The 71,502-nt window shown below is 49.6% G+C and overlaps 2 protein-coding genes and 1 non-coding gene across 7 annotated transcripts; 2 read left to right on the top strand and 1 right to left on the bottom strand.

Annotated features, from left to right (window-relative positions):
* Positions 1-15,529: 15,529 nt before the first annotated feature.
* Positions 15,530-35,621, top strand: LOC122368297 (protein enabled homolog). The gene is made up of 4 exons (XM_043342105.1): positions 15,530-16,146; positions 27,584-27,758; positions 35,395-35,563; positions 35,596-35,621. The coding sequence occupies exons 1-4, from the start codon at positions 15,971-15,973 to the stop codon at positions 35,619-35,621; spliced, it is 546 nt and encodes a 181-aa protein (XP_043198040.1). The 5' UTR covers positions 15,530-15,970.
* Positions 35,622-35,695: 74 nt separating this feature from the next.
* LOC122368300 (ataxin-2 homolog) lies at positions 35,696-64,954 on the top strand. 5 transcript variants are annotated; one of them, XM_043342110.1, is made up of 9 exons: positions 35,696-36,858; positions 38,025-38,161; positions 39,156-39,226; positions 46,997-47,122; positions 54,030-54,122; positions 54,822-54,938; positions 55,775-55,855; positions 59,228-59,353; positions 60,963-64,954. In XM_043342110.1, exons 1-9 carry the CDS (start codon positions 35,785-35,787, stop codon positions 64,499-64,501), a joined length of 5,364 nt encoding a protein of 1,787 aa, XP_043198045.1. In that variant the 5' UTR covers positions 35,696-35,784; the 3' UTR covers positions 64,502-64,954. The 5 variants fall into 5 exon arrangements, with proteins under 5 accessions (XP_043198045.1, XP_043198048.1, XP_043198044.1 ...); XM_043342113.1 differs by having other exon boundaries at positions 39,108-39,226; positions 63,897-64,954; XM_043342109.1 differs by having other exon boundaries at positions 39,108-39,226.
* Positions 40,665-40,736, bottom strand: Trnac-gca. Its single transcript has one exon. It is a non-coding gene; the product is annotated as a tRNA-Cys (tRNA).
* Positions 64,955-71,502: the final 6,548 nt, after the last annotated feature.

The raw sequence follows: 71,502 nt of genomic DNA, 5'->3' as shown, positions 1-71,502 counted from the left end.
CTTTTCAGTGCTTCTTGGTACGTCTTTGGTCGCTCCTCGGGGGGCTTCTGGATCCATGAGGCCTTGTACACTTTGAATTCAGCTTTCACAACCATACTGCTGGAGCCGACCTGATCTAGCTGAGCCTGGTACTGCTCCGCCAGTGACGCCACGATATCATCGCCGAGAGACTCAAAAGCTGGGTGTCCCGGTAGCAGCTTTCCGAGTTCCATGGCCGTTTTGGCTTGTTTTTCGAAGCGTCGTTCCAGTTGTGAGATAGTCTCCTCTAGCAGCGGGATAAATGTTGTCACTCGGTGATGACTCTCTGCGTCTGTCACATGTGCCTGCTTGTTCCGCGGCGTAGAAATGGGCGACGCACCGACTTCAGTGGCTTTCTTTTGGGCAGCATCAAAGAGCTCCCTGAACTCCTGTTCAGCATCTTCTCTCAGCTGCTGTAGCGATCGCGATACGTTCTCGACTTGTGGAAGTGCACCACTCAGGTCCTGGTCTTCCGTCTGCAGCCTCACAGACAGCGGACGAGTGTGAGCCATCACTGTGGCTGTTGCGTGCAGGACAAGAATGAAGTCTCCGTTCTTGATCGCAAGTGCCAGTACTGACGCCTTCGAAGAAGCGTTAGTGTCTCTCCATTTGGAGATGTGATCCAGCGTCAGAACGATAGCATCATAAAGCTCCAAGAATGTAGCCAGCGAATCGTGCCTTTCAACCCATCTGGTCTCGCAGAACCTCATGAGGCGGCGACGCTTCGCCTCGGGACACTTGTGGTTCACAGCCGCCTTGAAAAGGGCGCTGCGCTTGGCACTTGCATTTACAAAGGCCACTGTCTCCTTGATTGTGCCATACATGTTAGCGACCTGCCGGAGTTTTGATGCGGATACGAGGGCTAGATTCAGAGAGTGACTGAGGCAGTGAACGTTCAAGGCCCTAAATACAAGGTTGCACGGACTTATTTCTACTAAACCTACCAGAATATAGTTTCACGGTTGATTATTTAAATAATTCTTCAATGAAATTTTTTTTATTATTATCTCGTAATCATTTATAAGAAATTTTATAACTCAACTTTCAATTTGCTTGCCTTTTACTAGGAAAATAACTTTTCTAGTATTGGGTCAACATAGTGGTGTAGCAGTAGGAACCACATCTGGCAAAACCCCAATGCCTACATACAGCAGAAAAGCAGCCACCAGGTGTCGCCACAGTCGCCACTTGGTCGCCACACAGATGTCGCGCGCGTCGCCAATCGCCACACTACCGATTTCCATAAGGACGCATATGTACGGATATGTATAGGAAAGTCGCCCTTAAGGATTACGCTTACATCCTTTGCTTATGAGGTCGGTGGTTGGAAATTGGGAGGGGCTCAGCTATTTTCGACCACGGATATGCCTTTATCACATGATGAGGAACATGCTAATAAGCGTTTTATGCGTCATAACAGCACAAAAGTATTTTTAATCATTTTTCAAAAATAGCCGTTCTGCCGTATCTTTCAGTGCAAGGTGCCGTCGGTCATCCCCGACGTGACGTCACGCAGGGAATTTGCCAGATTTTCCTACTAGACTTCGATACCCCCTGTGAACGTTCACCGCCATGGGATACTTCCTGGAGATGACAGCTGCAATCCCGACGCTTTTTGAGCACATGACCGCTGCACCATCATACCCCTGTCCAACACATTGGTCCATGTTCAGACCCACCTCCCGAACCTGATTCTCCACCACGCGTGCGATTGTCGCGCCAGTGACTTTGGGCTCCAGAACCTCACCATCTTCCACCGAGGCAAAATCCAAGCAGAACGCCTCTTCGTGCACGTCACAGAATCCAAGAAAACTCTCATGCACGGTTCCGTCATCTGAGACGTACCGGACACACAGACTTAGCTGTTCCGCGGTTGATATGTCAGTTGTTTCATCTACCAAAATGGAGAAGCACGCTCCAGCCTTGCTCGAGTTGATTCTGTTCACGATGCTCTCCTGCACAAGCGTACCAATCAGATCGATCAGCTCATTCTGGATCACTGAGCTCGTGTACATCGCGTTTCCCGAGCTTTCACAAAGGTGCTGACGCAGCTGTGTGTCCGTCTCGGCTCTGAAACGGAGCAACGCCCGAAAGTTCCCATCGTTTCTGTCAGAGTCCGTCGCACTCACTCGACCGGCGTCGACAGATCCCCGCAGCGGGATGTTTTGCCTCCCGCACAGAACGATTGTCTTCACGATCGGTCCCAGCCGTTCTCGCACCAGTTTCAGATCCTTGAGCCGTTGTGAGTCCACACGGTTGTTGATCGCCCTTTCCGGACGTGCCTGAGCCAAGCTGAATTCAGCAGCTGCTTGGACAGCTTGCACGTGGTACTCGGTCTTGTCGTGAATGTTGAGATCCCCGCACTTATCCCCGGTGAGGTTATCGTACCTGTCGCACGGCTTTGACACCAATTTCCCAGCGGACTGCCTGCAATTGGAGGCACCCACCACTCCACCACGCTTCCCGAAAATCACACAAAACCTGCACAGGATTCCTTTCGTCGACTCAGAGTAAGCCACCCAATTGAAACGCTTCAGGTGGCTACTGGAGAGCTTCCTAATCTCTGTCCGGGCATTACCTGCACGATCTTTTTTTGTGTGTGTCGATGATGGCCACTGGAAGTTTTCTGGCGGCACCCACGGATGGTCGGCGATGAATAGTTTCACGTTGTTGTCCGCGCTCTTGGTCAGGTACACGCCAACGTCGTAGGAGGGACTCATTAGAGTATAGGAGCAGGCCACCGAGAACCTTGGGGCAATGAAAGTACGGAAACCGTTGTAAGATATTGTTTAATATCACTGAGCTATGATGTGTCAGAGAAATGGGGGAAATGTTTTCATCGTTAAAACACGGTGGATAGGATAGAAGTTATAAGAAACGACACACGACGCCAACAGTGAGAATCCAGAGAATATCCGGACTAAAAATTGATATTTATTTTACAAGGCTTCAGCCTTCACATTTGTTAGCCAGATTTACAACTATGTAAAAGGGATATCTGCACTTTAAAACAATAGCATGACACTTATTTTCAAAACATCTTAAAGTTTCATACGCCACCAAACATATTTTGATGTATTATGTAACTGTAACCTCACAGAGATGACAACCGATCAGACTTATTTTTCCACCAAAAGTCGCCAGAAATCGCTACGAGATTTTCATTAAGCACCATCGCATTCAGCATCCATTTCAAGACTTAAAGCCAAAACGACAGTTGAATTTCTTGAAGAAAACGAGAGCAGGCGATTTTATGAGCTCGGGCCTCGGATACAAAAGTTTAATCTGTTGATTTTAGTGCGACGTTTTCTTTAAGCGGCGGCACGTTAACTCGTGCCCCTTGTGTTATTTGTGCCGTCTGGTATGTTCTCGTGAAAATATGTTCAGTTTGCGGAAGTAGCTTGGAAATATGTGCAATACACACGACCCAGGAAAACGTTCATTGAACTCACCCCGGCTCCACGAGGAGCCCGTCAGCGGTGTCCACGGCCGACGAGGAGCCCGGCGCCGCCCCCTGGGAGGTCACGGCAGACGAGGAGCCCGGCGCCGCCCCCTGGGAGGTCACGGCTGACGAGGAGCCAGGCGCCTTCCCCTGGGAGGTCACGGCTGACGGTGCGGGGGCAGGACGGCTGTCGTCGCCGCCCGCGGAAGGTCCAGGACTGAAGAGCGTAGGAATGGGACCACAGCAGAGACATATGATTAGGAATTAGGAACAAGTGTTCCACAGACCACACAGCAGCCGTATCTGCCTTAAATCAATTCATCACTTATCACACATTAAACTTTTCTCAAAATTTCAGCGGTACGTGCAATAAATCAAGCTCCCTTGTTAGTGCTGTTGTGCCCTGACGCAAAAAAAAAAAATAGCAGCGCAAACATGCGCAAAAGCACACGACCCAGGGAAACGTTCATTGAACTTACCTCGGCTCCACGAGGAGCCCGTCAGCGGTGTCCACGGCCGACGAGGAGCCAGGCGCCGCCCCATGGGAGGTCACGGCAGACGAGGAGCCCGGCGCCGCCCCCTGGGAGGTCACGGCAGACGAGGAGCCCGGCGCCGCCCCCTGGGAGGTCACGGCTGACGAGGAGCCAGGCGCCGCCCCCTGGGAGGTCACGGCTGACGGTGCGGGGGCAGGACGGCTGTCGTCGCCGCCCGCGGAAGGTCCAGGACTGAAGAGCGTAGGAATGGGACCACAGCAGAGACATTTGATTAGGAATTAGGAACAAGTGTTCCACACAGCAGCCGTATCTGCCTTAAATCAATTCATCACTTATCACACATTTAACTTTTCTCGAAATTTCAGCGGTGCGTGCAATAAATCAAGCTCGTTTGTTTGTGCTGTTGTGTCCTGACGCAAAAAAAAAATAGCAGCGCAAATATGCGCAAAGCACACGACCCAGGGAAACGTTCATTGAACTCACCTCGGCTCCACGAGGAGCCCGTCAGCGGTGTCCACGGCCGACGAGGAGCCAGGCGCCGCCCCATGGGAGGTCACGGCTGACGGTGCGGGGGCAGGACGGCTGTCGTCGCCGCCCGCGGAAGGTCCAGGACTGAAGAGCGTAGGAATGGGACCACAAAGCATAATATAAATTAGGAATTAGCCAATTAGGAATAGTATTGTAGTAGCGCTTGAAGACAAGAGTATGTGGCTGAACTGCGTAGGTTGTTGATTTCTCAGCTGCGATGCCTACTGGCGCAAGTCATGTCATTCTAACTCTTTGATAAACTTTGTTCTTACATTCCATGACATCTACATTATGGCAATAATATGGAACTGGGCGAAATAATGATCGAAGTAGTGACTGTTCTTTACATTTACAAGCTGACTGGTGGCAATTGTGACCGTCCCGTCCAAGATACCCAAAAATTTCATTACATGTAGATTGTAGCCTGTAGGTACTACTTACGCAAAAAATTGATCGAGCTTCTTGTATTTCTTGCTTATATTTTTCAATTCTTCTTCTGCCTTCTTTTTTCGTTTGAGACTGCCAGACGCATGTCGATATTTGGGGGGCATCGTCGGCTTTTAAACACTTTAACAGGTAGATACCAGTTAGGGCCGTCATTCACTGGTTGAGTGCGCGCTGAATTGAACATTGAAGTCAAGGGCTGCGCAGAGAGGGAGTTCTATAGCCTTGGCAGAGAGCCTTGGCCCTTGGGCTACGCGCCGAACGCGGTTCAACGCCGAATGCACGATGAATCGCATTCAGCTGATTATTCGACGGCTGATGGGCGTCGAATCATGCGCTGACATCTCAAGATTACTCTACATTTCTACAACTCCTGACGACTGGAAATACTTTAAATTTTCACTGTGCACACTGGCTGGGCACAAGACGATTACGGGCAAACTGCGCGCCTAACCAGTGGACGGTGGCCAAAGTTTCAACAGCCTCGATCGCGAATATTCTGCACGACTATTAGATATTATTTCCTTCTCGTACATTTACAAAAAAATATTCGGCACGACTATTAGATATTATTTCCTTCTCTCACATTAACGAAAAAGCACACTGAACCAAACCAAGGCCATACAATCAGGCACTGAACTCTGAAGCCGGTAAGGCCATTTGCCGTTCACAAACGTTCCGGATGTTTGTTAAGTTTTCGTCACATTCGTCTACACGTAGCAGAAGCATGCATTAAAAAGCTGCCAAATGCGCTTCCAAATGAAGGAAGAAACAAGTTAAAAAAAAAAAAACATGCGAATTGGAAATGATACCTTCTGTACAGAATTGAGAATGCTTGCTTATAATAGTAGTTTAGCTTAGTTTAGTTATGTATTGATGGAGCTCATTTTCTTTGGAGAACTGTAAACCGGAGCATCCCCACGAGGTCAGTCGACAGGGGCCAATCATCGGCTGTTGCCTGTACCTCGGTCCGATGGCCTGGACAAGACCTCAGCGGGCCCTTCCGTTTTTGGGGCCCGGCCAGGACAAGCTGTTCCTGAGACTGGGCCGGAAGCGAATATCTGGGCCCGCTTTCTTGATACATTGTCGAGGCCGAGGACCCATTACTCAAGCTCAAAAGCCTGGTCCAAGGCCTTCTAAGCGGGCCCTTCCGCTTTCGGAGACCTCCCGGGCCGGGCCCCAGATTGTCATTGGCTTGACCCGATCCGCTTTTGGGGCCCGGCCAGGGACCCGTATGAGCACCGGCAAGGCCTCATGGGGCCTTTTTTGGACCCGAAAGCCTGGGCAAGACTTTCCCAGCGGGCCTTTCCACTTCTAGGGCCCGGACAGTCCCTGTGACTGGGCCTGGAAGAGGAGTTTTCGGATCCGCTTTCTATAACCTCTCCAGGGCCAATTAAAACGGGACCTTCGCGCCCGGTAAGGGACCCGTATGGGGCCCGGCAGGCGGCAGGGCCATAGGGGCCCTTCCTCAAGCCTGAAGGCTCGAACCAATTCTTCTGAACAGGCCCTTCCACTTTTTGGCCCTGCCGGCCCAAAACTGTCCCTGGTTTGGCCCAAAAGCGGGCCCTTCGGGCCCGCTCACGGGCTGCCTAGCGGGCCCTACGGGCCCGCTTTTGGGGCCCGGCAGGGCCCAGGGGGGGGGGGGGCGACCGCCCCCGTCGCCCCCCCCTTGGATACGTCCCTGCTCATATCTCAGCAGCCGCTTGGGCGATTGACTTGCGGTAATTTTTGTAGGGTAGCAGCATCCCTGCTACCCAAAATAGGATACCCTCGATGTATGTGGGTCACCCCCAGTGCACGTGCAAAATACAACAATAAGAGGTGCCAAATTTGTTCCCATTTCAGTAACTCGGTAATTACTGGGGCGATTTCGCTGAAACTTGGCATACAGGTAGGCACCCACCAGGCAATGCATTCCCATGTGTTGCGGTTAGGGTGCTACTGCACGTGCGCACGTGCAGGGGGCGTTTCCAGATCTCGAGAACGGCTGGGCCGATTGCGCTCAAATTTGGTACACGGTTGGGGACCAGTTAGTAGGGTGCCGTGCAAAAGTCATTTTGGACCCCGTTTGCACGTGCGCACGTGCAGAATGCCGCTTCCAGATCTCAGGAACGGCTGGGCCGATTGCGTTCAAATTTGGCACACCGCTAGCGAACGGTTAGAAGGGTGCTTTGCACAAGCCCGTTGGAAGCACCCTCTCGCCCTTCCGCACGTGCAGGGCTCACTATCTCGCTCGCTCGTTCTTCGCCCAAAAGGCGTTTTACTGGTATTGTTGTACGTTGCAATAGATTGCAATCAGAACAAAACTTCAGGTACACTGGAATGTGCCAAAAACGACTGAACAAGCTATTTATCAGGTTACGGGACATACTCTAAAGACATAGTGTACGATGTACGCGTGTTGCTCGAGGTAGCCGCGAAGGCGCCGCCGATTTCACGAACACTGGTGGATCGAGCAAGACACCCGGTGCACATGCTTCTCAGCGTTTGAAGTTGGTGATAATTTACCCCTTTTTGCCTAGGACAGGAAACCAATAGGTAGTTTTTATAATGATGAAAATAGCCAGCAATGTTTATGACTGCAGCGCAAAACAAAGCGAAACTTTGGACGTATACCTGAAATTACGAGAATTCCGCCCTTAGTGTCCAATAGCTTTCTTGTTTCTTATTATCCAACGCGGACCGACTGGAAAATGTTGATGTGTTACTTTATATATTAATAATCAATCTTTGGATAGTTGGTTCAATCATAACATTTGCTTTATCACCTGTTAAGTGGATGCCTTTATTGTTTTCACAATACTTACAACGGCCAGAAGTTATATGATATTTGAGCTCACTACGAGTAAGTATGAGTTGCCCGTATATAATCGCTGTGATCAGCGAGGCACCGCGAGGTGCTGCGTGTGTTCTTTAATCAGCGGGCGCGCTGTATCAACGCCACAATACCAGCGAACCAGCCATGTCAGGAATCAGGATGTGTAAAATTGCTGTAAAAATGGCTTCCCGCTAAGTGCACACTTCTATATTATTGTCACAAACTGAAAGCGCTTCTTGCCGTCCGGCAACTTACACATATAGTATCTTCCTTCATTCTGCAACTGGATAACTGGTTCAGTCGAGTCAGAGTGATAACTGTATACACGCGTCACGCTCATCACTTTACATTAAAACGCATTACTTTGTTTTGCATCATGGAAGCCGACCAGCGCAAAAGCAAGAGGGTGTGAGCCTTACACGTGCGGAACTGCGTGGGGTACTTCGAACTGACTCGTGCACGGCACCCTACTAACCAGTCTCTAGCGGGGTGCCAAATTTTAGCGCAATCGGCACGACCGTTCTTGAAATATGATAGCGCCACCCTGCACGTGCGCACGTGCAAACTGGGTCCCCATTGGCTTGTGCAGTGACATGTGCACGGTAGGTAGTAGGTACCCTTCTCTTTGGTCTCTAGCAGTTTACCAAATTTGTGCGCAATTGGCCCGGCCGTTCTCGAGATCTGGAAACGGCCCCTGCCCGTGCGCACGTGCAGCAGCACCCCAACCGTCGTGATCGGTTGGGGTGCTGTACAATTCATATGCTCGTTAGAAATTCGAAAGTTGTTTGATACATTGTCGAATCCGGTTATCTAATAGATATAAATGATAAATGAGTTCATCACTGAACTGTTCTCCATCCTGAATCAGCTTCTCCCTCGCCAGCTGAGATCTCCTCTGCCAGCCCAGCCAGTTCTGAATCAGCCACACCCGTCTGACTGTGTGCCCAGTGACAGACTGGAAGATAGTGACTCAGCCGTGTGAGACCCGTACCGGAAATACTGACCCTCTAACTGCACCGCCACCGCACAAATACAGTTCATTACGACACATGACCATTGAGCACCACACCGCGCCGGTGTGACGGTGACGTGAAAAAGAGGGGACGGAATGACTGACACATATCAGGCTCCTGTGCGTGAGCTTTCTAGCTCCCTACTGCGCCATCGTGAATATGAAGAAAAGAGAGACAAATCGATGAAATGTAACAATAAAAGAAGTTTTAAAAAATCAGGGCACTAAGCATAAGTCGAATTCAGTATTGTCCAAAGATGCAGAACTCTCCTTGCTCTAGATTTTTTTGTGTGATTTAATCTGATTCAGCTCGAATTGGCAATTAAAATGTTACCACGGCTACCATATCAGGTGCGATCAGCGCATCAGCTAATAAATTCCCTGCTCTGTTGCCTCCCGTCAGGTCGACCCAGTGGGGGAGGAGGAGGGGGTAGCCAGCTGAGTCGGCCACATTCTTTGGCGGTTGTCCAGGGCTGGGTTCGGCGAGGGTGGAGGAACTTCAAACGAAGCGCCGCACCGCCGCGCCACTGGGACCAGAGGGCCCAGGTAGTTACGGTCATCTCTCTGGGATAGGGAATAGTACTGGGGTACTAGGGAAGCTCTGATTGCTCCTTTCTTGACGGTCAAACACAATTATGTTATATTATACTTGTAGCTGGATTTTGAAGCGTTATCAAAGATCATCTTTCAATGAATTTGAACTAGCAAACTACATATAGACAACGTGCAAATGGACATTGCGGTGAAGTATGATCCACAAAACTGGAACCAATCTAGAATCTAACCTCCATCTGTGCACGCATGATATACAATTATACACAACTTTCCACAAAGTCGGTTTACTTTTTTGTTACCTATCTGCTGCCTTTTCGGATATTCTAACCTTTTTAAACATGTCATCACCTATTAGTGGCTGAGTAAGGGCGTCTCACAGCCCGGTGTTGACCCGTTTCCTGCCGTTTGCAGTCTCAGCGGGGTCGCGGGAGCCGCGGTGAAGGTATTTCCGGTACTCGGTGATAAGGTCCGACCAAGATGGCGCCCATCAGCAGTTCATAGCCGGAGCGGGAGGGGAGGGACCGGGGAGAGTTTGATGCATGGATGTGCAGGCATCTCAGGAGGGGACGGGAAAGATCAAGAGGGGCGTCCTTATCTGATATCCAGCGCAGGGGATACTCTGACGAAAAATTACGATAAGATAGGCGATAGCTCTTATCTATGTTCGTTAGGCATGTTGAAAAACGACTCATAACACATCATATGTAAATGTATGGTTTTATGAAATTGTGTAGGTATAGGTAATGCAGCACCTTTTCCCTAGTTTGAGTCAATCAAACTGTGGGAAACCTTTGTGCCTTAAAGTTGCATTCACTTACAAAACAGTTAATCAGGCATTTCATTACAACGAACAATTATAAAAAGAGCGCAGGTCGACAATATGCGGATTACACAGAATGAGCTACCCTCTCGATGTTCGAAGTCACCCCGGCGACTCCGGAGCTTCTCAGCGAAGTTTCACTTTCATCCCACTAACCCGTTTGCCTGTCATCTGCTTGGAATCTCCACCATTCTATTCAGGCTGAACCCGTTACTGGACCACCGTGCAGTGGGCAGCGGAGCTGACCGCCCGGACCAGACCAGACCCAGTGGCTGGCGCCTGGCTGAGCTGACCGCCCAGACCAGACCAGATCCAGTGGGCAGCGGAGCTGACCAGCCAGACCAGACCAGACCCAGTGGCTGGCGGAGCTGACCAGCCAGACCAGACCCAGTGGCCAGCCGGCGATGACTCACCCTTCGATGACTCATCGACTCATTACTCCAGAGCCGCATTTGAAGGAATGTCGTTCGATATACCTCTGTAACCACTCCGCACAGCGGTGATCGGCCGCTACTATATCACAGACAGAGCGGAGAAAGTCTCGCCTGTCTGTCTGTCTGTCTGTTTGTCTGTCTGTCTGTCTGTCTGTCTGTCTGTCTGTCTGTCTGTCTGTCTGTCTGTCCACCGTTTTGCGGCGCCACAGATATTTCGTGAAATGAAGGGAGGAGCAGAGGGGACAGGCAGTGTGAAATATGATTTGTGGCGAGTGTGAGACAACCTGCGGCGAGTGTGAGATGATTTGTGATGATTGTTGGATGATTTGTGGTGATTTCGAGTGCTCACGGATGGGACGTGTTCTGGACAATGGGAATGTCAAGAAGCGCTTAACATTGGTGAAAGGCGTGGGATTGGGAAGGCGCGAATGGAAACGAGGAGTGATCTGATTACTGATCACGCGCACAGTGACCGAAAGCAAAGGAGCTGGACAAAAATGGAGTGCAGACTGTAGAAGTGCAGAAGTGCAGAGTACTGTGTCAATCAAATCGAATTTAAAATGTGTCTTCTCGTCTGTCTTGTGCTTATTCTTAAGAAGACTGAATATGCTTGTGCTTAAACCCTGAGGGTTGTTTGTTTTTAGCTGTCATGTTTGACGAATCGTGTTCAGGCTCATTGTTCACGCATGTAATGATGTTGCAAATGCTTGTTGTAAATAGAACTGTCAACAAAGTACTATAAACTAAGCAAATGGACCATTTCCAGTTAAGGAAATTTCGTATGCGTCACACACGTAGAATTAACCACAGTACTGAAGGAAAAGTCATGTTGTTAGAGATGATGAGTGAAGAGCATCGGCAAAATTGCCAATGTTATCAATATTTAATCAGTACCATGAGTAAATAGCTGAGCAGCGCTCTGCCCTACCCTGGCCACGCACCATTACTGAGATATTTCCGCTCTGATGGCCACAAATCACACTCCCTCCCCTGACCACCGGCCGCCCCGCGCCCCTATGAACCGACCCCGTGGCGGGTGGCGGTACCGCGCGGGGGGATGGCTCGAGTCGGGACGGCCGTCTGCACACTGCACTGCCGGGGGTCTGTGAGGGAAGAACAACCGCCTCTGGCAGTGACACACCAACATTGATGCAAATTATGCAGTGTGTGAGTCATCTTATCAATCGTAAGAAAATGCTGCATGTGCTTTAGCAGGTTTTGTGTTTTGAGCTGTCTTTGTTCGTTGAAAACTTGCTATTTTTGAGAGGTAGCTTGCACCATGACCCACAATTTACTGACCAGATACTGAGAGCTTTGTGTGGCAAAAAAAAAAATGGCGTATATAATGATGAGTGCAATAGGCATAGCCTTCAGCGCACTTGGCCCCTTGATTTATTCTAAAGCGAACGAAGGTAGTTCAATATACCCTGAACGAAGGTAGATTTCCATGTGCAGCATACTCACATGCAATATTTCCATGACTGTGTGAAAGCTTCACAATTTCACGCGCTGCATACCTACTTGACCACCAAAAATTAAGGCAGACTTGAGCCTACAGAGCATCAAGAGAGCCCCACATGTGCGTAAAAAGTATGCAGCTTTCTGCGGTGAAACTCTCTTTGTGGTCACTCATCACGCCGGAGCAGTGAGTTAAAATCTGCATATTTAGCTCTGAGCGCAGCTGTTGCTGGTTTCTGCAGCGCTCCCCAGCTGTCCCCTCCCTCCCTCTCTCCTTCTCCCCTGCTCTCTCCTCTGGGACCGTCTGCCGGCGGCTGCGAGTCGGTCCCGGTGCCAGGCCGCGTGGAAAGCCGCATCACTGGACTTTTGGCGAGTCATGTGGGCTGGGCATGCTGGAGTCATACATTGAGTCATGTTCGGAGTCATGCGACGATATTTTTGGTAACAAAATAATTTTAACATTTCTTGTGATCAAATTCATTTTTGAGTAGTTTGCATGTGTTTGCTTCAGTGTCTATATGTATGAATGAAATTTGAAGTAACAAGAGCAACATTTTAGAATGAATGAAATGAACTTATCGATCGAGTAAATAGCCACTCTTGCTTTGAAACGTCATCTAGTTTCAGCGAATACATTATCTCACACATTTACCGATTATAGGCAAACATTTTTGAAATAGTCCCATGAACTGCACGGTATATACCATTGATGACTGGTCGGAATGGATGACTCGGTGGCTCTGTTGGCAGCATTCGGTCAGTCGAGTCATGGGAGTTCAGTCCTCGTCTGTTCCGTCCGACACTGGTCCAGGCAGACAGAGGGCGCGGTTTGTGGGAAAGGAGTTATGAACGTGTGGTTATGAGGGAGGGAGGGAGGGGTGAGAGGGAGGGAGGGTAGAGAGGGGGACGGAGCAGCTAGGATGTTGCAGAGGAGAGGGAAAACTGATGTGAAATATATGCAAAATGGTCTGGGAAATCCAGACAAAATTGATGACCCTCAAGGTCGGCGCTATTTAGTTCGAAGATGTCGACCTCAGCGTGAAAAGCGTTTGTATAAGGCAAACAGTGTAGTTTTTCTAAGTGAAAGCTTTTCTATATCACTGACCAGTTTTGCAATTCGTTTTGTGATCTGGTAGCGCTGCATTGAAAAAAAAAACACCAGCCGACATCCGGGGAAATGCAACTAGCATCCACGGTCCGACTCGTTAGTCGCCAGGTGGAAGACGGAGTCGAGGGAAGACAGATGTTTGTTCAAACTCTTTCTTACTCCATCTGCCGGGGTCCGGTGCAGTACCGATCTTGCAAGATTGGGTCAACATCAACCACTTCTCTTTGCGCCAGATGGCTCTTGGTGAAAATTCTTACGATGCCTATATTTGAGATCATGTCCAAGGATGAGTGAAGCCCCTCTCACCACCTCACCAAATCGACCTTCTTAGTCGCCCGGTGTGCCCCTTCAAACATCGCTAGGCTTCTGGATAAACACTCCAAAGCAGCAGCTCTGGTGCGAGGGTGCGTTCTTGGCAGAGGCCACACCTCAACCCTGCTGACGGGGTGCCAGGGGCGGGTACAGGCAGCAGATTATTGGGACTTTTCCACACACAAAACTCGAACGGTTAAATGATACAAAATGTACAGCCCACCGCTAAAGTAATGTGCGGTTTTTTCAATCTCAACGGATGGCTTTGACCTGCGATTTTTCAATGCAGGGTGATCGAAAAGAAGACGTCAATAGACAAAGTTGCAGCTGCGAGGGTGACAATACATGTAAGCTGCATGCAAAGTTTCATTTTAGTCTGGCTAATCGTTCCTAAGCTTCAGAAGCAGAACATACCCATGACTGAAACCGCACATTACTTCTGCTGTAGACTGTACCTACTCATGACATTTGTGTGTGTGTGTGTGTGTTTTTTTTAATGGCTATCAATGAATTCCTTATCGTTGCTGCAGCCCCTGAAGCTTTTACCTGGAGCCGCCCATGCGGGCGTTGACAGCTGGCTGGAGGCTCCCCCCCCCTCCGCCTGACCCCTGACCTCAGGTATTGTGTCTGCGTCGGACGCCGGCCGTCAAAGGTCAGGGGTCAGCTGTCAGCTGAGTGACCTGAACAGCCCCAGCGCTCAACGCGGGGAGCAGGGGACTGGGAACGGGACTGGGAGCCGGAGTCTATGCATCAACTGGATAGACACAGCAGGCCTTCACTATTCACGCTGATTGCGGACACCCCACTCTGAGATAAGCAAGACGTGGATTCCGTGGTCACGGATTTTTTTTTTTTTTTTTGAAATCGTGTTTTACACTCTACATTAGTCCATTATTCAGAAGCTATGAATTCATATCTTTACATGAAGTCATGATTTCCAGATGTTTTTTGTTGTTTAGTGAAGATGGTGAAGATTCTTACAACTTACAACAACACATTCTTATGATAACAAGATTCTTACCGGACAACACATTCTGACAACAGATAAAGCCGTTCGAAAGATGGATAGTAGGCAACATATCCTGAATTTGCCGTGCTGCATGGGAAGTAGTGTTGATGAAAAAGGGGTTTTTGGTTCAGATTATTGTGGGTGCAGAATACATTGTCTGCACCCACTGGATAAATATTGTGGGTGCAGCTGCACCCTTGCACCCATGGTTCCTACGCTTATGGATAAAGGACAAGTCACCTCTGCAGTTGTTCTTCTTTTTGTTGATTTTCGAATTCCAATAGATATCGAAGCAAGCTGACCTCAGACTTTTATCTTTTTACATAAATAGCAATGAAAGCTGGCAAATGTTCCGTCCTTCCTTGGCTACAGGCATCATAGCATACCAACCGTATGTCAGTATGAGTCATCAAATGGTATTTCACATCGGAGTCTTTTACTGACGGCCACGCTTCCCATCGGTTTCGCGCCTCCAACGGACATACCAGTCGTGTTTTGCTTACTTTTTGTTTTTCTTTCCTCTTTGATCCACTTCATTTCACCAAAGAAAACTAAAAAATCCGATGACAGCCGCAGATAAGCTCTCTTGCGAACAGGATTTGAGAGTGTGACATTCCTAACTAAGCGGATAACCGGGTCAGATTTGGTCGCGGCATTCCGGTCATTCAGACAACCATTCCCAGAATAGCCCTTCAGGCCTCCTCCTTGTGAATCAGCGATCACCAAATACAAAAACAACGCCGATGTCCGGCGCCCTGACATGATCTGACTCTTTGATCGGAATCTGGGCGACTGGGTCACTGACCCCAGCGGCTCTATTTCCTCTCTCCACGGGGGTGTTTCTCTCCACCTTCCCGCGTGGGTGGTCCCGTGTCGCCGCCGCGGCCACCTCTGCTGAGAAGAATCCTCCCCAACCGCTCAAACACGGCTGGAAACTCGGCCGGCGGGCCGCGCGGTGACGTCACTGGATGACGTCACAGCAGGTGTCGGACCCGCCCCCCGGCTGACCGGCGCGGCTCCTGTCGCCCGGTGGGTGCCGGGCTTAGTCGGCGAGCGGCCGGGCGGGACGAGGGAGGTGTGAGGAGAGACCGTGGGTCTAGTGAGAAACGTGGTGTGAGTCGAGTGTGAGACGAATTCTCACAGAGGTGGTGTGAGAAGTGTGAATCAGTGCCTTAGAAGAAAGAGACCCGAGTGGGCTTGTTGACGAGCATAAGCACCGGCGAAAGTATATAAGTGGATTTTTCATGACACACCATAAAATTGGAAGTCGATATTTAAGTTTCCGCGAAGTGACTTCTAGTTGTAACTTGTGACTTGTGGAACCTGAGGTGGCCTGCCCTGACCTCCGTTGACCCTCGGTGACCTCTGGCGACGATTTGTGACCTGCGGTGATCTTTAGCGACTCCGGAGTACACCGGTGATTTGCAGGGATTCTTGCTACTCTCGTGACCTACGGTGACCTGAAGTGACCTCTGGTGACCTGTGGTGACCTCCGGTGACCTCCGTTGACCTCCGGCGATGTCCCAGAGTGTTGACCTCTGTGACCCGCGTCTGCGCCACCACGCGGCCTACTCGCTGTACCGGGACCTGTTGGGGGCCTACCAGGGTCGCGGCGCGGCCCTCGTGGAGAATGCGCCGCCCGGTAAAATGGTGACGACCGACAGCGGGGTCACCGCGCACATACTCAGCATCATGTGAGTGCCGGGATAAACATACTGTCAATTGTCAGGAGTGGTTAGTCAAGCGAATCAAACCAAGGATATCGGTTAGGGAATGCAACTCAATTATCTAACTGATACTGAATCTTTCAAAGATGTTCAGTTTGCGATAAAAATAAAAACATCTTTTCGGCTAGTCCTTCGAATATCTTTCCAACAGTATAAGACATGCTAGCGTGCGTTATTTGGGCAATGATTTGATAGCCTGTAGCATAGCTAACATGAAACCGTCAGCATTGATTCATGTTATCTATGCTTTCAGGTTTCAATTTTCTTTCGCAAACATACTTATCGCTACACCATATTAGCGACTGACACAACGTTTCATGTATCGGTACCTGTCTTTATACTTGGTGGGTGGTTTTATACGAATACTGCATGGGGGAGCGGGCAATAGCAAAAAATATTGCCCGATGTGACGTCACTGTCGCCCGAGGGTGAAGACCGAAACAAGTGCTATTGCCCGAGGCGAAGCCGAGGGCAATAGCACTTGTGGAGGTCTTCACCCGAGGGCGACAGTGACGTTACAGAGGGCAATATTTTTGCTATTGCCCGCTCCCGCATGCAGTATTCGTTTTATTACATGGCCAACTCTCGGAATCTTTACTTAGTACTCATTCATCCCGTAATAAAAAATATCCAAACACAAACATCATGGTACAATTGAATGTATTGGATATACAATCATAGCCACGTCACATGTCTACGGCACACACTTAGTTGCTTTACACGTTAAAGTTGAAGATGCAGCCTGTGAAGAGCTGGCCGCCGCCGGTCTGAGGCTCCACTGTTTCACGCCGTACTTGAGGAGACTCTTCGATTTGTAGCGTTCATCGTCCTTGCGTTTTACAGTAATGAAGAACTCCTTCACAGCGTTGTCCAGGACATCGTTGCTGTGCATGCAGCTTTCAACAGATATGCCTTTTACTTGCAAGAACTCAATGAAGACGTCTTCTGCTGATTTAATCACCTTTTTAGTGCCCTGAGCCCTGCGCGATGAAAATAGCTCATCCAATTCATGCGGCTCCAACAAGTTAAATCGGGGTATTTGAACGGACATGTTCAAATGACGGCCCAGTTCTTGATGACTTGACTAGCCAACCACGAAATCAAACTGAACAGTCTGAGAAAACGACGATAAAATTACGACATTTGAATTTTTGTTCAAACACCACTGCGCGAGCAACTTACTATTGACCGTTGACATGGCAACCGCTTCTCACCTTTAGAAAGGTCAGTAACCTGACACTGAAAGGTCAGTAACCTGATGCCGGGCAATAGTAAAAAATATCTCATGCCAAATTAACACAGGAGCCATGTAATAATATTATATATTACACCGCGAGTAGGTAGAACAAATATTTTAAACTTCGAGCCGATAGGCGAGACGTTTAAATGATTTTTCTACCTACGAGCGGTTTAATAATTTTATCCCGTACCGCTGATCCCTTTCGGGCGCTTAAAGGTAAAAAGTGCATTTTATTTCAAAATACGACACATTTCAGCAGAGCCAGAGACAAAGAGAAGCAGAGACAGATAAGCTTTGAAAAACGGTCCAGACAAAATGTGATCGATCTGGAATTGATCGGTTCATTGAAGCTCAAGTCGCAAATACAAATAAAAAGAAAAAGAAAATGATGTTTCATTACGTTTCCCTGCGCATACTGGTGAAAATAACGAGACAGTCAAATGGAAGAAATGTCTACTAAAGGCACCATAAAGAGTCCCAGGTATGATCCTCAAATGCGGGGAACCACATGTGACAGGGATCTGACTGGACCATCTGGCAGACACGGTGAACAGTGACTGTCTGGAGCTGTGCACAGTCGTAATGCCACTGACATCACCGTACCTACATATATCTGCCACGATAAGCTCCAGGTGTGTGCGTGCCGATCCCTCCTGCATGGAGCACATGTCTCCGTCATAAGCTGCTGAGCCTGACCGGAAGACAGACTCTCCTATCAGAGGACCATCCCCTGATGACACCTCAGACTGGTCCAAGCCAGGCTGTGACGTTGTCATATCTGCTCAGATCTGATCTGGGACGACGGGTTGATATCCGCACTGCCAGACACGGGGGATTATTTCATTAGAGGTGGAAACATTCACTGGGCTGGGTGTCGTTAACGCAGACTGCAGGGGCGGCAACAGGCTAGGAAACAAGCATTGTTACTATGGCTAGCCATATGCTTCCACCCTTGATTTGTCTATATTCAACATGTTTTATAGGTAGCGCCTCAACTCTCAAGCCAGACATATCTTGCGGAGAACAGGCATTGAACGTCACAAAAAAATAAAGAAAGTTATGCTTTTCAGTAGACAGCAACATAGGCGTAGGAACGTTTTCGAAAGTGGGGGGGCCAGGGTCCCAGAGGTCCAAAACCTAACCTACCCCCAAAGTCCGATTTCTCCTCGGATTTCGGCCACTTTGTTTTCGCAAACATGCTCAGAGGTTTAAAAAAATCGAGACAAAAAAAAAGAAAAAAATTGGTTGAAATTTCAGGGAGTCTCCCGTCCATAAACTCAAACTGATGGACGCGTTCCCCTGTCCTCCGCAGCCGTTGGCACCCATGCAAATTCCAGAGGCATCCAGCAACTTTTTCATTACGAGCAAGCGTGAAACGTGCAAAGCGAGTCTTTTCAATATACCTATAAAAATCAGCATGAACGGCCCAGCTAGGCTCAGCCAGGCCTATAACGTTTTTAAGAGGTTTTATATCAGCGACCACTGCAACTGGGCTGATTGACTATCACTTATCAGAGGCCGGTGTGGGACTTTTAGACGGTCTGGGCCTTCAGAGGCCAGTTTAACCCTCCACGGCCCGGTCCTATAGGTTTTCTACATACGCGCTGGCCGAGGGGGCGGGGGGCGGGTACGACCCCCCTCGCCGTTTCGCCCCAGGTGGAGCTAGCGCGTCGCGGTAAAACGAGCGTGTGCGCCGTTACGAGACGCAGAGATCGATACCCGATTTTATGGTCCTAGGTCAACCGGTGACCTCTGACACCGTTCCGTGCTTCTATCCTCAGGATACTGAAATCCTTCTCCTCCACACCGCAACCCCCTCCAGGCTGGACAGGCAACTTTATCTCATGCGGGCTGCTCCCTTGGAGCGGCACCGCTGCTCCCGAGGGAGCGCACCCTGTAGCCGGGTGCAGTGAGTGCCTTGGGGCTGGGTGGCCTGTCCTCTGGACGGGCTCAGCCCCGGCGACTCACTAGGGTGCCTGCCCAGACCAATGTCTCCCCCTATATCCTATCATCCTTCCGGCTCTGAAATGGTCTCATTGGACCGAAAGGGCCTAACCCAACAAAACAAACAAAAACCGGTGACCTCTGAGGTCAGGTCAAGTGCCTCAAGGCACGGTTCCGTTTTTGGTGAATAACTTCGCAAAAAATGGCCGCAGAGCCGCGATTTTGCCAGCATCGTGTTCGCCTCTCTCAGGCGCGTCGAATGATATACTTTTTGTTTGGGTGAGGTAAACTTAGGGTGTTGACCTCGGGTCACGGTCAGGTCGGCGTCCCCAGGTCACGAAATTGGTCGAAGGAGGTCATGTCGCATATCATTCGATTCGGCAGGTCTTCTTGAGTCCATAGGTGGCTTTCCCGACTCGCTAGCTCAATTTGATCGGTACCTAGTTATTGACGAAAAACTAATAAGACCCTTATAACTTCATAAATGACGTCGCGCAAGGTCAACATTGCAAAAGTGACGCATCGAACCTTGCAAGGAGTGCATGAAATCACGATTCGGTGTGCTTGAGATAGTTGGAGATCGATCGTTCCCGGCGCCAGGAAAAGTTTTCAGTTTATCCCCATTGACTTATACCTAATGGTGAGGTCACGAAAATGACCTGACCTCATATGAACTTTAGGAAAAATCCGAGATATAGTTACATTATACAAGTTGAGAGACTCCTATTGGATACTAGGTCCTCCAAGGTTCATTTCCCTGTGAAATCTCCTCTGGCAGTGAGGGCGTTGCGAAGTTGCGACATCTGAAGACCGTGCAGAGGTTCACTTATGGACCACATGGGTCAGTGACCTGATCTGACCCGAAAATGCGGTTGGTGTCAAAAGATCCCGTTTGATTCAAAGGTCAGGTATGCCAAGCTTCAGCTCTCTATCGCCGGCGTGTTCGGAGCTATCGCGAAAAAAAAACTATGGAGGGGCGGCACCCGCCCCCCCCCCCGGCCGGCGAGGGTTAAGGCCCTCAGAGACCAGTACAGGGCCTGCAAAGGGCAAGATGAGACCTTAAGATGCCGACTTGGGCCATCAGAGGCTAATGTGGGTCCTTACAGGTCAGCATGGGCCCTTAGAGGTCAGTGTGGGGCCCTAAAAGACCGGCATGGGCCGGCGTTGGACCCCTAGGCCAAGGTGGACCCTCAGAGGCCGATGCGGACCCTTAGAGGCCGGCATCGGGTCTTCAGAATTCAGTGCGGGGCCCTCAAAGGCACCTAAAGGCACCTATATAGTCTTGGGACCCCAGAGACAGAAATGAGGCCACCAGAGGCCGGTGTGAGGCCCTCAGACGCCGGCTGGGCCCTTGAGGCCGGTTTAGGGGCCCTCAAATGAGGTCAATGTGGGTTCTCAGCGGTCAATGTGGGCGCTTGACCGCCACTGAAGGGCCCTCCGAGATCAGTGTAGGACCCTCAAAGACTGGTTTGGGAGCTGTTAATAGCTAGCGTGGGATTCTCGAGCCTCTTGACAATCGAATAAGGGCCAGAGCCCCATACGCCCATGGGGGCCCATTGGTTGTTTGGGGGGGCCAAATGATATGATGGCCCCCTGATTAGCCTTTGGAGGGGGAAGGGCATGGCCCTGATCCCCCTCTGCGACCGCCACTGCACTGAAAGTGGAAGGGGGAGGGGCAGAAACAGACATTGCTGGCCCCCAGCCTGTTTGAACCGAGGCTGAGGCACGGTCACCCTGGCCCCCAGCTTGTACGCCTTTGACGAACTATGCCGACCCCAAGCAGATAAGGTCAAGCGTTGGTCGTTTGTATACGCATTCTCCTGCACCGTGCTAGTATTGTCTTAGTATTGCCTATACCTTTTTAGTGCTCGCTGTCCCGCGCCTCGTATTCAACAAAATGCTGTCACCAGGACTCACAGTCTTGTCTCTGATATGGTTTCCTTCATTGAGTGAAGGAAATTGCGGTCAATAACGCTGTAGAAGCAAAAAGGAATCCTCATTAAAGGGCAAGCTGAATAGTTGTCAAGTTACCGGGTGGTAGGTTAGGTACAGACAGACACTTAAGTCAGCAAAAAGTGGGGGGGGCCAGTTAACACTGCTGGCCCCCCCACCTCCGAAAGTGGGGGGGCCATGGCCCCCCCGGCCCCCCCTGTTCCTACGCCTATGGACAGCAAATTAAAGTCATTTTGTAGAAATTTTGTTTATGGGCTCGAGAGTCCTTGCTAGTCATTCATTGTTAGACATAGTCAGTAGTCCATAAGTGTATGATGCTGCATTTCGTTCAAGGCCCTATATACCCATCTGTTACTGTCACTGTCACTTCTCCCCTCCTTTGATCCGCCCCTGATCCCAGTCTGTCTGGACGACAGTTTCACCTCAATGTTGATCCATATCGCTCGGCTCTAGCATGTGACAATTTTAACGAGCTACACTACCGCTAACGGACATTTCCAGACCGTATCGCCAGATCAGGACACGTTCACGGTATTTGCAGCGTTTAAGCCGGTTTATAACCCCAACCTTGAAATGGACGGCGGCGTCTGAATGTACGATAAGAAACCATGAAGAGGTTTGATGACTTGTGCTGCAGTGATGACGTCATTGGTTGCTAGGCAGCGGGTGAGGGTGGATGATATGTGAAGGCGGGGAAACATTAGGTAATGAATAAACATACGGCGTAGTTTCCCGTGTGTACAGTTTATTGGTGTGGGATATGGTGGGGTATCATGCAAGGGATGATGGCAGAGTTTGAGGTTTGAGATGGCCGGCGCTCCAGCATGGGATCGGAGGCTGATGTCCTCTATTTCTTCTGCTGCTGTACATTATGTGATAGGTATGGAGTGCAGGGAATTTCTCTGTACCTATGTTTCTTTTTTAGACAAAATAAAAAGAGATAATGAAGTAAAGAAACAGAAAGAGAGAATCAAAGAAAAGTTGTGAGGAGAGACAGGAATCGGGTAGAAGAGAAAAAGAGTCCATCATAATCACGTAGTAATTGCTTTCATATTTCTGTTCGTAGAATTAGAAACCAAAGCGATGCGCCATCAACAAATTACCCAGATGTAACCCTACCGACCTCCGTTTCTAGATATGTATACCTTTTTATCCCATTGCAATGGTAAAATAGGTGATATGCTTCTTCACGTCGGCACGGCCTTCAAACCGTGATTTCGTGCGTCATTTGCACGTCACATCAGGCTGCAAATATCAGCGAATCGGAGCGAACTCTTGCCACGACCATGATTGTGTGTTTGTAACCACTGCACTCGGTGCCGGGTGAGCTGACAATGGCCAATTCTGCTGTTCCTGCCCCGGGCCGCGCCCTCATTCACAGAGGAGCCAGGGTCAAACGACAATGGGATAGCCACAGCTTGTCACACACTAGCTACGAAATGATGTTATATGTAAGTAACGAACATTGTGAAAATTACCCCATCGAGGAATCAACATTTATATTTATTTTTTTCATGCAAGCTGTTCGATGCTTTTAACCCGCGCCCCACTGGGGTCTACGTATAACACGCCCTACTGGGGGGGGGGGGGGCTCTCCATAGCCCCCCTCCTAACTCCGAAACTACTGGGCCGATCGTCAAAATTCAAACGGCGTCTGATAGCCCCAGAAAAACTATCGAGCGAAACCTTATTTCATTGAACTCGAGGTCACCGATGACGTCACAGATCAGGTCAAAGTAAAAATTATAAGCATTTTGGCTTGTTCACATTTTGGGCTCTGGTCACCGTCTTACAAGTCAGATCAGGCTCATTTTTGGTTTCCACACTCGTGAGCACATGTTCTAGCTACCTTGAGGGTACCAATCTTGTACTTTGATTTTCAGGTCAGGGTCAGGTCATAACAGGCCACGAAACTATTTATCATGCGTCGGTCACGTGACACATGTTTTATGGTCCATTTAGGCCATATGTTTCGAATTTCATGTCGTCTGTGTCATTCGAGGTCATTTTGAGTCGAATTTAGCTTAGGTCAGGTCACTTTCAGGCCAAAAAGGTCAAATTTTGAAGCTTAAGTTTTTCAACATAAAAGGTGTCTATTGGATGCAGTTTGAGCTCAGGAACACGATGATGCTATTTATATTGCTGTACGTTGTCAAATACGTACTAAAAAATGATTTGAAAAATTAATAATTGTGAATTTTTTGCCATTATGCGTATAACTTGGCCATTTTTGAAGATATTTAGCTAAAACTTGCTAGAGTTAGTTATGAGCATGCGTTCTGTCACATATATTCCGTTTTTTCTCAATAAGTCAAAAACGTTTTGAAAAACATAAATTTTGAATATTATTATAACTTTTTTGGAAATTTTCAAAATTTTGAAAATCCGAGATAGCAGTTTGATGGCGCAGTCAATTTTGAGTCCTTTCATGCAAATAAGTTGGATCTAGCTTAAAAACTGAGCTCTTGGGAGCGATTGCCGTGGTTCAATGTTTTGCGTCGAAATCGGCCGAACATGACGTCACTCTGTCGTCATTTTCGGCCGACCTATGGTAGCTACGACGTTCAAATTTTGACACAAGGTGTCAAATTGATGCAGCCGAAGGTACTGAAAGTCTGGCGTCGATAAATTAAGTGGTTTGGAAGTTATTGCAGAAAAACGGGAGGGGGGCTATGAATAGCCCCCCTAGTGGGGCGCGGGTTAACCCGCGCCCTGCCTGGGGGGTTGGTGGTGTTTGAACACCCCCCTTGTGGTTTTTCGCGAATATCTCAAAAAAGTCATTTGTAAAAAGGTTGCCCTAGGCTGTGCCAAATTTGGCGGGCGGCTCTGCTTTTTACGCTATCTTCGAAAAACCTTACGGGGGGGGGGGGGGGTTGCATCGACCCCACCCCTGCCAGGGCGAGGGTTAAACACTGCCCTCGCCACCCCACTCCTTATTCAGTCAACGCCTGTCACTGCCGTGGGGAGCACAGATCAGTTTTTGCGATAATTCGTTTTCGACCATACTAAACAGAAAATTGAATTTTAGTCAGAATCATGAAATCCTGAGCATTAGAAACGTATTCCGGCACTTGCTTTTAGCCCGAAATGCTCGCAGTTACCCGTGCTGTATAGCTCCCATTGGCCCATGATGGGCGTTTTGCCCCACACCAAGGTTGGCGTTTTACCCCAACAGCACATACAAAACAAAGTTAACCAGAATCAAGCCTGTCACAATTGTGTTGCAAACCAATAGATGCTCAAAGCATAGCTTAAATCTTCAGGTTTGACATAGCGAAATGTCATTGGCTTTTCTAATCTCCATCAGACAAAGTTTTAGCAGTAAGAAAGCATGTCATTCCTAAAAAATATCAAATAGGTATACATACTAATATTTATCTTACGTCCAGAACACCTCACTTGTGGAACCAAAACCGGAGTACAAGCAGATTCCTGCGTGTTCTTGAAAATGGCTATCAAGGATTCTTTGAAAAGTCGAGTATTTGACAAATAAGAGGGGTGGGCGTTTTACCCGCCCTGGGCGCTTCGCCCCACTCTACCCTAACGTTTAATTGAAACGTTTCTTCTTCCAAATCTGTATTGAGCTAATATCGTCGAGATAAACACTTTTTTTATTTTGTAGTCACACATCGGTGAAAATACAGTGAAAGTTTGTGTTTGTTTGCGGTTGCTAGTGAAGGATCATCATTCGTCGTATTTTGTTATTTTTTCATGTCTGCTGCAAATAGGGGTTTCAGTTGTACCGATCCATTGCTGTAATATTGATAAGCGTCTCAAGGCACCTTCGTTTTGTCAGATCACTAACTACTCACCAACAGCCAGCTTATCGCATTTCCATCCCACAAGTAATCATATCATAGTATTAGTTCCCCAGCCGGTGCTAACACATTTTGCCAAACACCCTAAAGCCTGAAACAGACTCTTTCCGCAGTCGCATGCGAGAGCCTATTCAAATACATGGAAGCACGCTCGCATCAATCGCACGCACCTCCCGCAAGCGATTGATGCGAGAAGAATTACAATGTATTTGAATAGGCTCTCGCAAGCGATTTCCTGAACGCAGAAAGAGTCTGTTTCAGCCTTAACCCTCGCCCGCACATGGGGGGGTGGTTGCCACCCCCCCAGGTAGTCTTTCTGCTCTGCACTCAACATTTTTAGAGCTAGAAGGCTGATTTTTCGTATAGCTGCTCCTCTATCCTTTCTTGATGTCCACTGAAAATTTCGAGTTTCTGTGATTTTTGGTTTCGGAGATATGACCTTGTTTTTTAGGTCATGTCATGACCCAAATGGCCAATTCTCAACATCTTGCGCTTGCCATGGGCCTTGTGAGCTTTTGACACCCTGATTTCGGCCTTTTTTGCCAGTCTTACCTCCCACCTATCATGGAACATGTTGTTCGACGATGTACAGGGGTCAAGGTCAGGGTCAAGGTCAACCTAGGTCATCTAAGATAATTGCGTTTTAGGCAAGCTGAATTTACTTTTTGTGAAGTTTTTTGACTGCATTTTTGGTAAAAGCTTCTCAGATCATGATTTCATGTAATATGGATCCAAAAACAATCGGTGCACACATCAGTATACACACAGACACACACAGACATACAAACACTTATAATTGACCTTGACCTAACTTGACCTGAAATGACCTCAGCAGCAAAATTCTGGTCGGGTAGTGTGACAAAGAGGTTCTAGCTGGCTTGGCACCAGAAAACAGCATCGTCATCGGTATTTGATAAGTAGCGCACTTGATATCCAACGGTGACCCAAAACAGCAATATTTTTTAGTTTGACCTGACCTGGAAGGTCAATGACTGACCTGAGAAGGTAAAACTGGGTATCATTGGATTCGTCTCTTCCCAAAGAATCTTTTTGGTCTTTACTGCTAAGCTCTATCTCCAACAGGAACGAAATGGCGCGGGGGGGTGGCAACCACCCCCCCATGTGCGTTCTAGGATGGGAAAATGGCATGTGCGGGCGAGGGTTAAAGGGAGATAATGAGCTTTCTTTTTTCTTAAATAAAAATTACTCGACATCTATACTATTTCTACTGTAGTTTCTATAAAATATGAAAATTTCCTAGCACATTTTCGTATGTGAAAAAGGTTTTTATTTTTGCAAAAAAGAAGCAGTACTTGCAGTACTTGTAACACCCACCGAAATGCGTTGTCCTTCTCTATAAAAAAGTCGCAGTATATGGCGCTTTTGTTTCAAACAGCGACGCTTGGGTTTTTGTTTATGTTATCGCCTTGTCGTTGCTTGGTTGTAAGGATTCTAATTTGAATTAGAGTTAATTCGGTTTAGAATTAATTAGATTCTAATTCGGGGGTACATAGTGCCTACTCTTCTTTGTTTCCAACATTATTTTGCGCCACAAATGAACGGCATGCGCCAGAAACGCAGCCAAATCTTGCGATTGCGACTACGAAATTCATTATTTTGGCCTCAGAGCCTGAAGCGAAAAATACAAGCATATTTATTTCAAAAAGACTTCAGGTTTGTCGAACGGTGTTATGAGAATTTTGATAACAGTACTGCATAAGTTTTTCAGTGATGCCGCAAAAGTGTTGTATCTATCTTCTTTTATTGTGCAGTCGGCGGGACCGATTCAAAATTGAGTCGTTGCTACTAAAATAGCAGCATATGGCGACAGATGATGAACAGGAAAAATAGTTGCGTAAATTTAGACATAAACCACCCCCAAACCATGAATATCTTTTGAAGGCACTATAGACGACCATTAACTAACTAGATGTGATGAAGATCAAATGTAATGAATACGCTCATTTTACAAAATTACATGCAAGTACCAAAAAGTGATGTAAGTACTTATTCAACGGTCATTTTCAGCGCTCCCCGCTAACGTGACTTCAAGTTGAGATATTTGCGGCAAGGTACCGAATTGAGCAAAATGGTTTTAATTTACATTATAACTTGTTGTGTTTTGTCAGAAAATGGTCCTAACTCAGATTTTGTGGAAAAAGGTCATAATCTCCCTTTAACTCCGCACCACTTACCCCCAGTTTCCCACCACTTACCCCCTAGTTCGCAAGTTCTTTAAACACCCCAGTCCCCACCACTAGTTCCCCCAGTTCACCGAACACTACCCCAGTTCCCCACCACTAGTTCCCCCAGTTCACCAAACACCCCAGTCCCCCCAGTTCACCACACATCCCAGTTCGGCCCACCCGGCTTCAGACGATCCGCAGTGACCGCTGTCCACTGTGACTGAATCTGCAGTACGGCTGACTTCATGTCCCCTGTGTTTCAGTCAGAGTCAGACGGGGCCGGACGGACCCGTGGGCGTGCCACCGCCGCCCCCGCCACCGCCCCCGCCCCCGCCAGCGGCCACCAATGGGGGAGCGCCGCCGCCGCCCCCGCCGCCGCCGCCCCCGCCGCCAGCCATGCCAGGGGGCGTGCTACAACCCCGGCGAATTCCCACAGAGGTAAGTGGCCGGACTGAGGGGGAGCAGTGGGGATTGGTGCCATATTCGTGCATTGTTTTGTATACCTTCGGTACTTAATCGAATCTGAAGTAAATACTGATTTAAAGTACCATTTCGAACATTGCATTTAGTCGAGAGCGAATCACTGCCTGCAATAGTTGTGCTTTTTTTTTGACCAGGCGCACTAAACTATGTCGTCTGTCGCTACCGACTGAAAAACGTATTGTCGGCAGTCTGACGGGTCCTGCTGGGCTTCTGACTGACCACACTGAGATTTTTCCGTAATGTATTCGGGCCAGCCGACTGTGAGCGAATGTGCCGTCCACTTGTCGGGATTGATGTGAGTCTACTATGTCACATCAATGGCCTACTGTCAGGCAGTAGGCCAAATAAAGTCATTCTGCATACCAACTACCGTTCTGATTCTCAGATCATTTACATTTTATAGTCGTTTTCCTAGCTCCCACCATGGTACGCTTTGTCACCTTGTCAGCTGCATTTCGTTCGACCTCGCAACTAACAGCTGATAGTTAACCCGCGCCCCGCTGGGCTATTCAGCCATACGCGCCCTGCTGGGGGGGGGGGGGGCAGATTCTCCCCCTGTCTAACTTCCGAACCGATGGTCGTAGAAAGACGGGGAAAACGGCAATCGAAAGCTCTCAACAAGGCGGATCTTAAGAGTCCAAATTTTTTTGCTTAAGTAGGTCAGAGGTCAGGTCAAGGTCAGGTCAAGGGTACAAAATGCAAATTTCTACAGTATCGGCCTTGTTGCCGAAGAATCGACTGAGACTGATTGCCCAAAACGTGTTCTTAGACTACCAAGACAATATTCGTTGCATACAATGTCATTCAAAGGTCAAGGTCAAGGTCAGGTCAGGTCAGGTCAGGTCACCAAAAGCAAATTATAGAAAAGGGCAGGTGCGACACATGTTTTATGGGTCATTTTACTCATAAAATTCAATAGGCACACTCAATAAGTGATATGGACCACCTCTGGATGAATTTCAGGTCGAGGTCAGGTCAAGGTCAGGTCAAGTAAGGTCAAATTTTGAAGTTGCTTGTTAAGGCCTAAAAAGGTGTCTATCTGATGCAGTTTTTCACGGCGAATCGAATGGTGCTATTTTTGTTTTCGTACGAGGTCTAGAACTTAAAAAAATCATTTTTTCAAAATTTTTGTGTGTCGTGACGTCATAAAATTTTTGAATAACTCCCACATTTTTTAACCGATTCTTCTAAACATTGGTATGTAGGTGCACATAGACCTCTTCTCTGACAGATATTCCGTTTTTTTTTTCGATACACTCAAAATTTTGGATTTTATAATTATTTTCCCAAAAAAAGTCAGTTTTTTGAAGAAAAAAATTGGGCCAAAATCCAAAATTTTCCAAAAACCGAGATAGCCATTTGATAGACAAAGTAGAATCACGTATAACCTTTTTTGTTACATCTTGATTCCTTTAAAAATGAAGATGTTAGCGGCGTTTGAAATTTTGCCGTTTTTGAGGCGAAAATGGCGAACATGACGTCACTAAAACGTCAATTTCTCAAAATTTTTCCGACGGATTTCGCTCAAATTTTCAGGAAACGTGTCAAATTGATGTATGATAAGGTACCGACAGTTTGACGTCGCTGGCGTAACGCGTTTAGAAGTTATTGGCGAAAAACGGGAGGGGGGGGGGCAGATTCTGCCCCCCCCCACCCAGCGGGGCGCGGGTTAAGAAGTAAAAAGGAGAGCTTTCGAAGAGAACTTCGAAAGGCCTTTTTGATTTTTCGTCGACGCCTCAATAGAAAAATGTAATATGCTCTAACATAACCCTAAAAAGAATAATGGCAGAGGCGGAAAATAGCTTTAGTAAAAATAAGTGGTTTAAGCGTATGTTTTCACCAGCGAAGCACAAACGTTCAAAAAATAAGATAAAAATAAACAGGCTCAAAACGGGCACTGTGCGCACACTACCGGGCGCAGTGCCTCAATCCCATGTCCGCCCCGCCCGCCTGTTCGTCGCCCGTCACAGACCCCCACTGACGATACAATAGCCCACCGGTCTAATGCAGCGCTCGCACACGCCAGGGGAGTACAGAACAGGGCGGCGTCCGTGCCGGTGCGTATTGCGTGCGTGCGAGAATATGCAGGGCGGGCCGCGCGTGCACTATCAGACTGACATGTGAACCATGATGGCTTGGTGATTGGGCGTCCGTTGTGCGCTACGATTTGGTACTACTTGTGGTTGTGTTAAAACCCGCGCCCCGTAGGGGGGGCCGAAACGGCCCCCCCTGTCCTTTTCGGTCAATATCTCCTAAACGGCTGGAGATATCGCCACCAAACTTTCAGGACCCCTCCGGGCATCAATTTTACACATTGTGACCAAAATTTTTTCCAGAGGCTATGATAGGTTGGCCACAAATGACGTCAGAGTGACGTCATGTTCTGTCATTTTCGACCGAAAAAAGACCTTCGCGAGAAGACCTGTCAGGGCTACAGCTTTGAAGATACAGAAAAATGATCAAGACATAAAAGGTGTAGAATTGACAGGGCTACAAAACTGCTATCTCGAATTTTTGAAATTTTTGAGTTTTGACCCCCAAAAATCAAAAAAGCATTTTTATGGATATATTCGCCAAAAAATCCAAAAAGTTTTTTGAATTTCGAAAAAAACCGGAATATATGTGATAGTGCCTACCGTCTTCTATCTACATACCAAATTTCAGATCGATACCTCGTTTTTCGGCCAAGTTATAGCGAAAAAACTGTTCAAAAATGATGACGTCAAATTTTCAAACTCAATTTTTGGCAATTCTAGAACTCGTAGAGCAAAACGAAGACCACCATTAGACTCCCCGTGACGAGCTGCATCGAATCGATACCCATTTTATGCAAAAATATCAACTTTTAAATTTGACCTAATTTGACCTGACCTTGACCTGACCTTCACAAAAACGTGACCTAGGCTGGCCCCAAAGGCTGCCTAACCCACATAATCGCATTTGTCATGTAAAATGGACCATAAAACATGTATCACACGACACATTCATATTGTGACCCCCGGTGACCTGACCTCGCTGTGACCTGACCTGGTATCAGTGACCTCAGATAGCAAGGTATGTGTTTGACGAACAATGTACCATCGATGGTTTTCAATAAATTACCAATTTACTCGCTTTCACAGCACATTTCTTGAATTGCCTGTGAACGGTGAAAATCTGACCTTTGACCTGACCTGTGACGTCATCGGTTTGACCTAGGTCAATGAAATTTGGTCACAAGGTAGTTCTCGGGTGGGGCTATCGAACGCCGTTTGAATTTTGAAAATCGGCCGGTAACTTTCCGAGATCTTAGGGGGGGGGGGCGAAACGGCCCCCCCCCCCTACGGGTGGTAGGGTCCGCCGGTAGCCCTACGGGGCGCGGGTTATTATAGGGTGACCGGTTTTGCAAAAAGTTTCGAAAAGTTTTGCTCCCCAGGTCTAATCTAACGTATTTAGGGGTGCTGATCACGAATCCGGCGGAAAAATATAAAATTCGAATTTTTTTGACCGCCCCGGCTCTTTGAATATTTCCGGTTTTCTCAATTTTTGCATGTTTTTGAATAATATGATGAATGTAATGAAAATTTATTAACAATGTATCGCTAAATGCATGTACCAGTCGATTCGGCATACAGCAGCGTCGAAATCGGCACGCCGCCTGCTTCACCGGCCTCGCAGGAAAGCATAAGGCGCGGAAGGTTTGCGTTAGTTACCCGATTCTCTCCATAGATGGCGCTGGCGTAGCCGCCCGCCGGCCGGTCGTTGCCGTGCCGTTCACAGCCCCGGCGGTCACGTGCGACCGTCGTGGTCGTTATGCTACGTCTATCAAAGCACGACAGAAATGTTCACTTCATTTTTATGTTACTTCAGACACATTTTAGACCTAATGTTGAATTGGATAAATGACTATCGTGAATTGGCGAAATAGTGGAGTGCGCTCGGGAGCCATTTACAATAGCGAGGAACGTAGGTGGATTGATCTGAGTAACATATGACACTGCGTTCACTGTTGATATGAAGTTTATTCACACTATGTAGTCGGGTGACATGAGAACAAAGTGACTAACATACCTTGTGTACGACAGGCGACACATGGATGAAGCTAATGCTACTTTTTCATTTTGTTTCGGTAGGCCCGTTTGTTCAGAGCGTAGCCGTCCTGTCGGTCTGCGCCTGTTACAGCTGTGACTGATTCGGTGGTCAGCTTTACAGCCCTTCCGATGGATTGGGTATGGCAGGGGACCCCCGTTTTAAGGGGAGTCTGTAGAAAGTCGCGCAACTCATCCTCGCTCATGTGCCGTACACAAGGGGGCTCAATGTCTCGGCCCTCGTCAACCGCTCGCTGCACGTTAACCAGTTCCATATAGTTGTTCGCTTAAACGTTAATTTCCGGCAGCCGGAAGTGCCGAATGGGCTGCTGCTGTGGCGGTGGGGGTGGCAGCTTTGGCGGCGGTCGTGGCGGCGGTGCCGGCGGCGGTGCCGGCGGCGGTGCCGGCGGCGGCGGTGGTGGTGGTGGTGGTGGTGGTGGTGGTGATGGCCGCCGCCGTTTCAGACGCCGCTGCTGCTGTTGTGGCGGTGGCGGCGGTGGCGGTGGTGGTGGTGGCGATGGCCGCCGCCTCTGTCGCCGCTGCTCCTGCTGTGGCGGGGGCATGGCATTAGGGCAGATGCAGTCCGCATAATCCAGAGCATTCGTCAAAAAAGGCAGCGACAGGAGCAGCCGCCGTTCCCGCCCCCGCCACAGCAGGAGCAGCGGCGACAGAGGCGGCGGCCATCGCCACCACCACCACCGCCGGCGCCGCCGGCGCCGCCGCCACAGCAGCAGCAGTGGCGTCTGAAACGGCGGCGGCCACCACCACCACCACCACCACCACCACCACCACCACCACCGCCGGCACCGCCGCCACGACCGCCGCCAAAGCTGCCACCCCCACCGCCACAGCAGCAGCCCATTCGGCACTTCCGGCTGCCGGAAATTAACGTTCAAGCGAACAACTATATGGAACTGGTTAACGTGCAGCGAGCGGTTGACGAGGGCCGAGACATTGAGCCCCCTTGTGTACGACACATGAGCGAGGATGGGTTGCGCGACTTTTTACAGACTCCCCTTAAAAAGGGGGTCCCCTGCCATACCCAATCCATCGAAAGGGCTGTAAAGCTGACCACCGAATCAGTCACAGCTGTAACAGGCGCAGACCGACAGGACGGCTACGCTCTGAACAAACGGGCCTACCGAAACAAAATGAAAAAGTAGCATTAGCTTCATCCATGTGTCGCCTGTCGTACACAAGGTATGTTAGTCACTTTGTTCTCATGTCACCCGACTACATAGTGTGAATAAACTTCATATCAACAGTGAACGCAGTGTCATATGTTACTCAGATCAATCCACCTACGTTCCTCGCTATTGTAAATGGCTCCCGAGCGCACTCCACTATTTCGCCAATTCACGATAGTCATTTATCCAATTCAACATTAGGTCTAAAATATGTCTGAAGTAACATAAAAATGAAGTGAACATTTCTGTCGTGCTTTGATAGACGTAGCATAACGACCACGACGGTCGCAAGTGACCGCCGGGGCTGTGAACGGCACGGCAACGACCGGCCGGCGGGCGGCTACGCCAGCGCCATCTATGGAGAGAATCGGGTAACTAACGCAAACCTTCCGCGCCTTATGCTTTCCTGCGAGGCCGGTGAAGCAGGCGGCGTGCCGATTTCGACGCCGCTGTATGCCGAATCGACTGGTACATGCATTTAGCGATACATTGTTAATAAATTTTCATTACATTCATCATATTATTCAAAAACATGCAAAAATTGAGAAAACCGGAAATATTCAAAGAGCCGGGGCGGTCAAAAAAAATTCGAATTTCATATTTTTTCCGCCGGATTCGTGATCAGCACCCCCAAATACGTTAGATTAGACCTGGGGAGCAAAACTTTTCGAAACTTTTTGCAAAACCGGTCACCCTATATGTGTTATACAACACCTAGATAACATTAGAAGACATGTTGGAAAAAGGCTGAGAAAAATAAAAGCATGAAGCACGGGCAAATAAAATGCGAAATCCGGCATTCGCAGGAAAACGTTAGGAGTCATTCAAAATTTATTTCTTCCGTTCTGCCAGCTTCGCCATTTTTAAAAGTTACAATGCTTGCTCTTTTTGATACGAATGCAGCATCAGCTATTTTTTGTACTGATAGCTGACGTTATGCCGACAACAGAAATATATTTTTTGTTCGCCGACGTTATGACAACAGAAAGGTCCAAGAGAGATCACAAACTCTAAAAGCCGGTGCAACCAACAATTTGCTTGAATTGGCTGAATGGTACTTTCAGGGCCTAATAAATGACCAACTCAAACGTAATCGGTTATTTCTTCGAGAGATGTGAGTGATGGCGCTAATCTGAGACCGATTATAGGCAGGGCGTGTCCGTTCAGAGACGTGGGAACAGCTGGCTCCCATAAATCAGAGAAATATAGCCAAATCTGTGTCTGCCCTTCTGTCCGTCTGCCAGCCTCGCAGTTTTGATCAGATCCTGCACTTCTGGAGACAAATCGCTGCACTTCTGGAGACAAATGGCTGCACTGAAATGGCATATATCTTGCTGATGGACGATACAGACGAATAATATTACTGAAAATAGCCTGTAGTTGCGACGGACTTATCTAATCAAGCTTTTAAGGCACGACCATTTTTTTGTTTGAGTTGCATGTGCAGTGGTGAAGGCAGCCCTGCCCTGGAGACCGATAAGGTAGTTGCATCCTACTTTTGAGTAAATGTTGTTAAAAGTGCAAAAGGGCGATGTTCTAGGTTATTGGGACATATTTGATTTGATTGGGTGTTTGAACATATCTTGACCATGCGGAAACACAGCAGCCGTAGCATGCCGTTCACAACATGACTAGACACCACGCCTTTTACGGGCCGCTGTTTCTGGGTGACTGATTGTCTTCCGCTGGTCCTTGGCTTCCGAGTTCATTTGTTTTGAGAGCACTAACAGCTCGGACCATTTGTGGAGCTCCACGGGACCTGTGACGCCTATCGGACTGGGAATTTAGATTGTGCTGCCATATTTGTGCGCAGCTGTTACCTTGGTCGTTTCTTGTTCAGTTTTATCGGGCGACCATCGGGAGTGGTTTTGGAAGACGGACTTCTCGAATCTACGTTACCTGATTAAATCAATTGTCTAATTTTATTTTAATAGCATTATGTGATTCAAAGCTAAGCAGTGATTTTCCATATCATCAGCTGACATCAGCTTCAGATTCAGATTCATTGTGTTTACGTTAAATCCGCTATTGCGGCTTTTCATCAACGCAACGTCAAACGTTAAAAGGTTGACATAGCAAAATAAATACACATAACGCAAGCACAAGAACACACATGTATTCAAGCCCACCACTCGGCTTGAATTGCTGGTCACCTGACCTGCCTCTCGCTCTCGCTCTCGCTCTCGCTCTCTCGCTCTCCTCTCCCTCTCCTCTCCCTCTCTCTCTCTCTCTCTCTCTCTCTCTCTCTCTCTCTCTCTCTCTCTCTCTCTCTCTCTCTCTCTCTCTCTCTATATATATATCAGCCGTCATCTGACCTCCCCCTCCCTCCCTCCCCAGCTCGGCCCCCGCGCTCCGGTACAGAGGGCGCCCGGTGAGCCGCCGGCCGTGATCCAGACCGCGATGGCCACCAAGGACAAGAAGCCGTTCACCTACCTGCCCGGCGGCATCGACCTCTCAGAGATCAAGAGCCCCCGCATGCAGAAGCGTATCATGATGAATGCCAGGAGTGACGGCGTCCAGGGCCCGGCGGTGGCGCAGTCGGCGGCGCCGGCCGCGGCGGCTGAGACGGCGCCCCAGGCCGCCCCGCCGCCCCCGCCGCCGCCGCCGCCGGCGCCCGCCGCGCCCGCCGCAGCTCCGCCGCCGCAGAGACAGGCCGTGCCCCTGGCGTCTATACTGACTGCCTCCACCAAACCGGCCCAGCCTCAGCCCCAGGGACAGCGGCCGGGGATGCCGTCGTCTCCGGTGGCGCCGCAGCCGCCGGAGCGGGTGCAGTCCCATCGGCCACAGTTCCGGAGCGACCAGGGCGCGCAGATGGCGCCACCGTCGCTGACCAAGATGGCAGCACATTCGCCGCTGGCCGAGGGGCCGCAGTCCCCTGTTCGATCGGTGCCGAGTCCTACATCGCCGCAGACACAGCCGATCCGGTTCTCTACGGAGCCGCAGCGCGCCTCCCCGCCGCAGCAGCTCCCGTCTCAGAGGGACCCCTCCCCACCCACCCCCGCCGCCGAGCGGATGGCCTCCAACCCGCCGTGGAGAGTCACCAAGAAACCAGCCACCCCGGACTGCGCCGACGGTGGCGCCCCCTTTACCGGCGCCGGTGGCGCCACCCGCGGCCAGGGCGAGCTCTACATCCGGCCGGTATCCAGCGAGCCGGAGCCGGTGGCTCCCGGCGTCCAGCTCCGCTCGGCTCCCGTGCCGTGGCTCAGCGGCTCCCCCACGGTGGCGGAGCCCGCGCCAGAGTTCGCCGCCGCCGCGCAGCAGATCGAGGCGGCGCGGCAGGGCCGACTGACGCAGAGTCCGGCGCAGAGTCCGGCGGCCGCGGCCAGCCCCCAGCCGCGGTTCCCCCAGCCGCCCGCCGCTCAGGCCGTGAGGCCCCAGGTGGTCCCTCTGCAGTCGCAGTTCAGCCAGGAGGGCCCGTCTCGGCCGAGGATGGGGTACACGCAGCAGATGCTGCAGCAGCACATGGACCAGGACCAGAACTACCAGCGGCAGCAGCGACAGCAACAGCAGCAGCAGCAGCAGCCGCAGTTCCAGCAGCAGCAGCCGCCGCAGAGGCAGATCTCTCAGCAGTTCCAGCAGCAGCAGCCCCCGCAGCGGCAGATCTCTCAGCAGAGTCAGCCGCGGGAGCACATCATCTCCATCCGGCTGGAGGGTTCTCCGCCGAGAACCTCCCCTCAGCAGCCTCAGCAGCAGCCTCAGCAGTCTCAGCAGTTCCATCCGCAGCAGCAGCAGTTTCAGCCGCAGCAGCAGCCCCGACCGGCCCACCCGGGCCCAGCGAGACAGCACAGCACCAGCGCACAGGTAGGAACGGCAGCCATATTTAAATAGTACGTCACTTGGGTGTGCTAAATTAATCCATATGAGATCATTTATTCGAAATACGTTTTTCGCTAGTCGTATTATGCTTTAATTTTTGTATTGCTTATGTCATGTGCTCGTTTAGTTGTCGCCGAAGGTCGGTCCTGTCTGACGTTAGTTCTCGTCTCTCCCACCAGAGGGTGATCCCCGTCCAGCTGGTGGCCACGGAGGACGGTACCCCGGTCCTGTCTGACGTTAGTTCCCGTTTGTCCCGCCAGAGGGTGATCCCCGTCCAGCTGGTGGCCACTGAGGACGGTACCCCGGTCCTGTCTGACGTTAGTTCCCGTTTGTGCCACCAGAGGGTGATCCCCGTCCAGCTGGTGGCCACGGAGGACGGTACCCCGGTCCTGTCTGACGTTAGTTCCCGTTTCTCCCACCAGAGGGTGATCCCCGTCCAGCTGGTGGCCACGGAGGACGGTACCCCGGTCCTGTCTGACGTTAGTTCCCGTTTGTGCCACCAGAGGGTGATCCCCGTCCAGCTGGTGGCCACTGAGGACGGTACCCCGGTCCTGTCTGACGTTAGTTCCCGTTTGTCCCGCCAGAGGGTGATCCCCGTCCAGCTGGTGGCCACGGAGGACGGTACCCCGGTCCTGTCTGACGTTAGTTCTCGTCTCTCCCACCAGAGGGTGATCCCCGTCCAGCTGGTGGCCACGGAGGACGGTACCCCGGTCCTGTCTGACGTTAGTTCCCGTCTCTGCCACCAGAGGGTGATCCCCGTCCAGCTGGTGGCCACTGAGGACGGTACCCCGGTCCTGTCTGACGTTAGTTCCCGTCTCTGCCACCAGAGGGTGATCCCCGTCCAGCTGGTGGCCACTGAGGACGGTACCCCGGTCCTGTCTGACGTTAGTTCCCGTCTCTGCCACCAGAGGGTGATCCCCGTCCAGCTGGTGGCCACTGAGGACGGTACCCCGGTCCTGTCTGACGTTAGTTCCCGTTTGTCCCACCAGAGGGTGATCCCCGTCCAGCTGGTGGCCACTGAGGACGGTACCCCGGTCCTGTCTGACGTTAGTTCCCGTCTCTGCCACCAGAGGGTGATCCCCGTCCAGCTGGTGGCCACTGAGGACGGTACCCCGGTCCTGTCTGACGTTAGTTCCCGTTTCTGCCACCAGAGGGTGATCCCCGTCCAGCTCTTGGCTTCTGAGGACGGTACCCCACACGTCAGTATTGGCGGCCGACTGATTCCACTGACGGGGGAGAGCGTCACACTGCCCATGGGCCTGGTCCTGACTGAGGCCGACCAAGCCAGGTGAGCGGCCCGTGACGTCACCGGTGACCGGTGTGTGACGTCAGCCGGCACCCACCAACGACACAGTGGGCAGAGGACCGGCTGCATGCGCTCAAAGCTAACGGCTAACTTATTACAAATATGTGCTCACAAAAATATGATTTTGTAATAGACGTGTAAGGTATATTTGGAGAAGTGCCGCCCTTTTAATGCTGTTCGCTTTATTTTAATCATTGCCATTTTAATCTTTCACTGAAAAAACACTTGTTTTTAAAATGAAAATGCGTATTTGCATTGGCCGATTTTAAACAAAGTTGTCGAAAAGTACTTATTTTTACTCCCTGCCGACGATGCAACTTTCGAATTTTGGACGCCAATGCAGTACCTAACTAAGCCTCTTTTTAATCCCAAAAAGCTATTATTTCCCCAAAACAACTTAACATTTTAGAACGAGAAGGAATTTGATTTATAGATTTATGAGTACGAATAAATCTAAATAAATCAGACAAGTCAAAATGTATGTGTCATTAGTATGCCATGGCTTGTGACGTCTAAGATGGGACATAGTTATGCGTCACTGAATGGAATTACCTAATTGCGCTATGCTTGCTGATAACGTTTCTAATGCGTTCTTCTTGACCTCAACCATGATGAACATACCTAGTAGTTGAAATAATTGTTAATTCTATTTATCTAAATTTAGGTATTCATAGATATTCTAACAACAATTTGGTATAGAGTAGTATCTTTTCGCTTTGCGCTCTTCATTTACAGATAACCACTATCTAAGCATTGTACTTGTCTTCTTCTTACGCTGTTTCTAACGCACCATCTCGCTGCGACTCGCATCTGTTATTAATAGCGTAATCCGCACTGGTCTCCATAGTCTCTCAGGATCGTTCTCCCGGTGTATTTTGATGACGTCACTGGCTCACAGTGGGTCTCCCTGGTTTTGCGGCGTTTTCAGTCCGCCCGTGGCGAGGACGACTGAGCCACCTCAGTCGAAATCTTTCAGGCTGATCCAGCAGGTGGCAGACGCCCAGGCGGCGGCGGCAGGCCCTTCAGCAGCACCTTCGGCTTCGTCAGGTGGGTGCTGGGGAGCGGCAGAGGCTGATACCTCCTGTGACCCGGTGTGGGGGTGTGCTGGTTATTGTCCATACCGTCCTATATAGGTACTAACGGGTTACGAGCGGGATCGTGGTGTTTTGGTCCTCTTGGTCCTCAGTTGGCTGTATGTCACTTTTATCCACATCATCGAAAACAATATGCGATAAAGTACATTCGCCTCCCATTTATCGCCACAAATACCCTTATGTGCATAGTAATGAATACGATGCTCACTGGGACGATTTTGAGTTTTCTGGCCCGGGTGTCTATGACCTTTGAAATCCAGTCTACTTGAAAGCCTAAGCATCGATGTAGTGATGTAGTTAATTTCGCCCCGAGAATCGTTTCGCGTACCCCGAATCGGCAAGGTCATCGACCGCGACCGCTCCACATTCGGCGGACGATGGTGTTCAAACATACAAACATGTCTGCGTGGCGGCCCTCCAGCACCAACATTGGCACAGGTGCTCAGCGCTCACCACCGGATTTCCTGCCCCCCTCTCTCTCTCCCTCCCTCCCTCCCTCCCTCCCTCCCTCCCTCCCTCTCTCTCTCTCTCTCTCTCTCTCTCTCTCTGTCTCTGTCTCTGTCTCTGTCTCTGTCTCTGTCTCTGTCTCTGTCCCTGTCCCTGTCCCTGTCTCTGTCTCTGTCTCTGTCTCTGTCTCTGTCTCTGTCTCTGTCTCTGTCTCTCTCTTTTCTCTCTCTCTCTCTCTCTCTCTCTCTCTCTCTCTCTCTCTCTCTCTCTCTCTCTCTCTCTCTCTCTCTCTCTCTCTCTCTCTCTCTCTCTCTCTCTCTCTCTCTCTCTCTATTTATGTTGTCTCGCTGCCAGTTTATGTGTGACCTGACCTTCCAAGGTCACCGCCGCGCTGCGTTGCTATGGTTACTCCGCCGGGCCACACACAGTCACTGTTGATCGTCACGCGCCGGTGATGCCCCCGGGCACCGTAAGGTCGGTCGTCTACCCCCCCCCCCCCCAGAAGGGACAGGGAGGGTAGACGCCCCCGGGTGTGTATGTGGGGGATGAGGGGGTGTTTGGCTGTGTTTACCAGAGGCGCAGTCAGCTCCTATGTGGTCGGGGTCAGGTTCGAGACATTAGGGGTCACTGAGAGGAACTCCAGGGCCAGCGTTTGGCGGGCACTGCCGTCTTCACTCTTTACCGTAGCTGGACATCAATTTCTTATTTTCAGTCATAACTGTACTTTTGGTTCGTCGTTTAGCATAGGTAGTAAATGTTATTACCCAAAGAGAAATGTTATTACCCAAAGAGCAAAAAACATCTTATACCCATCGTAATTACTATTATCAACAGCTGCTGTGGGCGGTGAGCTTAGAGCGATCTCTTCGGATGACCACTGTCAGCATGTCGAGACTTTCGATATCGATTTCACTTCCCAATCTGTTTATAAACATGGCTTCGCCAGGGGGCACCCGGATTTGAACCGGGGACCTCTCGATCTGCAGTCGAATGCTCTACCACTGAGCTATACCCCCATAGTCGCTGCTGCGTATCACCGAGCGTGTAACACATGGCCGGTGTGACGTCATCAAGTTTATAGAAGATCTTTTTATCATGAGAGAATCGTCGAAAAACTTTTTTATTGCATTCAATTGATCTGTTTCTCACATTGCAGGTAAAGATCACGCTAGTTACTATTCGTTGCCTGGTTAAATGAAACTCGTTTTATCATATTTATATGCGAACTCAACTTTGGCTAAATTATCTTCCAATTTTGTCAGTTCCTGATCAAATGACCCAGTACCCGACCTTCCTTCAAGTCATCTTCCGCCCTCCGCATCTCCGCTTCCGCCGTCCGGTTTTTACCACCGGTGACATCACGGCCGCCGCTGATGACGTCACTGGGTCAGCGGGCGGCGCGCTGACCCAGTTCCCTGCTCGCTGGAGTGAGGGGGAGGGGGCAGACAGCGGCCATTTGTTACCTCCTGCAACTACCGGTCTCAGTGGACAAACAAGGCAGCGGACGGCCGGGACGGGAACGAGGCTGGATCACTGGCGAGGGGATGGGTCGGTGAGGGATTTGATTGGGAGGGGAGAGCTGCAGTGGTTGGTGGCCTGAGATAAGGACAGACGACTGACGAGTCTGTTTTCAGTTTTTCAGTGACAGAATTAATAGAGAAAGATTGGTTTTAAGTCTGCTGATGTGATCGAGTATTGGAAGGAGCAAATGTGCATTAGGTAAAAATGTGATAGGTATAGGTACACACCTGTGATATAAAATATACTTTATTTCTTCACGCAAAGCTGCACTGACGGCTGAATTACATCATATCAATGTCTGGTAGAACTGCTGCGTAACAAAAGTATTTATCCAATATCTACCCACCGATCAGCCCAACACCCGTCTTTCTCCATTCCCTCCCCCTCCCTATTTTCGTGTCAGTCTCCATCTCCTTCTCTCCTCTTCTCTTCTCTTCTCTTCTCTTCTCTTCTCTTCTCTTCTCTTCTCTTCTCTTCTCTTCTCTTCTCTTCTCTTCTCTTCTCTTCTCTTCTCTTCTCTTCTCTTCTCTTCTCTTCTCTTCTCTTCTCTCTCTCTCTCTCTCACTCTCTCTCTCTCTCTCTCTCTCTCTCTCTCTCTCTCTCTCCCTCCCTCCCTCCCTCCCTCCCTCTCTCCCCTCCTCTCCAGCGCCGTGTCACGGTCGCCGCCGTTACCGACTCCTTCCTGGTTTCTGTAACTACAATCGGTCCGTGATGTCATCCGTCATCCCACTCCGGATAAGTACCGTCGTTACCGTCCATAGAGAGCTCTGTTCCCATGACGGTCACAGCGGCAGGGGCGAGCACAGGGCAGGGGAGCGGGTCGGTCACCAGTCGCAGAGGCGAGTCCAGGTATGAAAAAAATATTGGCTTGTCGACTCTTGTTAATAGCAATATTTTTATCATCTAACAATTAATTAGTCGTCCGCATACCTGACTAGAGCGCCAGGTATACTGGAGATGATCGTGTTAGCCCGTCCCCATTAGTTGTAACTTTTTATTTTGTCATGCTTGGACTCCCTTTTTCATTCTTGAAGCTGCCATTTTCGCTCAGTCTTCCGTACGAGTTGGTTGCGTCTATCTCAGATCTCTATCCCTCTTTCTCTCCTTCTCTCTTACCTTCAGTCTTTTTGTTCCTTCTCTCTCTCTCTCTCTCTCTCTCTCTCTCTCTCTCTCTCTCTCTCTCTCTCTCTCTCTCTCTCTCTCTCCCTCTCTCTCTCTCTCTCTCTCTCTCTCTCTCTCTCTCTCTCTCTCTCTCTCTTCCTTTCCATCTTGTCGACGTCGCATACTCAGACTCACCCACCATCATCTCCCCTCTCTAAACTCTCTGTTCCTTCCCGTCACATCATCACCTTCCCTTCCCCTCCCCCTCCCGTCTCGACCCCCAGCCTCCCGGCCGGTCGTCAGCGGCCCACTCTCCACTGGGCCAAGGGCACAGAGCACACACAGAGCGGCTCCTTCATACACGACCCAGCTGACCCCGTGCTCTCACTGAGGCCGCGGTACGGGGGTAGCGCCGAGCCGCTGCCGCACAGGCCGCGGTACGGGGGTAGCGCCGCGCCGCTGTCACTGAGGCCGCGGTACGGGGGTAGCGCCGAGCCACTGTCACTGAGGTCAACTGGCGCCGAGACTCGAGAGACTGGCCCCCGAGAGAGCCTCAGCACAGGCCACAGACACCGTACCGTAGGAGGGTTCGGGGAGGTGGCCTGGAAAGGGGACTGAAGTGATGTAAAAGGTACCAGCTTGAAGAAAAGGAAGCCATCGTTTGGCTTTATTTCGGAACGTTTTCGCTGTCGCTTTATTGCGCTATGATACGCTAATATTTTGAAAGCCATTTTAGTATTGGGTTTATCTGATTTTTCTTGATGTGCAGCTAAACAAAAGTTAAAACTCAAAATCATGCCGGTAATCAATGGCAATTTTGAGGTAGCGACGGTAGCGTATCATTATACACAAATCACAATGCCGCTACCCAAGTTAACCTGTCTCGCGCCTGTGCCGCCTCCTGATGCGTCTCTGCCGTCCTGTGCCGCCTCCTGATGCGTCTCTGCCGTCCTGTGCCGCCTCCTGATGCGTCTCTGCCGTCCTGTAGCCACCTCCTGATGCGTCTCTGCCGTCCTGTGCCGCCTCCTGATGCGTCTCTGCCGTCCTGTAGCCATCGGAGCTGTTCAGTATGGCTCTAACTGTGATAAACACAGCGGCGCGCTACCAAACCGTTCGGTTGTTTAGCTCCGGGACACCCGGGGCTAAACAAGCAGTGAGTCAGCAAGAACGGGAAGTTACTAGAGTTTTTCGCTAAACGGGGTCAGTTAAACGGGGACAGGGTCTCACAGTGGTTAATGCTGAACTGGATTTTGACAAATTTTCACGAGTATCGATAGGGGCTTAGTTGTACGTGATAAGTCCCTGGATAGTAGACAAGCTGGATTATTACAGAGGATTATCTGCACTGAACCGATTTATTCTTACCAGGCGTAGGCAGATTTGATCCAATCAACGATAAACCAATGCATTGCTCTTTCAAAGAAACGTAAAAACACCATATAACGTTCCTCTAAAACGTTAAAAGCCATGCTACGAGCTCAAAGATCAGCCCGACGCTGGACCGGTGGGTTTGAAATTTGCATCACAAATCGGTTAACTCCGAGTTGAGTCCTAACCACAATGTTGTAGTCGCATTCCGTTGGTCTGTGGTTGTCTGAACAGTAAACCGACTGGGAACCACCACTGCCTAATTCAGGCAGCCCGGAGTGAATCCCTGCGACCCATGAAACTGCAAAGGCCTATAGGATTTGGCCAGAATCTACACGTGAGGGATTCGTCTTCAGGTAAAATCCTTTAGGAGGAGAGAAGTCTTCTTCCACCCGAGTCCGTCATATCATCACAGCGGCATGATAGTCAGCTGTGAGTAACTAGGACTCTCTGACCTAAACTTACTAGACAGACGTTGGGCTGAAGGCTGGGTTATCTATGGTGAAATATAGACAACCGCTAATTACCAGCAGTGACCGACCCTGATCATTTTCACATCCTGTCCAATTTGTGTTGGGCAACTCAGTAGCGGACCAATGACTCATTTACCGCAGACGCCAGGGTGCGTAAGGTAAGCGGACTTCCGTCCTGGTGCCCTACACGCCATGCCCTTCCTCTCGCACACTTTCTCTCTCAGCAGCGGATTCAGCGTATACAGGGCCTTGGGTCCAGCGATGGGAGCCGAGAGAACGGCCGAAAGGTTTCTGGATTTTTTTTTTTGTATGCGGACCTCACTCAGTGCCGAATTTTCAGAAATAGAGATCTGAATAATTTATATGCGCAGGACGTGACAGTTTATGAGCAGGTACGAACCTCCTCGAACTGTCGATGCGGCATACACATTTATGGAATCTTTGAGAAAGAACCGTTTACAAGTGCATCCTTAGCCCAAAATCGTTTACCGTTTAGGTATGCAACTATCCGGCCTACATAACCGTGCTACTGTTTCCGCCTATGAAATCTCATACCGCGCGCACCGACTCACGCCCCCCCATCCCCCCCCCCCCACCCACACGCGCTGTGCGTGCCGCGCCTCCCAATATCTCGGTACCTGCACGCCCGGCGGCGGGTACCCGCGATGACGTCACGGTCGCCGAGGTCAGCTGACAGCCTAGTGTAGTTCCATATACGGCAGTGACCGCCAGTCGCTGCCCGTCGTCCGAGCGGGAACCGTGTGTGTGCTGTGGCACGGTGGTGTGTGCTGCTGGAGGTGGTGACTTTCTGAGGAGTTCTGCGCAGAAATCTGTGGTTTGTTACTTCTGGGTAGTGAGGCGGGTTTTGGGGTATTCTTACGGACGATGCGGTGTTTCGCTTTATTCCGTTTATTTTATTACTTCAGAATGGACAGTTTAAAATGTAGAATAATGCGGATAATTAAAATCACTTGTCTGAACGCCGTGACGTAGGTTTGCTAATCTTATCAAGCACCAAAACTCCTAGTTATCTGTTTCCCAACTCGGTCTCATCTAGGCTGTTTAGGGAATAGGTATATGTTTTTTTATTTGTATCCGAAAAGAAACGACCTTCTGCTCTCGGTTTCTCGACTGTATTCCAGTACAGTTCCAATGCATTTCTTTCAATGTATCGATTCCCTGAAATCTTCCACACCAATAACCTAAGCCAAAACAAAGCATCACTTCCGGTAGCAGTCGGCCTCCATGATCTCCACTTCCGGCGGCCGTTGTCGGGTCTGACCTTGTCCCCACAAAAAGTAGCAGGCGCTGGGGGGCACCGTTATAGGGTATTTGGTGCGAGGAAATTATCGTGGATTCGTCAATCGTGTTCAATGCTCATTGCTCATTACTCACTCACAGTCACGACGCACCATACCAATAAAAGGGTATCTATTCTCTCAGTTACCACCAGTCAGTTTGAAGTTTCGGCAGACCGTTGACAGCTCTTCCAAAATCTTCTAACGCTAATGGATTGTGGACATGCGATTGATGACGGTTACCATTTGCGGTAAGGTACCTATGGCTCATCACTCCATTCCCGGTAAAGCGGAGACCATCTAAGGTCGCCTTTTCTTCCCTGGAGGATAGGCCCGGCGTCTTTAGTACCCTCCTCGCTCCGTCGGCTCCCTTTGATGTCTGACGGTCACGCGGATCATTTCTCCCCGGGGGCGCTGCCGGTGCACAGAGGCCGGGGAGCAGCACAGTGCCCAGTGCACAGTTTGCACAGTGAATAGTGCAAAGGAGGGGGCAGCGGCGCGTGAAATGAACGCCGGAAAGATTTGGCGAGACGGACATAGAGTGGAATGCATAGTGCATAGACGTAGGTATGTGTTTGTATGCATAGCGTATGCAATAAGCATGCACCCGTTTCAGCATGCATATGCAGGATCATGCATGCATGATTGTCTTATTCTTTGCCTGGTATATTCATTATTGTATATTAGCAATAATACTCAGGTTTCCTATAAAATGCCAGGTCCTCCGCTCTGGTTTTTAAGTTTTAAATTCTGTCACCTCAGTGAAATTTTTAGCGTACCCCATCCCTACCTTCTGCGCTGCACGGGGGTCACAACTCAGGAATTCGTTGACCCTGGTCTCTTGGAGTACGCTCATCTGGAGATAGCCTTATAGGGGAGAGCATTTCCACATAACTCGTGTCGAATGTGGAGTGACACAATCTCCTCAGTAGCTGACCCCGGGTGGTTTCAGCGAAGTTTCTGGGTTTAGATATACGAATCGCGCTGTTTGAGTAGGTACAGCTGTGTTGCCATGGAACTAATTTATTCCTTTGCATGAAGGACATATTTCATGGATTCGTAGAGACTACCGGTAAGCTTTATGCGATACAAATAAACAAATATACTAGCACCGAAAGTTGCACTCTGGTTCTGGAATGGCAGACAGAGTGGCAGGCTCGTGGGTCTCAGAAGCTGCGGGAAACTTACCCCGGAGCCCCGACCCGACAGCTCTGCTCGCATAGGCAATAGACGTCAGGGGACCAGGAAGTGAACGACTGCAACATATGCTCTTTGAAAAGTAAATGTAACTTTTGAAAACAATTTGTCGAGGCACACAACAAAGCATCATGCCGAGTCTCCGAACTTGAACATCGATCCCGGTTACGAAAGTGATTGCCTTCCTCCGGAAGTGCCGTCTCTGTGTCATCACCGACCCTCCAATCACCTCCCCCCCCCCACCAAATCACCCTGACCCTGACCCGTCTGCCTGCGCGCGCCGCTCCATCGCTGACCTCTGGCCCGGCTCTGTTCCAGGCGCCGCGCCGCGCCCCCGCCCCGCCATGACCTCGGCCGACACCGGCGATGACCTGGTGCCCTGTATGAGGAGCGTCCAGCTCTCCGATGGCGACAAACAGCTGATGAGCGCCTTCAAAAACAAAGGTGGGTCTGTAGTCGGTGACGTCACTGGTTTAGCAGGTGTGCTACGTCACTGGTGGAACTTTTTGTCGTGCGCTGATCACTGCTTGTATTTGCTCATGGTGTGGTCTCTAATGACATGTGCTGAAGGTCAAAAGCGTGTGTGGAATCTGGTCTCGTTATTTTGTTTTGTGATTTCAATGTACGATTGTTTTGCAATTGTTGTTCCTCAGATCGTGTTTGTATTTATAAGCTTCTCTCGATAAAAAAGTCTGTTTGCAGGACGAAGTCTGAAAGTTTTCCGCTGGCTGATTCATTCCCTGATTCGGTTATCTTCTTTGGACAATTAATCAATCTCCTCGCTTATATAAACAGGTCTAGGTCTATGTAGATGTGAAACACCCCCTGACCTCTACATCAGCCCCAGTCCAGAAGGCAGCTGCCCCAGTTTGAACTCCTCCCCACCCCCTTCCCAAGTGTTCCGTGGAACAATGGGGTCTCAATGTCCATCGGACACAGTTACTACTGCACTCTCAATGAGGTCAGGTTGGATAACGTCACAGCTGCAGAGCTATCGTGCGATCCAATTTCAATCCAGTGCTGATGTTTAGTTTGGAAAAGCTTGATCTTCTTTTGATTTTCCCTTCCTACACTCAACGAGAACTAAAACAATTATTGTTTTTTGTTGGATTCAGTGTTGTCACGTTGAGGCCCAGATTTATTTGGAGGATCCGACTGAAGGTCAGTACAAACTGATCGTCTACGTGTGCATTTCGGTTTTATTCAGCCGCCACAATATCCGCGAAATATCCCCTCGAACATCCCCTCCTGTCCATAAGGTCGTCCCTCCCGTGTTCCAGCCCAGTATTCTGACCCTTACTGCCGTCAGACGTTCGGCCGTCCGGCCGTGGTGATGTCATCTCAGCGCCAGCCGTGTTTATTTCGACCTGTGCACGCTCGTTAACGCTGCAAATGTTTCCAATAGTCGGGACCGCTCCCGGCTGCGACAGGCCGTGTCTGGTTCACGTCCACCTGTCGATAGATTAAGCGTTGAGGGATTTAACGAATACCGCAATAGGTAATGACCACATGTTAAAATACAATTACTGCTTCAGAGAACTAATATCCAAAGTAATAGATTGTTAGGCTAACAGACGGAGAATGTCGTCTTTCATTGTCTATGTTGCATACAAACGTTCCTTAAGCTCATTCTTGTTTTTATTTTTTTTGCGAGAAGTTCATCACCCATTCAAATAAATCCAATTATTTCTAAGCCAATGTCTTAAAACGTTCTCCAATGCGTGTGTATCCTAAATCATAAGAAACGCTCTTTATGACCTAATTAATGAAAACTATTCATTTACATTCATTTATATCCGATCCCCACCACATCACCGCTATTTCTGTTGCGTTTCGTCGCAGAAATAGCCGCCACTGGCCGCCCCATCCCCTGACCCACCTGTCTGCCCCCTCCCCCTCCCTCCCCCTTGGACGATCGCTGACCTCTTCGCCCATAAATCTGTCGTGATCACCCCCTCCTCCCCTCCCCCACCGGAGGCGCTAGGGGAGCAACGGCCGGCCAATGGCAATAAATGCCAGCTACGGCCTGCGTCTGGGGAGAGGAGGGGAGCAGGAGAGAGGAGAGAGGGGTAGTTTGGGGAGCAGAGTTGTACTATGACGTCATATGTTATGTCTACCGACCCTGCGCTGACTGTTCTGCGTAAACTAAAAATAGCGTGATGCGTGGGACGTGGGTGCTGTGCTAGCGACCAGACTTGTGCCAAGATCCCAAAAAGATCCGAGATCCAGGATCTGCAAGATCCAAGATCCGGGATCTTGAGGGATCTTGGATCCAGCACTTCAGGTTTTGCCCAAGGATCCTGGGGATCCAGGACTCTGGTCATCATTTTGTCGAGGGATCCTGGGGATCTTGGATCCTGGCTTTTGATTTTGTCGAGGGATCTTGGGGATCTTGGTTCCTGGTTTTGGATTTGTCGAGGGATCCTGGGGATCTTGGATCCTGGTTTTTAACAGGAATATTTTACACATCAGTCTACCATGATTAAATGCCTACCAACCCTATCCATTGCTAGCAAATTCAAATCTCCTGAGGATGAATATCTAGCCAGAAAAACCAATGTGCAAAACATTAGCATGTACAACTGTTAAACTCACTTTGTACTGGAAGGAAGACATACTCTACTAACTAAGGTGCTCAAGGTTTCAAAGTATATATCAGCATAAACACATCTTAGACTTTGTGGGCCGTACTATTAACTGGAGTATTTGCCAGCTGGCGTCGTATGGTGGCGCTAGCAGAGCTTGTAAGATATCAATGATAGATATAAAGTTTGGTCGATATCAGTTTGGCATTGGTTTCGAAAATTTCTTAAATTTACATCACAAACATGTACATAAAAAAATCTGAAATTTACATCACTAGCATGTACAATTACATACATGTCCATTTAGCATGCAATTCTCCAGGGCTAGAACTGAGGCAGTTGCAGTCTGCAGTTGCAACTAACAGATAAATCATCCTAAAATTGTGATTGTGCGTTGGATCTTGGGGATCTTGGATCCTACAATATTGATATTGCGTGGGATCTTGGGGATCTTAGATCCTGGAAGTCTGATCCTGCGCGGGATCTGGTGGATCTTGGACCCTGAAATTTTGATTTTGTGTGGGATCCTGGGGATCTTGGATCTTGCAATTTGATTTTGCATGGGATCTTGGGGATCTTGGATCCTGAAATTCTGAAATTGTGTGGGATCTTGCGGATCTTGGATCTTGATTTTTGGTCGAGGCACAAGTCTGCTAGCGACCCATTCTTTTTTTTCATTTAATCCTACTGCCATCGGCATCAATCTGCTTCTGTCCTTCTCCCGTCTTGCTGAGAGCTCTGTCTTGGTTTATAAATGGTTCTGATTCTACCTAGCGGACCTGGTTGTTGATCTTATGTTGTAGGCGGTCATTCCCGTAAGCAGCTCTGCCCAGTCATAGGGGCGTGATTTAGTATCTCCGCTTATGAGAGCGTTAATCATATGTAGACGTGGTACGCACATATATAACCTCAGGACACATGTATAATATCAGAACGGTCCCGGCACTTTCGGCCATTTTTTATACCCTGTATGACAGTTGACAGTTACTAGGACCGTCCCCATGGTTGACCTCAGACCCTTCTGTATGGGACTGGGAGTAATTGATTATGTTGGGGCCTTTGACAGCCCACATTATATTAGGCCTTTCATGTGATTGTCAGTTACAATGTGCACCAATTTTGAGAATAGAATGGCATCATTACCGCGCAATATCAGGACTAGATGAAATAAAACTGGAAAATGAGCGGTATCCTCGAAATGTGACACCGTCAAAATATTCCATCTTTTCCGAACATTAGTTCATTGAAGCGGCGCGATTCCCCCTAATACCGCGTCTGCCGACGTCTGGTATATTTCTGGGCGTTGTATTTGGCAGCCGGGTGCTGCCAGATGACCGTCTGGGCGTCCATGGATTACGGGCCGGTACGAGCGGTGATCAAATCCCTCGCAGCGCACACAGTACCGGGGCTGCTCTGAAAATAGCCACTGTTTGGGCCTGAGCCGAGCGACGCCCGGTGTCCGGTATCATGGGTGTGTGGGAAAATGTGAAATTTAGCTAACTATTAGGAACACCTGTAAATTATTAATTGCCATACCCTGATTGAAATTCACAAATAGGATTTTTCCAGAATGTACGCCAAAATTGTCCCATTTTTTCGACGAGGCAACCTCTGTGTCATTGCAAGTCTAAAGCGCTATTGAAGACGGTTGTTGCAATGCTGTTCCCTGGGGTTTCACTTTCTCAAGTAAAAATGTGAAGGTGTATGTAATTAAAAAACGCCATATGTGTAAGACAGCGAATTTTCCTGGTTAAGCTGCAGCGTCCCCCATGACCCGATGACCTGACCCTGCCCTCCCTCTGCAATCCCGCTGGAGCCTGTTCAAACATCCCACTCGGCCTCTGTCGCTGCCCGCCGAGTTTGCGCCTTCTTGGCATGGCCACTAAGGCGGAAATTGGCGTGTTGCCGGGTAAGCAAACCACCTTTACGGCCGCCGGCCGGTGGGGCGGCGCCGGCACGCCAGGTGTCAGTTCCTCGCCAGACCTCCTCGTGTGCACACCTCCGCTCCTCTGATCCTCATCCTCGTCCTCCCGGAGTTTGCAGTTTGGTTTTGAGATAGATTTTTGGATGGGTGAAAGCACCATCGGCTTTTATGTAGTGTCATTTCCTGCGATTTTGTTTCTTTTGGGAAATATTCTTGTTTTTTTTACAACGCACACTTTATGGTAGTTAGATCGTGACCCCGCCCCTTGGTGTTTTCTTTTTCCTTTCATTTTTTCCTTTGTATCCTTCCCAAGTAGGGGAAGGAGGGTGAATTGCGCCACCTTAAGGAAAAACGCTAATTGTAAGAAAACCGCTGGAGATATAAGCATGCATTGGTGACCATTTCAAAGAGGAGCTCATTGGCTACGATTTAAGAGCCTCCTGATCAATTAAGAATGTTTCGTTTGCTTCTGACAGCTGCTTTTTCAGAAACATGTAAAAGGGCGCATTTGCCAACAACTGCTGTAAATTGCGCCAGGGGGATGGCGCAATTAGAACCCAATTGCGCCCTATACTTTAACATGGCTAAGCGAATGAGACGGAATGCATACACCCCGGCAGTCTAATGTCATTGCGGCTTACTTTAACATTCATAATGTTATTCACGCTGGTTAAATAATAAATGTAGGTGTAAATCGCGATGTTTTTTTGCCCAGGTAGATAACTTTACATGTGTTCGTACGCTTGTAAAAGTGCAACGAAAACGTTTACTGTAACCGACTAGATATATGTGAACGTATGCGCCTATACGGTTACATTTTCAATCGTTTCTCTCAAAATTAATAATTTTTATTGTTTCGACAGCTTTATGACATCAGTTTTTACTTTTTATCATAGCTGTCACCTCTCACGCCTGAGTCCATGTTGAAAATGTCGTATTTTGTCAATTACACCACAAGTTCGTAGCCTAAATGGCAGCTGCATTATAATTTTGACGAGAGAAATAAGTTGCGGACTGACGACAGCGGGTTGCTCCCCTGCCTGACATTAAACTCCTTCTTTATTGCAATCAGTTAATGATGCATTTATGCTGACGTGATACAATAGCTACACCATTATTCTATTTGCGCCCCCTGGCGCAATTGCCATGGGCGCAATTAAAATTGAGGTACTTTTTAATAAAAGCGTGGAAGTTATCATAAAGATGTTGAAGGAAGTTAACTGTTTTAGTGAAATATAATGAAAAAAGGGGTTTTCTTTCTAAATATCACTCTGAAAATCACACAAATATCACACATTTTTATAGCCAACGGTTCAAAATACTGCAAAAAAGCTAAGAAAACGCCGTAACATCTTTCATGGCGTAATGAGCCTTGCTGATTGGCTTCATCGGGGAGCTTGGGCCATAAAAGGAACTATCCTGTGGGGAAAATAATGTTTTCGAACACAAAATTCAAAACATGCCATTGAATCCGTGGGAATGTTGGTGGGCGCAATTGGTTAGGAGGGCGCAATACACCCACTTTCCCCTAGCCCATCCATCAAAATATCACGATCAGCACCAGGGTTGTCGGTCTGTGGAGTTCGGTAAGATGCTGTCCAGTGTCCAATGATCTTCTGTGTGTCATTTATGTGCATTACGTGTGATATCTGTACATTGCTGGTCATCCCTGTTTCCCTAGATATGAGTCATTTTGGGCCTCTTGGTTTCGTGTTTTTCCTGTTGAACACGTGTCATCCCTGAGTGTTGATTGTTGAGGCTGCCATTTGTGGCGGAATTGCTTTGTGTCACCGTTGTAGACATGTCTCGTCATTACAGCTCTGTGATATGTCCTTTAGTTGTGATCCTAATTTGCATTTGTCGCCACAGTGACTGAACAGCCTTATCCATCCCTATCTGCTGTTGTGTCACCCTATGTAACGCTGTTGTGTTGTCTTATGCCAACTTCCACGTTACGTAACGTCACCCTGCCTGATCACCGCGTCACTGCTGTGTCGTGTGTCACTGCTGTGTTTGTGTCACTACTGTGTCACCACGGTGTCACCGTATCCCTTTCCGGCCGTGTCACTGTGCCCCCTCCCGCCTCCCCCCTCTCGCCTCCCCCTCCCTGCACGTGACGTGCTGTACCGGCCACCCCTCGTCAGCCGTGTTCAGTTTGTTTATTTGGGTTTGATGACTGGTGCCGTGTCCGTCAGTCTGCGCTCTGTGATTGGTGGATTGGGACCATTGCTGTGAGCGATAGCCCACTCCGAAAAGGGTTGTCATCGGGCGCCAGACTGGCGGATATGTGCCGTTAGACCAGGCGTTCAACGCTATGACTTATGAGTAGTTCTCAACTAAGTATAGTGATAGGAGCTCCATTGACCAGGAGGCTGTCATCTTTTTTTCTTATTGTATAATTTCTTTTATATTGTATCACTTTGCCCGCACTTTGCATGACTGGCACGGCAGCACAAGTACCTACATGCAAATTTGGTTCTTGTTTGGTTCTATGTGCACAATCCTGGTTCTAAGGGCAGTGTGCCTGAAATCCTCGCAATTTTCGCGGCTGGCTTTTTCAGTAAAGTTTCACTGGACAGTCATTTCAACGATCTCATTTGTCTCCTCAAACACGCAACAGTCCCCAGAGCTACTTTTAGGTCGATTGACCTTCGTTCTTCTCGCCGTTTTCTGTAACTTTTATCAGTGGCTGTTCAAGGCAGCTCATTGTGCCCCACACTAGTTATTGGTAGTGGACAACATCACCTGCAGCACCGATCCGATGGCTGTCTCTCCCTGCAGTTCTGTACTCCGCTGTGGCTCCTGTCTAGGGCTACTCAAGGTATCTAACTATGCCTCGCAGTGGATGACGGCGGCCAGTACGAGGCGGAGCGCCGGCCGCTCTACCGCGGTGCCAACATCCCCTCCCGCCTGTTCAGGGAGCTCGACCACACCGGTAATCAGACTATACATACACCCACAGCGAGTATAGAGGGAGTATAAAGGGAGTATATCCTCCCTGGCGCCCCGCGCCGAGGGAGCGTGCCAGCAGCGCCGCGGGAGGAAGGTCTAACAGCCGAGGAATCTACTGGTGGCAGTGGTGGCAGCGGTGGCGCTTTGCCTTGGTTTCAGGCTTCATTGGTGGCGGTGGTGATGGTGGTAGTTGAGTGGTGGTGATGGCACTGGTAGCGGCGTTGGCGTGGATGCTAGGCTATCCTAATATCATTTTATAGCAGCCTACTTCATTTATAAGTATCATTTCATAATATCATTTTATAAGTATTTTATAGCAGCCTACTTGGTAACGGTGGTGATGGTGAGACATTATTTTTCAGGGTTCTCTTCAGGGAGAGTTGAATTCGCGTGTGCCAAGTAATGTGCTGACAAAGTTCTGTGCTTATGTGTTTTCAGAAAGAGTCAAAGCATGCAATCCAGTTTTCGTTTCCTTGCATTAACTCGCCTTTACCCCTGTGCAATGACTGACCCGTGTCATAGCCCGGATTGACCTGTGTGGTGACCCGTTGTGACCTGTACGGTGACCCGAACTGACCCGTATTCCAGTAGATGGGGAGACCGACACCTATCTCCACTCGGAGTCCGACCCGGCCTGACCCGCTGTGACCTTCCGTGACCCGTATATTGACCCGTATTCCAGTGGACGGAGAGACCGACACCTACCTGCACTCGGAGTCCGACCCGCGCTATAAGGGCGCGCACATACCCTCTCGGACGTTCCGCATCCTGCAGGCGGCCACAGGCGGCGCCGAAGGCGGTAGGGGCGGGTGCTGCCACCTGTTGGCGGCCGGAGCAACTTCAGCTTGCCGTGATGTGCATCCGAGTTTTGCCACGCGACCGCCGCTGCACGGGGCTTATTGGAGCATTTTGAGGAGTTGTTTGCCGTGATTGGGGGGAAATATATATTGTATTATGGATTGTCAATGACAAAATGTGAATGTCCTTCGCACCCTTTCTGTGTTGAATTTCAGGTGTGTTGCAGCAGTTTTAGAATACGTCTGTGCACTTCTTCTTGTGGACTTCAGTATCGTGTGACTTCATTTGTTTGTTGAGTGACCTCAAACTCCTGCCTTGCATGTCTGTTGCCTATCTTTCGGGGTTTTACGATGGTTTATCATCATGACTTTATGTTGAATGATGATCTCTCGCTGTACGCTTCTACGGGAGTCTGTACGCCGCTCGAAAACTGGTTCTGCATGCCATTGCTGTGCTTGTATTGGGGACCGCGATTTTTATCGGATTTTGCTTCATCATGCTTGCTTGGGTATGTGTTAAATTTAGGTAAGTTTGGCTCAGCTCAGGGTCAGGCACAGCTTGCACGAATAAATGCTTTATGATAAGTTTGTTATTCACTGGGGAAAGAAGCAGTACGGTGAAGCATTAGAACCTCTGGATCTTAGTTACTCAAAAAGTTGATACTTTAAAGGGCAGTAAGTAAAGACCTCGAAAAGATCTACCTGTTTCGAGATTTGTTACTTTAGGAAAGCATTCAATATTATCATTTTTTAACGACATGCTAACGTTTCGACCTAACGTTACCTCGTACGCCCGTAACCCGTGTGCCCCGTGTAAGCCTGTGTGTTTGTGTTCCAGTTTCAGGCGGCGCCCCGCCCTCCAGCTCACGGATAGGCGGTCCGGGCCAGAACAGAACAGTGGTGGTCACCATGCCAACAGGTAATAACACTACACCATTAACGAGTGTAAACAGGTCCGGGCAGAACAGAACCGTTGTTGTCAGCATGCCAACAGGTAATAACACTACACCATTAACGAGTGTAAACAGGTCCGGGCCAGAACAGGACCGTCGTTGTCAGCATGCCAGCAGGTGCAGCCGGTTATGATAAAAATGCACTGGTAATGAGTGTAAACACAGGTTTGACCAGAACAGGACCATCATGGTTTTCACCATACCGACAGGTGATAGAAGTAGTTACACCGGTATTGAGTGTTTACCATTCAGATACCTATATGCCTCATTCAGCCAGAACAGGACCGCATCGGTCACCATTCTAGATGGTAAAGATACAAGTACACAGGTGACAGGTTTCTGGTATTAAGTGCTTACTCAGCAAGGAAACGTTCATGTAACGTAAACACACTTGCAGTGTCTTGTAATCCGTTATCCGTGGCTTTATTGCCATTGAAGGATCTGTATACCTCTGCTCACGTGACTCACGGCTGCAAAAACATAATTATCGGCGATACTTTAACATTTTATTTACGCTTGTGGCGCGTAATCGGATAAAGGCCCTCTAACCAATCGGATAAAGAAGTAGGTGGCATGTGGCAACTGCTCATTTATTTCCCGGCTAACCGTCAGATCTTTCTTGCTTTATGTGGTCATTTGCGCAAGTTGATTAGCCGATCATGGGATTTTAATTATTATAAGGTTTGCCAGTGTTTGCCTGCATAAAGTTTGCATTTCAACTTGGTGATGGATCTGATTTCGATTATTTCTTCATCATCTTTCTTCGGACTACCTGTACTTCCGTGCGATTGGGGCAATGCCACCCACTGGTAAGAATTCCATCCTCCGTATAGGCCGCAATAATGTCCCATGTTTGTGAGGACCTGTCAAACTGTACCATTGCGTGTGGTGTAGTTTGTATTCGATCAAGGGCGGATCTAGGGGAACTTTTTGGGGGGGGTCACCAGTCGGCCGACATGCCGTCTGATGATGAATGAATTCTGACGACCGGGGGGGGGGGGTAGGAAGCGAGTATGTCGAGATGAAATGACATTTGATCTTCGTCGTTTATAAGATGAAGTTTTATCGTAAGTCACTCGGCTCAGTAGTTTTAGTTAGTGAAACCCACCTATACAGGAGCGTCGCCACGGATTTTTTACTGGGGGGGGGGGGGGGGTGGGGGGCGGATCGACCGACTTAAAAACCCAGAAGTAGATATAGTTACCTCACTTTTAGTCTAATGCATTAGTAGCATACAGTCACGATCTCTCTTATTGACCTGTGTATGAAATTGGCGGCGCGAAGCGCCGCAAAAATTTGCAAAAAAAAAGTTATCAAAACACAGCTCTAAAACACAAATATTACAACCCTTTTAGCATGCTAGTACAAGCCGGAGTTCCTTCACAGTAGACATATGAATTCGGATTCAATTTGACACGGTTGGTGTTATTACAGTCACGATCTATCGTATTCATCGGTGTATGAATCGGCGGCGCGAAGCGCCGAGAAAATTTGCAAAAGAATGTGTCAAAACACAGCTCCAAAACACAAATTTTACCACCCTTTTAGCATGGCAGTACAAACCGGAGTTCCTTCACAGTATACACATATGAATTCTGATTCAATTTGACACGGTTGGTTTATGTAATTACAGTCACGATTTCGTATTGACCTGTACGTATGTAGGTACATGAATCGGCGGCGCGAAGCGCCGCGAAAAATTTGCAAAAACATTTGTCAAAACACAGAAGGGGCCTCCTCTCTACAGAGGACCACCGATCTCTACTGCGGGCCTCCTCTTTTCACAGGGCCTCTTAACTACAGAAGGCCTCCTCTCTACAGAGGGCTTCCTCTCTACTGAGGGTCTCTCCCTTTCAGAGGACCTCCTTTACAGAAGCCAGAAGGCCTACTCTCTTCAAAGAGCCAGAGGACCTCATCTCTGCAAAGAGCCTCCTCTGTTCAGAGGGCCTCCTTTCTTCAGAGGGCCTCCTCTCTACAGCGGGTCTCCTCTCTTCAGAGGGCCTTCTGCATTCAGGCGGTCTCCTTTCCACAGAGGGCCTCCTCTCTACACAGGGCCTCCTCTCTACATAGAGCCTTCTCTCTACAGATGGTCTCCTCTCTACAGAGGGCCTCCTCTCTAAAGGGGCCTCCTCTCTAAGGGGTCAGACACAGACACTAGCGGTTATTCACAAGAGGCCCCAGGAAGTAAGAAGGGCCCTAGCTGTCAGGCTGGTCAGAGAGCCCTGAATGTCCTGACGTGATTTTTGAGATTCCCGTGAATTTCTTTCGCCTCCGACGTGATTTTCACCTGCCAGGGCCCAGGGGCACTAAAAATAAACCAACAAAATAAAAAATGGAAATAGGACATCACCAAAATTAAGTGGCAGAAATCCGTTGAGTTTTTAATTGTGCGTATGCCGTATAGGTAGGGGCACCACGAATTAAATTCATGACCATCCCCTTGGAGTTTTCCTGGATCATCCCCTGGTGCTCGCACGGTTGAGACAAAAACGAGTAAGATTCTGGCCTTCAATACCTACGCCTTTTCACGCAACACGATCCAGAAAAACAAAGGTATTAGCTCAGAAGTGTTTGACAGGTGATTTTGAGCATGCAAGACGGCGTCTATAGCGCATTTAGGTCTTCGGCTTTTGGGGGGGGTCAAATGACCCTCTCAGACCTTTTGGGGGGGGGTCATGACCCCGTGGACCCCCCCCAGGATCCGCCACTGTATTCGATATTCATGTTTTTCGTAAATGTGACATCTGTTGTTCAGTTAGTGTGAGTTACCTCAGGTCATTACTTATGACTCAACTCATTCGTGGTATGAGCTCGGATCATGCCCGGGCCTGACCTTCGCTTCCACCCTTGACGTTTCAACTCTTTCTAGCTCCATTACTGCTCTATTATTGCCCCTGGGTCTTTGTACTTTTTTCTGCCTCGTCTGCTCACTTGGCTCGTACGGTAGTGCTCTATCTGACTTCTGATTCGACCAGTCCAAATACCTGTCTGTTCCGTCCCTCAGTTTGCACCGCAAACCTCCAACTTGACATTTCTTGACCTGCCTGTGCGACACTTTGTAACCCTTTGGAGGCCCCCTAGTCTCGTCTGACCTCTGTGACCTCTGCGACCTCCTCTGACCCCCAGGAGGTGCCAGCGGCCCGGCCATGCCTCCATCACAACAGGAGGTCACTGTCTGACCTCTCTGTGACCTTCTCTGACCTCTCTGTGACCTTGTCTGACCTCCAGGAGGTGCCAGCGGCCCGGCCGTGCCCCCGTCCCAGCAGGAGGTCACTGTCTGACCCCCTGTGACCTTCTCTGACCCCTCTGTGACCTCTGCGACCTCCTCTGACCCCCAGGAGGTGCCAGCGGCCCGGCCGTGCCCCCGTCCCAACAGGAGGTCCCTGAGCCCAGGAAATACACGGGCGGCCATATTCCCTCGCGCAGCTTCCAGATGCTGCAGCAAATGACAGCCGATGATCAAGGTACGGTACTGCCATATCGGCTGCCAGGTCGGGGACAGGTTGCCGCTAGGTCGAACTCCCCAGTGACTGCCAAATGGCTTGGTATACACCCCCGTCCAGCAAACTATTCTTTAAACGTTGTATAACTGAAATCCAAATAAATAATACATAAATTTGTGTTATTCCTCCTACTGCGCATAAACACTATCATGCTAAAACCATAATATGTTAAATTCACCATGTACTTCTAAAGAGTTCCTTTCGTAGCCTTTTATTTCTACTTGATTTCATGCTTTTGCTAAATTGTATGCATATCTCTCAATCGTTTCTGCTAGTGTTTTGCTTTGTTCCCTGATTACAACTTTTCGTTTTGAGTTTTGTTTGTATCTCGTTTGTTTGCTTGCACCTACGTTTCCTTGTTACTTCCTCTGCCCTGCCTGTGAATAAGGTAAGAAGTTTGCGGTGGTCCCCGTTCCCTTTGAGGTCCTCATTTTGGTCCGGATCCTCTCCCTCACACACACACGCACACACGCGCGCGCGCGCGCGCGGACGGGATACGGGTGCTTCTGCTCGTGCTCTCCCGGGTCGTGTGTTTGTTTCGCGGGCTTTCATTGTGAATGCAGTGCGTTTTATTGCATGCTGCATGCGAATTGCAACCCCGCTTGCCTGTGTTTGTGTGCGTTCTCTTGTGATCCTCGCGCGTTGCAGATGCTTTGAAGGGAAGCTGCTGATGCTGCTGCCCGTTCATATATTTACCATAAATGAATGCCAGATCAACCGAAAGTTTATACTATAGTGAACAAAGTAATTCATTGTGTCAATATTCGAGCATCGAACGTATCACTGCTACGCACACTGCACAAGTTAGATAGGTATTATACATATATTTTGTATACATATAACTTTTTTCAACTTTACTTCGATGAATGGCTGCTTGTCCCAACAACACCAGACCTTTTCGCGTTCTAGACAGGACTTTCTGCCTTCTATCTTATTTAAAATAATGATAATAATAGCAATGATAATTCACAGCATACACATGGTTTTAAAACTTTTAGCTATTACCTTAAACACATAATTTATTTCTACTCTAAATCAATACCTAATAGAAAAATCACAGACCTTAAACCATACTATTCTGGGCTATCCGAAGAGATAGTAAATGCATTTCACTTTACTATTTCTGCCGGAAAGGCGACATATCGCCAGTCCTTTTATTCAGTGTGCTTCCACTGACACTGCGTCTGCCGATTTCACTTGGCGCCATGGCACTGCACCCCGATCTGACTCAGTCTGGGTGTGAGTTAAACAAACAAATCGCGGGTCCGTTCGGGCCCGGCTGTATGCACACATTGCTCTGTCAGTGTAGGGAGGACTGACGGCTGGGAGGCTTCTGCAGCGCTGACTCATGGGGCCACAGTCGGGGATGGGTGATGGTGATGGATCAGGGTCATGGAAAGAGCTACTACGTTGGTGATGGGTGCTAGTGCACATCGGGCTAGGCGCTGATGCATGGGTGATGGGTGGGCTTGCATAGCTGCACAGAGAGTTAATAATAATCGAGTAGTGTAAAACAGCAAAGCGGTTTGAGGTGGGAGTGGTGTAACGCCTCGCCCGCTGTCCCCGGTAGCTTTCCGCCGGCTGGGCCTGCCGTTCGGCCGTGACGTCATCAGAGGCAGCTCTGACGTCACTGGAGGCAGCTCTGACGTCATCCGGGGACAGCGCCGGAGGAGGGCGTGGCTGCTGCACACAGACCTGCCGGCCACGGCCCCTGCACCCGGTACTCCTTCAAGAGTGTCTGCAAGGACATCGGCAGGTCTCAGAGATGCTAGGAACACTGAGGAAGAGGAGCCGGTGAAGACTCCGGGACATTCGAGACTGGCTCGGCTGCTGTCGAACTTCGAAGATGACGAGCGGGATAGCCGTGTGCCGAACGGAATTTCAGTGAAGGAGAGCGGGAGGTGTGGTAGTGTGAGAGAGGCTGCTGTGAGCGCCGTTGGTACTTGTTATAGCAATGGTAGTGATAATGTTGGTGGTGAAAGAAGGGTCTGCGGTGCGCCTGCGAGAGACCGTATCACTATCAGCAGAGAGAACTTCAGGTCCAAACGAAACGGTGACGCCTGCGTTCCAAACTGCAATAGATACGGCGAATACGAAAGGTATCTGCCATGGGAGGCATTGAAGAGCAAACAATGCCAAGGACTGTGTAGAAATGACGTCTGCCATAGACTGTTAGACGACTGTGTGGCCAGTCCGGTGCGGACGAACACCGCCAACAACAGTGGCGGTGGCAGGGGTGTTCGAATGAGCAGCATCAACAGCATCGGCAGCGTCAGCAGCGTCAGCAGCGGCTTTGGCGACGCCGAGGAGACGATCTCCGAGCCGGAGGTAGACGGGGACGAACCTGAAACGGAGAGCACAGAAGAACTGGGCGCCGGAGGCAGGGAACTTGTGATGGAGGACTTGGATGCCCATGAGAACGAAGCGGAGAGCGTTAATAGACAGGAGTGCGTGAAGGAAGAACATTGTGCGCCTGCTTCCTACCGTGGAGGGCACACGCAGCGGGAGCTGGGCCGCGGTGGACAGGACCGGCTCGGTTCTGTGCGGACGGGAGATGACGCCAAGCAATGCGGCGAAACCGACGGAACATGTGAAAAATCCGACACCGATACCGAATCCGAAACCGACTCAGAGTCTGGCTCAGAGTCCGACTCTGAATCTGACTCCGAATCAGAGAGCTTATCGCACCCTAGTGAAGCCTGTTTAGGGGCTGAACATGTCGAAGATCTGGAAAAAGAAGCTGAAGTAGGCGAAACGAGTGCCGGTGGATGTGAGTTGGCGACCTCCTCTGAAGAAAACGACGAAGAAGAATCCACGGTGACGTCTGACGATGACGTCACAGAAGATGACGGCACGCTGGTGCGGTCACGGTCGGTGACCCCAGACGTGACCTTACTCACGACGGAAAGGTCGATGATCTTACAGGAAAGAGGTGTGGGCCAGCATAGTTCGAATGGAGGTGATCAAAGAGAAGACGAGGAATGTCTTCTGCAGAGTCCTGCGGAAGAGGAGGAAGAAGAGGTTCAGGAGCAGCAGGTGCGAGAGGTGGTAGAGGAGAGAGTTGATGAGGATCAGAGGCGGGAGCTGGAGGCGCTCGTGGCCGACATTTGGAGGAGCAGGCGGGAGTTTAACGCTGGCGAGAACGACGGAGAGCTGCTGTTCAGGGACAAACGGGAGAAGGAGTTCGACAACTGGCTGCAGAGGCTGGAGCAACGGAACGAACGGCTGAAGGCGATGGTGGCGCCGCCGGTGGCCGATAGTGGAACCAGAGAGGCATTGGCGCCCGTTACGGAAGAGGGCTTGGTTTCGGAGAAGACGGAAAAAGAGACGGAAGAAGTTACGGAGGTGAGGGCACCCGGAGACGAGAAGATCGAAGGTGAGAGCGAAGAGAGTGCGGATGAAAATGAAATCGAAAGTGGCATGAGAGAAGAGAAAGAAGAACGTCCAAATGAAGCTGCGAAGGTCGATGAACGCATCGTTGATCGTGTCGTTGGAAGTGTTCTTGATCTTGCCACTGGTGCGCTGGCAAATGAAGATACAATCAGCGAAGAAAACAGAGTTATCAGAGGTCGCAAAGAAAGAGATAAAGAGAGAAGCGCTCCACAAAGCTCAATAGACTGTAACGCTAATTTTCACAATACTTTCTCCTCTAATAATCCAAACAACAATACTCAGCAAAGTAATGCTGCCACGGTTCGGTTTAGAATCTCAGTGGAGTCGAAAGGCGTTCAGACGGATGACCTCGCCTCCATTGTCTCTAACGACACTGTCCGCGCCGCTCCGCACAGCACCGCCCTCTGTAAAAGGCACGTGCCCCACGTCATCATCTCGACCCCGGACCGGGAGATGGAGGTGGACGTCCTGCTGGAGTCGCCCGACGGTACCTCTGGCCCCTACGAGGTCTGGGGCGAGTGTTACAGTAAGATATTCCGGCCAGTGCCTCCGGGTAACCGCCCGAGGGCACGGGAGAACACTAACACACGCTTCGCTGCGGCTAGTGGTGCTTCGAGCATGGTGAAGGATTCCCTTTGTAATGTAAGGGATTCCGTTTCCCATGTGAAGGATTCCGTGTCCGAGGTGAAGGATTTTGTAACTAAGGTGAAGGCTTCTCACTGCTATGTAACCGGTGAGCTGCGAAACCTTTCGTCGCATGCTTCGGTGGGGGCTGCACATTCCGCTCAGTCCCAATCCGAGCCCCAGAGGAGAGGTCACGTGACCTTCCAGTCTGCGCTGCGGTTTTTCCGCGATCAGACGGAGTCTGCCTCTGGCGGTCACCGCCAGGTGGCAGGGCGATCTCCCGAGTGTTCCTCACAGAGGACGGCTCCTCAGTGGATGTCAGGGTCCTCCCGTCCTCCTGCCGTCCCTCCATGGGTGGCAAAACCCTCCTCCTCAGCCACTCCCGCCGCAGAGGCGCCTCCAGCGGCGGTGGGGCGAACCGCAGCTTCCCCGGCCGGCCGGCAGACGGCAGCACGGTCGCGCTGTACGGCCTCTCCACGTGTTGCAGGCTCTGCGCCGGTTCTCCCGCGTCCCGCGGAAGGACAGCCGCGCCGCTCCCCGAGCCACTACGCGCACGGCCCGGAGTCGGTCACCGCCGCCGGCCACAGTCCGCCCCCGCCCGCGCCGGCAGCGGTGGCGGCGGTGGCGGCGGGAGTCCCGACCTGCGAGCGGATCGAGCTGGAGCGGCAGCGGCAGGAGCGGCAGCGGCGGCCGCCGACCAACGGCCGGTACGCCGGCGGCCGGAACCCGTCGCGCGCCTTTCAGCAGCTGGCCGGGGAGTACCGGGACGAGGCGAACGACTCCCGGGAGACTGTGCTGGGCGAGCTGCGCGCCGTGGGCTCGGGCCAGGCGCCGCGGCCGGCCCGGCCCTCGGCCGTACCGTCCCGGTCCTTCCGCCGCCTGCAGGAGGAGTACGGCTCCCAGGAGCCGGAGCCGGAGCCGGAGCCGGAGCCGGAGCCGGAGCGGGTCCGGAGCGGGCCGCAACAGACGGCCGTGATCCGCACCACTCCCGAGCAGCAGAAACAGCGGATGGCAGCCGTCTCAAAGACGTACCGGCTGCTGCAGACAGACCCGACCGCAGTGCCATCTGTGCTGGGCAGGAACGGCCGCTAGTGCGGCCCGCCGCCACCAGAGGCGCTGGCGGCGCGACAGGAGAGTGTTTAGAGCAGCCAGTTTTAGCCGAAAACAAACACCGCGCCCGGTGAGAGCGCGCTGTGGACCACTGTACTGCCGTGACGCACGCAGCGTCTGCTTGCTGTTCTAACGCCGACGCGAGCACTGATGACGTCATGTGAGGCTAACCGTGGATGTGTTTACCACTCGATCTGAGCCAGTTTAGAGTCAAAGTCGCGTCTGGGCGTCAGTAAATGTGCGTTTAGGTAGCAATATTAGCGCTGGCGGCACCAACTCACGGCGGAGCCATCTCACATCTGACTTGTTTTAATTTGCTGATAAGATCAGATCAGGCTTGATCAGATCTCTTGACAAACTGTGACATTTAGATTGCAATCATATTGTGACCGGATGAGTGTAGTAACACCTGCTCTGCTACGCTAAATCAGAGGTCCTTGGTAGCGCCTGACTCGCTGCAGCGAATGAATCTCTCAGCTCTTTTTGAGCACGGACTTGCTTGACATAGGCTAGTTAGTTGACCATGCGACCGACCTATGTAAGTACATAAATGATACCGCCTTTATGATGATACCGCCATAAATGATACCTTTGACGATCCACTGCAGCGGTATTTATTTACTATTAAGTGTGCCGAGCGCGAATCTTTTGTAAATAAACGGACAGATGACTTGTGTGCGTACTGGTCGGAGTGTGTACTACGCGCTTACCAAGGTCTATTGTCCGTTTTTCTTTTATAGTGCAGATAAGATGCGGATGTTGGTATCGTCGATCAAAAATACAAAGATACAAAGTCTATTAAATACCTGCACAGCATACGCTGAATGGCGAATGCACACTGCGCACTGCACGTGCACAGGTCGCTGAGAGTAAATGCAAACGTCGAGTGCCACGGGTGGAAAATGGCGTGCCTGGAGATTGTCAGGTACACGTCACGGATGTACCATTTCAAGCGAGCTCACGGTTCTAAGCATCCATGTCACATAAAAAATGGGATAAGTAAAACTTTTTCAATAATGGAACATTTGGTACCACAGTTTTAGCACATTATGCCACAAATTCGCTCAACATTCTGACTTTATTGAGTGGTTTCCCAGTCAGCACAACTAGAGCGTCAGTAATAAGTGTTTGCAAAACAAAATAACAATAATAATGTCAATAAAAGGGACTGTTTTTTTACTTTTTTGTCGATCAATGGCGACCTTAGCACACTCATTTTCGGTTCCTGCAACACACTGTTTCGACCCTCCATCAGTCACAGGGCAGCCAACCGTCAGTCACTCTGGACAGACACCAGGTGATGACAAATTAACAAATCCTGCTTAATCCGGTATTAACTACCGGCTATTACGTAATCCCTGTTGCTGCGGGAGATAGCTGAAAACCTCCAGAGTGCTGCGGTAAGAGGTCAATGGCCATAGGGCGTCTGCCAATGGCAAAAAGTGAGTCTCTCAGTCTCAGCGTTTTGCGGCAGAAAATAGCCTTAGATGGACAATGACGTTCCGTGGTGATTTAACTGGCAGATAAAGTCAAGGTTTTACGCGCACCCCATCCCACACACACACAACAGGACACCGCGGCACAGCACAAGTGTATGACATATCGTCTCCGTTGACCGTTTTCCTTTAATTTTGCCACTAATGTGCCGGTGACATATCTACGAAAACACCAAAGGCAGTCAAATACACCGTTTTTGTAATCAAAAACAGATTTTTAGATGTCGAACATCCTACGGAATGGAAAATGTCATCTTCTACACACCAACCCAAAGCGACCTGTGACCTACATCAAAAGTCTATCGCATCACATTTCACAACCGATTCAACTGGGCGGCGGCCCTTCACTTCTGTGCTGAGATTTAAGCACTCCTCGCGTGGGTATGGCTCAACCGTCTGACCTTTCCTTAAGCAGCCGGCGGCCTCGCTGCCTGCGTAGGACCCACCGGCGCACCCAAAGGAGCCCCAAATTTCGCCAGCACGTCGGCCCGGGCGGATCCAGCAAACATTCTTTGGGTCAAATGGGGACAAAGTGTCTATGCCTTTTATCCTATTCCCATGTAGAACCAACCGAAGCCATACTTTCCGTTCCTCATAACAAAAACGTAATTTGCTGAAAATGTAGATATTTAGTTTTATAACATTGTACAATTATTTAAGCTAAATCAAACGAGGTCATACAGCCAAGAAAAAACCATCAACTTAACCCCCTTCGCTTAATTCTTAACCCGCGAGTTGCTGGGGGGGCGTTAAACGCCCCCACTTTTTTCGCCGGGCCATAGCATAAAAAACGGCGCGCCGCAGGCGCGCCAAATTTTGGGTACCTGTAGGAAATTGATTGAAGTTTATTGTGACAAAGTTTCAACAAAATCGGTCGGAAAATCTTTGAGATATCGAGGTTTTAGTGACGTCATGATTTCTGAGTTTTCGACCAAAAACGGCATATGTTCAAAAAATCATATAAAATCACAGAATAGACATACAGACATGCCGTAATAGCGATTAGACTGCCAATACCATGAACAATCAAATGGCTATCTTCGATTATTGATTATCGTTCCGCATTTTCCAAAATCTTGAACTGAATCTTGGCAATTTCTCGTGACTACTTCACGACCATGATACATGCATTTCTTAAATTGAACTTTTTGAGGCAAACACGTACACATATGATAAAATGAATGTCACCATCGTGTTCTACGCCCCAAATTACCCATAAAACATGTGTCACAGGCTGCGAATATCAGTTTCGATTTTCGGGGATATGTGCTTACCCGGTTGACCTGACCTTGACCCTGACCTATGCTTGACTGACCCCTACATGAAGCTGACACTCTTGTAGGCCTTATATGATGGATTGTGCACCGTTTTGACAGAGTTTATGACGAGAGGCGCCCATTGCGAAGTCCTGAAGTGAAGTCCATGCTACTGAAAGCCCGATTTCAGGTGTTTGACCTGACCTTGACCCGACCTGTGACCTCAAAATTCAATTTTAAAGTACTCATCTGAAGCGTCTCGTCGCGTTCTTTCGTTTGCCGCCTCGTGCGTTTCGCTGCGCCTATCGGTTCTCGAGTTATCGGCTGGGGGCGTTTAACGCCCCCCCCCCCCCCCAGCAAACGGTTGGTGGCGGAATACCCCAGCAACTGCCGGGTTAAGCTCGATTCGAAGCGATACCTTGAATGGACTCAGGAGCCTTTGATGTACCGCCCTCATGGGCGTAGGAACCTCACGAAAAGTGGGGGGGCCAGCGAAACTTCAATGTCACTTTGTGGGAGCCCCAATACCCCTATGAAGAAATTCTTTGCAGTTTTGTGCTCATCTCACCTTGCTGAATCATTTCCTGCTCTTAGTTTTGTATTTAAATAAAAAATAAAGATTTTACTTTAAAAAATGGCTAAAAAAGTGGGGGGGGGGGCCATGGCCCCCCGGCCCTCCTGTTCCTACGCCTATGACCGCCCTTGTAGTACCCCTCCCCTCCATACCCCCCCCCCCCCCCGCCCCCACTCCTTACGGAGACGATGGGATCAGCCGATGAGCACATGACGCAACAGAGGGGGGCGGGGCCAGGCGGCGGGCGGGGCGGGGCCTAGTGTGGCGTGATGTCTGAGTTGTGCTGAAGTGGCGGTCACAGCGGCGGGCACAGGTTGACCCCCAGACGGGATTTGAGGAGCCGGCCACCCAGGGACGGGGGGGGGGGGGCGTCTGCCGCCGCCGGCCACACCGGGTACACGTGCACTACGTATAGCTACAGCACGGCACGGTGTTACGAATGGTGGATATAGTGACCACTCGAGGGCGGCATGATAAATCTCAGAATTGTGTAATTAGATTGTGTACGTTTAATCTCTTGAGTGCACATCTTAGCTAGGAAAGGCCTAACTAGTACCTACCGACGCAAAATATGGGCACATTTCTGACTCTCCAGTCTCAACAAGCACAACTCACAAGACGAACTCACGCGCACCACAACAGGTTTCTTTTAATAATCAAATCATTCAGATGGCATCAGCTTCTGTTAGTGTGGTGTCGTCACCCTATAAGCTCAGTTCCAGACAAAGGCGGCTTTTGGCGAGACTTTATGGGTCTCAGGACATTGAGTAACTACTGGCCTATGTGTTATCTTAGTACGGTCACAGGACATTAAAAATAGTGCAGCTGCCCAGCGCTTTCTCTTTTCGAAACTCGGCACAGACATAAGATACCAAATCTGGTATTGCAATGTTTGTTCTTTTCCCAACAAACTCGTGCTAGCTAAAATGCTATCATTTATAATTTTGTGGATATAATCAGACTTTGAAACGTTGGCTCATGAACGAATTAACTTTGTGAAAGTTGTAGTAAAAACATTACGACACCGACGGTGTAAGTTATCACGCATATGTCAGTATAGTGAACTATTGCAAAACACAGTGTAGGCACCGAAAGTTACATTTTGCGCATCGTCTTAACCAGACCTGTGCTTACATACTTACTCTCTTAGCTGGTATTATACGTATAAAGTCAATGTTTTCAGGTTCGGAAATGAAGCTGGCAGCTGCATTCCAAAACCAGTCTGTGAATCCGGTATACACTTGCAGCGGCCATGAATCTCGTCCGCCAAGGTCATCGTTGTCGCCATCTTGAGTCGCATTGGTTGTCATGACAACGGCAGCTGTGCCGCGGAGTGCGGGTACGGTGGTTGCAGCGTTCGACTCGGGAATTTCCAGCGGCTGGTAGTGGTGGTTACGGGGTTTTAGATCTGACCGGGGACTCGTCGGCCTGTGGAGTGTGGAGGCACCATCCCACAGAGAAACCGGGCCTGTCCCGTCATCAATGTAACGCGAAAACACAGCTAATGACGAGCTGTCATACACGTGTCGTGTGACATGGCTCAGAAAATATGAGGCGTTAAAATGAATTTTAGGGCAGTGCACATGCACGTGTTCAAAGAATAATATGTTATATGTAATTTATAGCTAGCAAAGTTGATGAACAGAAATATTGACTAGTTGTGCCGAGCGTTTTTTTACATTTGGCATATCAGTAATGTCAATGCCCTTTTTACGATGCCACTAATAATTCTTGCAATGTGACCTCGGAAGAACATCACGGAAATAGCCTAACTCGCCAGATGTACCGCCAAAAATGCCAAAGGCCGACCTCGAAATGGCAGATCTGCCAGCAAATCTTCCAGGGGCTGACCTCGAAATGGCATTTGGTTCGGACCGTCGTGCACATAGGATTCCGTAGCCATTAGATGGGGGCTTCTGAGAACAATTAGCCGATAAATACCGGAAGACGGTAGACATTGGCTGCAATAAAAGTGATAACAACAATGTATCTTTGTTACAAGAAATACTTGGCTACTTATCATTAGTGGTATCATTCAGCATGTGGAATCACTCCACAGGGATTTATGATGTGCAATGGTGATGTAAATTCGCCACTGCAATGACCCAATTTGAATGTAACCGGTGTACCAATGCAGGTCAAATCCGGCCGGGTGAGAGGAAACTCAGCCGTGAGGACGGACGATCACGTTTCGTCTATTGTGTAAATTATCGCCGGCTGCCATCTGGCGGTGCCACGCAGTGACCACTCCTCGGCTCTGTGAGAAATCCCGCGGGCCTGAGGAGCGTGGAGCGCATCTCCGCTCTGTGATAAATCCCGCAGCTGATGAGCGTGCAGAGCGTCCTGCGCGTGCAGCGCGTCATTGTGTAAGCGGATTATGTAGGGGGCCATAACTCCGCCACATACCCCGCACACCAACTCTTACATAACACGGGAACGTAGCCGAGATGTACAAATCACTGGAACGGAAAAAATGTTCATGGTGATGAGACTAGCATGACAATTATTATTACCACCCACAGAAGCTTTTTTTTTAATTTTGCATCCCGGTTGCACTAAGGCATACCGGGGAGGGGAAACCCAGAAGCTGTGTGCGGTCATAGAAGTTGAAAACTGGCGCTGTTTCGGGAGGAATCATGTACTTTTATACCAGATATTCAATCAACATTGCTCGAGAATTTGTTTAGTATTTATTTCGAACAGGATTACGACCATTCAGTATACACTTCCCATTCGTAATCGCGCATCCAATTGTTGGTCACTTTTTGTGATGGCCGGTATTTGTCGTTTATAAATTAGTCGACTCAAACTGGCGTCGTTGGCATTATTTTATCTGAAACTCAAAGCTATGGTCATCTCTACCCGTGTAAACGATGGCATGATATCAGCCTGAGACTGCCTCATATGCCCGACGAGTTCGAAGCATTTGATAACACTATTTATGTATTTTGCAAATAGAATCAATCCCCATTCTTTTCCCTTCCCACTTTTTGCACGTTTTCTGTGGTGATGAAATTTGTTCGCGAACTAACTGCATGATCACCAGTTAAGGTTTACTCAAGGTAAGGTTCAGCATGAGATTTTACGTGTTATTTTTTTTTCTTGCAGTTGATAATGGCACCAAATGAAGATATTGTGCTTGGCTAGTCTAGTTTCAGTTTGTTTTGTGTGGTATTTGTAATTTTATTTTACGCACGTTTTTTTCTTTGGAGTTATTTGTGTTAATTGTCAACTAACCGCGCTTGATTTATTTAAATCGGAACCCACCATCGGGCACAGGCGTCAGTCCGTGACCAGGGTGCGGTGGGCTAGTCGCTATAACAGTGTTTGTTTTGCCGGTGGTCGTGACTGGTGATGACTTGGCGTCACGCCGGATCTGCACGGTTTAATCAATTATCCTGAATCCTACACATCCTACACATTGATGCATATCGCATATACCTACAATCCGCTGCGGATTCTCAGCACTCCTGTGACAGGTGTGATCTCCGATACGGCTCAGTGACAGTGTGTGACGTGCGTACTTTCCGCTCCAGACTCGTGAAGTGGCCCTGCTAGTGGGAAGAGGCCTCTGCCGGTTTTCCACCACACCACTGCGTGCGATACCCAGCTCGGTGGTCTACTCACCTGAGACGGCGCGCTGATAGATCCTGTGAC

Source organism: Amphibalanus amphitrite, unplaced genomic scaffold (assembly GCF_019059575.1).
Source record: "Amphibalanus amphitrite isolate SeventyFive unplaced genomic scaffold, NRLGWU_Aamphi_draft 000937F_arrow, whole genome shotgun sequence".
NCBI classification, from domain to species: domain Eukaryota; kingdom Metazoa; phylum Arthropoda; class Thecostraca; order Balanomorpha; family Balanidae; genus Amphibalanus; species Amphibalanus amphitrite.
Note: the sequence above shows the minus strand (reverse complement) of the source record. Positions and strands in the feature narration are given on the sequence as shown.

Coding starts and splice junctions, on each gene's coding strand:
- LOC122368297 (XM_043342105.1), top strand. CDS start 15,971: ATGTCCCAGAGTGTTGACCTCTGTGACCCGCGTCTGCGCCACCACGCG. Junction 16,147..27,583: donor GCGCACATACTCAGCATCAT/GTGAGTGCCGGG, acceptor CCTGTGTTTCAG/TCAGAGTCAGACGGGGCCGG. Junction 35,564..35,595: donor TATCATGATGAATGCCAGGA/GTGACGGCGTCC, acceptor GCGGTGGCGCAG/TCGGCGGCGCCGGCCGCGGC.
- LOC122368300 (XM_043342109.1), top strand. CDS start 35,785: ATGCCGTCGTCTCCGGTGGCGCCGCAGCCGCCGGAGCGGGTGCAGTCC. Junction 39,227..46,996: donor AGCACCTTCGGCTTCGTCAG/GTGGGTGCTGGG, acceptor GCTCTGTTCCAG/GCGCCGCGCCGCGCCCCCGC. Junction 59,354..60,962: donor AATGACAGCCGATGATCAAG/GTACGGTACTGC, acceptor TGTCCCCGGTAG/CTTTCCGCCGGCTGGGCCTG.